This window comes from Nicotiana tabacum, chromosome 8 (genome assembly GCF_000715075.1).
Source record: "Nicotiana tabacum cultivar K326 chromosome 8, ASM71507v2, whole genome shotgun sequence".
Lineage (NCBI taxonomy): Eukaryota > Viridiplantae > Streptophyta > Magnoliopsida > Solanales > Solanaceae > Nicotiana > Nicotiana tabacum.
The window spans coordinates 28,142,953-28,215,041 of NC_134087.1; the positions used below are offsets into that span (position 1 = coordinate 28,142,953).

At 39.0% G+C, this 72,089-nt stretch overlaps 1 protein-coding gene across 1 annotated transcript; it reads left to right on the forward strand.

The window, feature by feature from the left end:
• Window positions 1-25,260: 25,260 nt before the first annotated feature.
• LOC142163012 (uncharacterized) lies at window positions 25,261-58,734 on the forward strand. Its single transcript, XM_075220259.1, has 8 exons — window positions 25,261-25,908; window positions 27,049-27,274; window positions 27,353-27,406; window positions 27,629-27,738; window positions 56,303-56,797; window positions 56,843-56,924; window positions 58,079-58,315; window positions 58,394-58,734. Exons 1-8 carry the CDS (start codon window positions 25,261-25,263, stop codon window positions 58,732-58,734), a joined length of 2,193 nt encoding a protein of 730 aa, XP_075076360.1.
• Window positions 58,735-72,089: the final 13,355 nt, after the last annotated feature.

Here is a 72,089-nt window from a genome sequence, read left to right on the forward strand (position 1 = left end):
CCCAGTAGGTAAACAAACTGTGGGATCTAAATGGATATATAGAATTAAGTACAAAGCCAATGGAAAAATAGACAAACACAAGGCCAGACTAGTGGTGTGATGTCCCGAAAGGTCATCTCTTATTTTAGAAGTCAAAACTATATTTCGAGGTCTTAAAACCTCTTTTTGCCTCACCTCGATTTCGGTGCGCAGTTCGGACGCATTTCCGGAAAACTTTCATGTGAAATTTAAGAAAAATAATGAATTTAACCTTTAAAAATTGATTAAAGTTGACTTTGGTCAACATTCTTAGTAAACAGACACAGACCCATAATTTGACGGTCCCGTAGGGTCCGTAGTAAAATATGAGACTTAGGCGTATGCTCGGAATTGAATTTTGAGGTCCCTAGCCCGAGAAAAGTATTTTTAAAGATAATTATTTGCTGGAAAATGTAAAGTCTTTTAGAAGTGAAATGATGCGTGTTATTGATGGTATCAGGCCCGTATCTTGGTTCCGAAGCTCGATACATGTTTAAAATAATAATTAAATCGAATCAGTGAAATTTGGTAAGAATCGGAGTTGATTTGGTATAAATCGGACCTTTAGTTGAGAAAATGGAAATTTCAATGTTCTTAAAGAATTTCATAAATTTGAGGTTAAATTCGTAGTTGTTGATGTTATTTTGATGATTTGATCGCACGAGCAAGTTCGTATGATGTTTTCAGACTTGCGTGCATGTTTGGTTTGGAGCCCCGAGGGATCGGGTGAGTTTTAGATAAAACACGGGGTGATTTGGACTTAGGAAAATTGCAGTTGTGCATCTAGTATTTTTACCTATGCCTCGATCAGGCTTCGCAATTGCGAGATGGTCAGGCTTAGCAAATGCGACCAAAGTGTCGCAATTGCGAACCAAGCCTGGGCAGGCCCTCATCGCAAATGCGACCTTTGGGTTGGGAATTGCGAAGCCCCTTCATCGCAAATGCGATATCCCCTTCGCAAATGCGAAGTCAGCATGTTATTAAAGGGTTCGCAATTGCGACATCTGCCACCTGTTAAGAGGGATTTTAACAGGATTCTTCTTCATTTTATAACTCTTTCAAACCCTAAACTCTCATAGGCAATTTTCTTGAAGAGAGTTCTTCTCCAAATCATAGGTAAACGATTTCTAACTTATTTTCTTCAATCTATAACATCTTTTTACATGATTTCACTTCAAAATCTAGGGTTTTCATGGGAAAATTGGATGTTTGGGGTAGAAATTAGGATTTTCAAAATTTGGGGATTTGGACCTAGATTTGAGGTCCGATTTCAAAACTAATTGCATATTTGAGTTCATGAGTGAATGGGTGATCGGGTTTTGACCAAGCAGGTCCGGGTTGACTTTTTGGAGAAAACAATGAGAAATATATTTTCATGCATTAGAATTGGTTTATTTAGCATTTTTTAATGTTATTAAATAAATTATGACTAGATACAAGCGCATTGGAAGTGGAATCGAGAGGTAAAGCGGTAGTCGAGGCTTAATCTTGTATGTGGATTTAAGGTAAGTGTTTGGCCAAACCTTAGCTTGAGGGAATAGGCGTTGTGGTCTTATTTGCTATGTGTTAGTATGAGTACGACGTATAGGTGTGGTGACGAGTATCTATACGTTGGTGTCAAGCATGCCCGTGGGTCTTATACCATGATTGTTATGACTCTATTATGCACTATCCATGCTTAAATTGATAATTATCGATGTTGAACAAAGCTTATGAAGGTTTCTTGGTAATTGACTATTGTTGAGTATTGACTCAAGTTGAATTTCATTTTGTGAAGTAATTATTGAAAATGAGATTGGTTATAGCTGAATCCCTTGCCGGGATATTATTGTTGATATTATTGATTCCCTTGCCGGGACATATTGTTTCTATCGTTTGGGTGAGGAAAAGTGTAAAACACGAAGGATGATGTCGTGCATGATATTGTGAGTGAGTGTAATGCACGAAGGGTGATGTCGTGTCGATATTATGAGTGTTAATGCACGAAGGGTGATGTTGCGTCATAATTTGAGAGTTAATGCACGAAGGGTGATGTCGTACCGATATTGTGAGGAATAATTCACGAAGGGTTATCCCTTGCCATGATTATGAGAGGTAATGCATGAAGGGTGATTCCATGCCATTTCTGTTGTTTCATATGGTGAGGATGAGAGTAAAAGCACGTAGGGTGATGTTGTGCACGTGTTACTGTTTCATTGTTCGTGTTGATATAAATATGATGTTCATCATGCTTCTTTATTGATGCATCCTTATTGGTTAATTGTTAGAATCTGATATTCCCCGCAGCATGTCCCTTTCCTACCTTATTCTATTGATTCCTATTACTATGTTTCTGTTTGTACATGATTTAGTTGCACATGTATATGTAATTGTTGCGTCCTAGCCTCGTCACTACTTCGCCAAGGTTAGGCTCGACACTTACTCAATACATGGGGTCGATTGTACTGATACTACACTCTGCACTCTTTTGTGCAGATTTTGGTACCAGACCCGATGAGTAGCTGAGGTAACTACCTTCAGTCTAGGGAGACCAAGGTAGATCTGCTAGCGTTCGTAGAGCCTAAAGTCCCCCTTCCATGTTTTAGCTTTCTGATGTTTCTTTCATTTTGAAAACAGTTGTACTTTTTTTTTCAGACTTGTGTTTGTAGTAAAAATCTTAGTCGTTCATGAAATTATGACACCAGATTCATGGGTAGACATGTATTGGATTATTTGGATTTGTTATAACTCTTCCGTGCCTTTCATTTGTTTAGCTATAGTTGTTGTTTATATCTGTTTGGGTTGATTGCTAATGGGTTAAAACCTTAATAGTTGGCTTGCCTAGCTTTCGCGAGTAGGCGACATTATGACTCCCGAGGGTGGGAAAACTGGGTCATGACAAGTTGGTATCAGAGCCCTAGGTTGCTTTGGTCTCACAATTCACGAACAAGCTAGGTAGAGTCTAAGGGATCGGCACAGAGACGTCTGTGCTTATCCCCCAGAGGCTACAGAGCTTAGGAATAACTTCACATCTATTCTTCTTTGTCGTGCAATTTGACTTCTCAATACTAATTGAACTTCTACGCTGTCCTTTCGCAGATGGCGAGAACACGTGTTTCTTCATCCGCTGATCAGCAACCCGAGCCCCCAGTAGCAGCTCCTACGAGGCACAAAGGACGAGGCCGAGGAAGGGGCAGGGCTCAGCCTAGAGCAGCAGCACCAACGACGGAGCCTCAAGTAGAGTTTGAGGAGGAGGCTCCAGCCCAAACCGTTCCAGCAGGGCCAGCTCAGGTCCCAGAGGGGTTCATCGCTACCCTGGTACTCCAGGATGCTCTGGTCCGTCTAGTGGGCCTTATGGAGAGTATCGCCCAAGAAGGCTTACTTCCTGTTGCACCAGCCATCTCTCAAGCTGGGGGAGGAGCACAGACTCCTGCTAGTCGCACTCCGGAGTAGATGGCTCCCCCGTTTCAGACTCCAGCAGCTCAGGCAGTTGGGGTAGTTCAGCTGGGTGTTGTGGCTTAGACCGAGGATAGAGCAGCTATGTCAGCTGATGCTTTGTGGAGGTTGGACAGGTTAACCAAGCTCTTCACTACTATTTATGGCGGTACATCTTCAGAGGATCCCAGGACTATTGGACAACTATCATGAGGTTCTGCGGAACATGGGGATAGTGGAGGATTGGGGTAAACTTTGTTGCTTTTCATCTATCAGGTTCTGCCAAGACTTGGTGGAGGGATTATTATTTGGCTAGACCAGCTGGGTTACCAGCTTTGACTTGGGTTCAGTTCTCTCAGCTATTTCTGGAGAAGTTTCTACCTATCGCTCAGAGGGAGGACTATTGGAGGCAGTTTGAGCATCTTTAGTAGGGTTCTATGACCTTCACTCAGTACGAGACCAGATCCATTGCCTTGGCTAGTCATGCTCTTATCATACTTCCCACCGAGAAAGAGAAGGTGAGGAGGTTCATTGAAGTACTCGCTCAACTGATTCGATTGCGGATCGCTAAGGAGACAGGGAGCGAGATTTCTTTTAAGGATGCGACCAATGTAGCTAGGAGAGTTGAGATGGTTCTATTATAGAGGAGTGGTCAGGGGTCTGAAAAGAGACCCCGCCATTCTGGCAGGTTCAGTGGTGCCTCATTTGGAGGAAGGGATCCTTTTGGTAGAGGCCATTCTTCCAGGCCGTTTCATTTAGCACTTCAGGCTTCTCATGGTGCTCCAGGTGGCCATGTTCTCATATGCAGTATTCTGATCAGTTTCCCTACAGTACACTACCAGCTCCTTTCAGTGCACCGCCACTCCAGAGTTTTCAGGGTGGTTACTCAGGTTGTCAGGGTCAGTAGTCCCAGCAGCCGAGGACAGGTTACACTTGTGGCAATACGAGACATATTGCTAGATTTTGCCCTCGAGCACCGAGTAGCTCTCAGCATCAGGGTTCCCGTGCCGTGGTTCAGGCACTAAGTGTTCCACTGCCCGCAGAGTCAGCTAGATGTAGGGGTCGAGATGTTAGAGGTGGAGGTCAGGCCGTTAGAGGTGGAGGTCAGGCAGCTAGAGGTAGAGGCCAGCTAAGAGGAGACCATCCTTGGGATGTAGTTCAGAGTGGTGGGGCCTAGCCCTAATGTTATGCTATTCCGGCCAGACCTGAGGCTGAGGCATCCGATGTAGTTATCACAGGTACAGTTTTAGTTTGCAATAGAGATTCTTCAGTTCTATTTGATCTGGGGTATACATATTCCTATGTGTCATCTTATTTTGCCCCTTATCTGGTTATGTCTCATGATTATTTGAGTGCACCTATATATGTGTCTACACCGGTGGGTGATTCCATTATTGTATATCGAGTCTATCGCTCGTGTGTGGCTATTATTGGGGGTCTTGAGACCCGCATAGATCTCTTACTTCTAGATATGGTTGATTTTGATATCATATTGGGGATGGATTGGTTATCCCCTTATCATGCTATACTGGACTGTCATGCCAAGACTGTGACCTTAGCCTTGCCGGGTTTGCCTCAATTGGAGTGGAGAGGGACTCCCAGTCATTTTGTCAATAGGGTTGTTTCTTATATAAAGGCTCTACGTATGGTTGAAAAGGGTGTTTGGCTTATTTGGCGTATGTTCATGATTCTAGTGCTGAGGTTTCTTCTATGGATTCTGTGCCCATTATTCGTGAATTTCTAGAAGTATTTCCTTCAGACCCGCAGGAATGCCACCAAACAGGGATATTGAATTTTATATTGATTTGTCTCAGGGCACTCAACCCATTTCTATCCCGCCATATCGTATGGCCCCGCCAGAATTAAAAGAATTGAAAGAACAGTTGCAAGACTTGCTCGATAAAAGGCTTTATTAGGTCTAGTGTCTCACATTGGGGTGCGTCTGTGTTGTTTGTTAAGAAGAAGGATTGATCAATTGTTGCGCCCACTTTTTCCTCACAGAATCCGGGTTTCGACATTCCTTTGGGACAACTCATTTCCTTTTGGGAATTGGGTATGGAATTTGAAGAGTCGCCACCTAATGGATTTAAGGTGCGTTAGGGCACCTAAAGCAAATAACTCATAAACCAGATGTGTTACCAGAGATTGGGTAAGGGCTCAAAATAACCGTGAGGGGAAGGTGTCAGGCGCCCCTCGAGGTCCACAACGGTGGGTCCTGGCCAAACTCGTATTAGGGGAATTAGTTTTATAAGCAAACAAAGCAATTTAGACAAATAGATATTATGTTTAAAACAATGAGTAAAGGGGTCCTAGGTTTTTTAGCCTATAGGATCACTTCTGTGCAATATTTAGTAATCGACCACAAGTTGGGGTGATACACATAGCACTAGCACACATGTCATCATATCTTTTACTATCCAATTACCCTCTCCTTAGTGGTTATATAAGCGATTCTAACTAAACGTACCTTATGCGTGCATTACCTGTCCCTTACTTATAGTCCTCGAGGTGTTTAGGACTTCTAGTTAAGGTGAATCTAGACCCTCCTATAGTGTTTAAATGGAAAAAATCTAAGCGACAAGCAAAACAAATAGGACTGTCAGATAAATGAACAATTAAAGGCTCACATTTTACCTCCACAAATAAGCAGGCAATTGCGCGTCTCAAACAACAGTATTTCAGACACTTTTGAAGTCTTATAGTAGGATATCTAGGTGAGCACAAATCAGAACATATGCAGTGTTTTATTAAAGCGAGGCAGAAGATACTTAATTAGTTGCCTACTGATTTAAGGACTAGCTGAATCTGGGAAATTCACGAACAGTTAAACAAAACATAGTTTTATAATTTCAAGACTTTAATCGCCCTACAGGCTTGCCTAGGCGTGGATCAAAGATGTCTTATGAACATGATATCTAATCGTTAATCAGAACCGCAATAGACCAGTAAACGTTTTAAGCAGGCAGTTTGGTTCATTAAGTGCTATAGGCATGCTGTCTAGGTGCTGAAAATAATCACAAATGTTACAAAACTAATTTTACATATATAAGCCTGATATCTAGGTGCTAGGATTGCTTTTATACTTATTTCCTATAGGCATAATTGCTACTAAGGAAACTGATTTTTATACGATTTGATTGTAGGCGTGATATCAAGGTGAGTGCAATAAAAGGTCCTAGAACATGGTTTCTAATGCACGTAGGAGAATGTATGAACATGATTGTTAAGGCTGAATTAACAACAGCATAGAGAGAGGATTTCTAGCATGGATATGAATACGCATAAATAGAAAGTTAGAGCAAATACATGATGAACCTATAGGCATATTTTCTAATGCAAGTAGATAATCATAACAGTCCTAAGAGCATGATTTCTACCCGATTTCCCCACAAGACATATATAAAAGTCCCTCCCATTTTACTAATATCCCTAATATCAATTTTACAAGAATTATTATTACAGACCCAAAATGAATGAATGAATTACAGAAATGAAACTACTAAACTATAGGGAGCCTGAATAGGCCTAGACAGTAAACCTGAAAAGCCAGACCTTCATCCAAGTATGAACATGCCAATATTCTCATAGTGCACCCAATGGTATCCTGGTGTGTCAAAGTTCCCAAGGGCCTCAGGGACCCCGAGAAATGCTCACACCAGAAAACGTTTTAAAGAAACCACTTATGAGCAAGTTTTGGAGAGCCAGCCCCAGTGTGTCAAAGTTCAGAGGAGTCTCATGGACTCCTAGGCAATGCTCACACTGGAGGGGCATGATCCTAGGTGTTCTAAGAGTAGGAGTTGAAAACATGAGATAGTTTTGGATTTTCAGGAGGAAGGAGCAAACAAAGTCATTCAACACTTAGAAAATTCCAGCAATCCAACAGTTAGGGATGGGCATCGGTCGGTCTGGGTCGGTTATGAATATTATCGGTTTTGCCTATCGATTATCAATTTATAAATATCATAACCCGATAACCAAACCGATAAGATATTGGTTATCGGTTATCGATTAATCGGTTATCGATCATTATCGATTCGGCTATCGGTTTACCCGATAAGATAAAACAACTAAAACAGTTTCACAATGTATAAAACTGTTTCGCAATGTATAAAACAGTTTCGGTATAAAATTGTTTTGCTAAAATAGTTTTATAAGATTTACAATGTATACAATAGTTTCGGTAAAATCAGTGTTAAGATCTTCTTTGTTCAAACGACTAGTAATAACTCTTTGTACATTGATATCTACTTTTTTACTCTATTACAAAATTATGTATATAAATTAAAAAGTTTATTAGTTATGAAATACAAATTTTATAACAACTGACACAAGATAACTTTGTAACAACTCAACAATTAAAGCACAAGACAAATCTCACTTCAACTTTCAAACAAAGTAAGTAAAATCCAGAGCCAGAATGCTTTCAAACAAACTAAGAAAAAGATGAAGACGAAGCAACTAAAAACTTACATGAAGAATGAAGATGAAGCTGAACAATGCGGCTGAGAAATACGACTGAAGAGTGAAGTGAAGATGCGACTGAAGAATCTGATGGATCTGAGAAATGAAGTGAAGATGCGACTAAAGAGTGAAAGAAAGAAGATGAGAAATGCGACAGACATCGGCCTGAGTCTTGACGAGTTGACTAGTAAGAGCGTGAGGCAGAGAAACTGAGAAAGATAGGGAAATCAAATAGTGAACTATGAATTTTGAAACCCTAGTATGTATATAATTAAGGGTAAACTAGTAAATTAGTTAATCCTTATTGGGTTATCAGTAAACATGCTTATTAGGAACAATAAACATAAAGTACATGGATCTAATGAAATAAAAGTAGACATGTTGCTAACAAGAAATACATAGTTTAATTGAATAACAGTAAACATGTTGATAACAGGAAACACATAGTTTAATTGAATAGCAGTAAACATGTTGATTAGGGAAATATCACTTAAATTAGGGAGAATCTCATACAAAATCAGTCAACATGCGGGATTGAAGTTAAATAAGGTAAGCAATAAGTCTAAAGACCATAGATTAGACTAATTAATCTAAATAAGGCAAATAGTGCCAATTAAAAGTCATAAATGAGAAACATAGGTAAACTTACGGGGAAGTACTAATTTTAACAGGAAAAATATAATTTTAACCCTAAGTAAAATCGGTCAATCTATTTTGATTGATAGAGATAAACAATAACGGGGAAAAAATTGAAGTGAATAGTGAGACAATTGAACAAACAAAGGACTAGAACATAGGCATGAAAGAGTCAGTAGAACTAGTAAAGATAATCAGATTCAAACACTTAGAAACTTTAGAAAAGTTTTGCAAAAACAAGAAGAAATGAAACCTTAGTTTTAGAGAACATTAGGATCGATTAACAATAGGGGAAAATAGAAAATCTTTAAGAAACAATGCTGTAGGAATTCGAAATCTTTTCCGATTCAAAGAGATTTGAACAACAAATAACAGGGAAGCAAAACCCTAATATAGAGGGATACTGAAATTGATTAACAACAAAGAGAACAAGATTTTTTTCAAAAGAAGACCACTGGATAAACTAAAAATCACTCCAGATCTACAAAGATCTGAAAAGATCCATGTTGAAAAGATGAGGGTTTTGAGAAAAGGGACAGGGTAAAGAAAAAATCTAACCACAACCACAGAACCAATGATACTCACAAATGTTTGATGAACACAAGGCGGTGTTCATAAAGAAACCAAAAACCTGGGTCGACTCTAAGTCGAACCTCTTCAAAGTTCCTTCAGAAAACAATGAGAATCGAGCAACCAGCAGAAGTAATAGGTTAGAAAGGGTAGCAAAACACCAAAACTCCATATCTAGCCGGGGATCGGAGGGTTTGGGAGATTTAAGGGGTGAAGACGCTAGTGTTAGGGATGGTTTCAGAGAGAACGGAGAAGAAGTGGGATTCAAGGGCGGCGTGTTATACCAAATGATTAGGGTTAATGGGTTGTTTGGGTTAAAAAGGGAAAGGGGAATTGTGGACCGTTGATCTCAAAGATCAACGGCCATGACTAGGGGAAATTTGGGTCAGGTAGGGGCTATTTTAAGTTGGGCTGGGGCGTATTGGGTTTAATTGGGCTAAGGGATCTGAATTCAAACTTAATAAAATGGCTATTTGTTAAATACCCAATTAATTAATAAAATAATTTATAAAAATATCTAATTAAATGATAAAAATATTTTTTATGCATGAAGGTCATTTAAAATAATTACTTAACATTATAAAAATATAAAAAATCATTTTTGTGTAGATAAAGTAGTTATATGTATGTGTCATTATTGCAAAATATGCACTTATAGTCTTAAAAAATACAAATGTAATTTTAAAAATGCAATTAAAATATTTGAACTCATATGAGTATAAATGATGAATTTAGATGAGAAAATCATTGTAAAGTAATATGAGAGATAATTATTGAATATTTATATAATTAAAAATACAGAAACAAATTGATTTAGCGCCTTTAAAATTATAGAAAAATTGTAAAAACATTTGGGCATGTTTGTAAAGGCATGTACAATATTTTAAAAGTATGCATGCATATTTTAAAATATATGAGGGAATAATTAGGTATCAACAGCTGCCCATCTTTACCCAGGAAGGATGAATGAGTTTTCGGGTAAAGAAATGATGACCGATTTTGACCGAATGGGTGTTTTGAAAAAATAAAGGCCGAAACCTGGTCTCTAAGTTCCCTACATATCCCTAATTTTACATGAATCAGACCACATGTAGTTTTGGACCCAACGGTGAATGAAGCCGATGGAAAAGGTTCTTTTTTGAAGGGTAATGTCGGATAGAGTTATGATTGTGAGTCTGGGGTGTAACCGATGTATTATAGGGCAGATACCTGAATGGTCACAGAGTAAGGTGGGTAATTGATGAGAATCGGTTATAATGGCAAAGTGAAAATGGTATGAGCAGAACCCGGAGCGGAGGTTGCTCCTGTTTGAAGAACGGTTACCTCCTAGATTACCTGCAAAACTCAAAATACGATGAATGCAAGTATATAGGTTACTGTGAGAATTTAAACGTGATGTAAATTCCCTTTGGACCATGAAAGATTGTCTTTGGACAATGCAGATGACGTCCTCAGACTATGATGTCCTGGGCTATGAATTATGAGATAGGAGATTCCCAGGCCATGAAATGATGTTCTTGGGCTATGAGAATGGTGCCTCTGAACCATGACGCCTTTGAATAATGATGTGCAAGTATTGAGAGATCCTCAGGCCATGACATGATGTCTTCAGGCTATGAGGATGATGCCTTTGGACTATGACGCCTTTGGATAGGTTGGCTATATGTCAGCCCATGAAGTGTAGAGATATGATACCGAAAGTGATAGCAGGACAAATGTTAGTCTTGTGCGGATTTGGCGGCAGAGCTTAGACTGAGGGAAGAAGATAGTGCCATGTTTAGAATAGAGCAACATTTTTGCAGGGGGGACAATGCTTAGTCCCGTGAGAAGGAAGTGCTTAGCCTTATGCAAAAGGCGACAGGGCTTAGCCTCATGCAAGATTTGAGACAGGGCTTAGTCTCATACAAGGAGAAGGCAATGCTTAGCCTTATGTAAAAGGAGGTGGGGCTTAGCCTCATGCAAGATTTGAGATAGGGTTTGGTCTCATACAAGGAGAAGGCAATGCTTAACCTTATGCAAATGTGGAGGCAGGGCTTAGCCTCATGCAAGATTTGAGATAGGGCTTGGTCTCATGAGAGGAGAAGGCAATTCTTAGCCTTATGTAAATGTGGAGGCAGGCTTAGCCTCATGAAAGATTTGAGACAGGGCTTAATCTCATGCAAGGAGAAGGCAATGCTTATCCTTATGCAAATGTGGAGGCAAGGCTTAGCCTCATGCAAGATTTAAGACAGGGCTTGGTCTCATGCAAGGAGAAGGCAATGCTTAGCTTTATGCAAGTGCGAAGGTAGGGTTTAGCCTCATGCAATATTTGAGACAGGGCTTAGTCTCATGCGAAGAGAAGGCAATGTTTAGCCTTATATAAATGTGGAGGCAAGTCTTAGCCTCATGCAAGATTTGAGACAGGTCTTGGTTTCATGCGAAGAGAAGACAATGCTTAGCCTTATGCAAATGTGGAGGTAGGGCTTAGCCTCATGCAATATTTGAGACAGGGCTTGGTATCATGCAAGGAGAAGGCAATTCTTAGCCTTATGCAAATATAGAGGCAGGGCTTAGCCTCATGCAAGATTTGAGACAGGGCTTAGTCTCATGCGAAGAGAAGGCAATGCTTAGCCTTATGAAAATATAGAGGCAGGGCTTAGCCTCATGCAAGATTTGAGACAAGGATTGGTCTTATGCAAGGTGAAGGAAATGTTTAGCCTTATGCAGTGAACAAGTAGAAAATAGGAGTAGAATGTGTCTTAGTTGGAGATATATTTGTGTCCGGTGGCCCGATTGATAGTGATTTTGCTGCGTGTATATTTGCGAATGCTCCTCTTATGTACAATGTGCCTGCACCCAAAGGAAATTCATAAGTTTTGTAAAGGGAGGTTGGTTCGTGCCTTTGTCTGCTAGCTGTGCTTTGCTCCGTTCTGGAGGCCCTGTTTGAGTTGCCCTGGGTAACACCTGGCTGTCACGGAAATAGAGTTTTCAAAAATATGCACTTATTGATGAAAATAGAGTTATTTTAGAAAACATACTAAAATATCAAGTAATTTTAGACGAACTAACGATTGTAACATATTTCAGAAACATTGTAGCTTTCTTGTATTAGAATTTTGAGGGTCCTCCTCAAAATTCTGTCCCAGTTTGGTAAATGATCCTTCAACCGTTTTGCGTGCGATGAAACTTGCTGAACCTCCTCCAGAATTTTGAGAATCCTGCTCAAAAATTCTGCTCCAGTTTCTTAACTAATTTTTGATTGTTTGGCATATGATGGCGTTGGCTGGACTTGCTCCATAATTTTGAGGGTCCTCCTCAAAATTCTGCCTCAGTTTTTGGTGCTGGGGGACATGAAGATTTTATTAATTTATGACCGAACCCACAGGGCTGCCTATGTATCCCCTCTTAAACGAGAATCAGGTCAAGCGTAGTTCAGTTATATCATATGAAGGAATGTAAACAATCTAAATATAGTATCTCTTGACTGCATCTGAATTGATTGGTTTTGGCCAAACTTCTCCGTCCATTTCTGCAAGTATGAGTGCTCCTCCTGTTAGCACTCGGTGAACCATGTAAGGACCTTTCCAGTTGGGAGAGAATTTTCCTTTGGCTTCATTTTGATGTGGGAAGATCTTCTTCAGCACCAGCTGCCCCGGTGCAAATTGTCTTGGTCTAACCCTTTTATTGAAAGCTCTGGACAATTCTATTCTAATAAAACTAATTGTGACATATTGCATTCATTCTTTTTCCGTCTTTGAGGGCTAGTTGATCATAGCGGCTCCTTATCCATTCTGCATCACTGAGTTCGGCTTCTTGTATGATCCTCAAAGAAAGAATTTCTACCTCAGCTGGAATGATAACTTCGGTACCATAAACCAATAAATAGGGAGTTGCCCCAGTTGATGTGCAGACCGTAGTGCGGTACCCCAATAGGGCAAAGGGTAACTTCTCGTGCCATTGTTTGTGATTTTCTACCATCTTCCTTAGTATCTTCTTGATATTTTTGTTGGCAGCTTCCACGGCTCTATTCATTTGAGGCTTGTATGATGTAGAGTTTTTGTGCTTGATTTTGAAGGTTTCACACATGGCTTTCATCAGGTCACTATTGATATTGGTGGTATTATCAGTGATAATGGACTCGGGAACTCCGAATCGGCAAATAATACGATCCTTGACAAAATCTGCGATGACTTTCTTGGTTACAGCTTTGTAGGATGCAGCCTCTACCCATTTTGTGAAGTAGTCAATGTCCACTAAAATGAACCTATGCTCGTTTGAAGCAGTGGGCTCGATTGGACCGATGGCATCCATTACCCAAGCAGCAAAAGGCCAAGGTTCACTTGTTGCATTGAGCTCGCTTGGTAGTACCTTTATCACGTTTGCATGTACCTGGCAATGGTGGCATTTCTGTATGTACCGGATGCAATCCGTTTCCATGGTCATCCAAAAATATCCAACACTGAGTATCTTCTTGGCTAGAACAAAACCATTTATATGTGGTCCACAAGTTCCGGTATGTATCTCCTCGAGCAATCTGGAAGCTTCCTTTGCGTCAACACACCTTAACAGCCCCAGATCAAGAGTTCTTCTATACAGGGTCCGTCCGCTTTGGAAGAAGTGATTGGATAGCCTCCACAGAGTGTATTTCTAAATATAGTTTGCCTACTCTGGATATTCTCCTCTCGCCAAATATTCTTTGATGTCGTGGAACCAAGGTTTTCCATCTGTTTCTTCTTCAACATGAGCACAGTAAGTCGACTGGTTATGGATTTTCACCGTGATGGGATCGATGAAACTCTTGTCTGGATATTTTATCATTGATTATAAGGTGTCCAGTGCGTCTGCGAACTTATATTGAATTCTGGGCACATGTTTGAATTCTATCTTTGTGAATCTCTTCATCAACTCCTGCACATGATACATGTATGGCAGTATCTTGGTGTTCTTCGTAGCTGATTCTCCTTGAACCTGGTGTACCAGAAGATCGGAGTCACCAATTACCAGCAGCTCTTACATATTCATATCAATGGCCAGATTGAGCCCCATGATACAAGCTTCTTATTCAGTCCCCCGATTGGTGAAGAAGAAATTGTTCAGCTTTTCCTACAAGCCCAGGGATCGGCCTACTTTAGTCACTTGATTCCAGCTTCTGATAAGCCTTTCAATGATGTGGTAAAAATGGGGGAGATGGTAGAAGGGGGAATTAAGTCAGGCAGAATCATGAGTTATTCTGCATTGAAAGATACTACAGAAGACGTTCAGAACATCTCAGTAAGTTTCAGGGGAAGAAAGAGAAACAGAAAAGATGTTGCTGAGCCCTGCCAACGACAAAATCCAGTGGGCGTTCCTGCTCAACGGTTTCAGCCTCAATATCGACCCCATGGATATCTCTGTGCTCCAGATAATCCTCCCCAATGCTACTTCTCTCCACAAAATCCCCAAAGTCATACCCCACTTTCCCAATGCTCTACCCAAAATTCATCGCCATATGCTCCACACCCACAAGACCCGCAATAGCCTGCACTGCCTCCACAAATGTCTTACCCGCCCTCTCAAGCATATCAACCACCTACTCGCAAAAGGTTCCAACTGAGGCTAGAGTACAAAATGAAAAGGCAAGAGCAAAAAGAAAAGACTTTCACTCCCATTGGAGAATCATATGCTAGTTTATTCCAAAGGTTGAGGCAATTGGACATGTTGAAGCCGATTCAGATAAAAATGACGAACCCTCTTCCAAAGAATTTTGATTATTCTCAAGGGTGCGCATATTGCTCTAATGCCCCAGGTCACAGCATAAAAAAGTGTTGGTATCTGAAAAGAGCAGTTCAGAAGCTTATTGATGCAGGTGACATTATCGTGCAAAATCCAGATGCAATAAACACTAGCCAAAGTCCATCGCATGTTCATAATGAGACACATATGGAGGGTATGATTTGTGTTGAAAAGGAATATGAGAACTCTTCTGAGATCCTCGGAGGGACACTTGCCGCAAAGCTTTCAGTGCTATCACTCTCGATTCCGTAAATTGATTTTAAGAACGAGCCGGCAAAAGGGACCCAAAAGCAATTTGCTAAGGTCAATGTGATGGAGACTTGTGAAGGTCCTAGTACTGTTGATGCGGAACTCAGTGGCTAAGATGATGAGCTTGGTGATTGGAAAGATGCTCTTTTCTTGGCTAGCCAGGGAAAAGTCTTGGTGGTTTATTTTGTTGTCATTTCTATTGTCAGGTTTATTTCAGGGTTGTAATCCGAATATTGTCTTGTGGCTCAAATCTTCTATCCTTTTATTTTTCCTAGTTCGTTTAGTTGTAGTAACTCGTTTAGTGTTATCTAGGATTGTTCCACAGTTGTAACCCCAGTTTATTTTGCTTGTTTTGTTGTTCAAACCCTTTTTACCGTCTGTCTAATGCAATTTCCTATTTTCTGTTATTTCTAGTCAGTTTTTGTTTAGTTCCCTTTTCATTTTATAGTTTTTTTTTCATGCTGGCTCTAGTGACATGACATGCACGCGTAATTCTCAGCTTGATCTTAAAAGTTAGTTTAGTCATGAAGCAATGAAACAATTTTGAAGATGATAGGGACATTTGAGAGAAATAAGTAAAGGCATTTTGAGATCATTTAAAGCCCGAATTGTGTGAAACTGGGGCGGATGGTTTGGGAAGTTAAGAGGACCACAAGAATTTGTTACAATAAAGGGCGTCCTAGACAATTTGAAGCAAGCAACTTTGAGTTCAAGTGCATCTCAAGTTACAACATAAGGCCAAGGTAGTTTGCTCCAAATTGACGGAGCACATCCATTTTGAAGAAGAAATCACCCAAGAGGAGTTCTGTACTTGAAAAGGCACTAAGAAAAAAAAGTGGAAGGCATATTAGTGATATCAATGCCGAAGCTGCAAAAGAAATGTTGTACTTGACATTTTAAGGGATTGGGAGGCCCTCTTTCAGCTACCCAAACACTTTATACCATTCAGTACCCCTTTTGAGCCTATGCTAATATTCTTGATCTCCCCTCTTTTGGAATCAAGTTTAGTAAAAAAATAAAGAAAAAAAAATGTCCCCATAGGTTTGTTTTAGAAAGTTCATCCCAAAAGAAATTTCAAAGAAAAAGAAAAAGAAAAATATAGCAACAAAAAGAAAGCATCCTTGTGAACTACGTTCGACCTGATTCTAGTCACCATAAGATATGTAGGCAGCCTTATGGTTTGGTCGCACCAAATAAAATATTTCATAATCCCACGAAGTTGAGAGTGGGGCAGTCTTTCTTAGAAATTCCATCTCAAAAAAAAGGGAGAGAGAAGAGAGAATCAAATTCTCTTGTTTTACAAATTGGGAAAAAATTTAAAATAGATTCCAAAAGTTGTAAATAAATTAACCTTATTATCTTAGTTATTTTGAGCCTTTATGATATCCTTTCTTTCTAACCCTGTCCAAAAGCCACATTACAGTCCAAAAAAGACCTCTCAAATAATCTTTGAGAATGTTGAGTTAGCCCTGCCAATAGCATATGATATTTTTACCATGGTTAATGCCTTGTCATCAGCAGAATTAGAGGAAATATGATAAAGAACAAAATGAGAGAGTCTTATCGGTGAAAACCTTCACCGGCGCCATAAGGCGACGGGGAGTTGAGAGAAAGAAAAATGAGAGAGGGTTGATGGTGAAAAACCTCCGGGCACTACAAGTCGAATAAGGAACATGAATCAGATAGGATAATTGTAGCATTGAAGCCCAGTTTCACGACTCAGAGGTACAACAAGAGTTGAACATTAGACTTGCTTGACAAATTAGGCCACTTAATCCAAAGGTGCATGTCATGGTCGTTAGAGTTGGTATCCACATCTGATAAGTTTCTAATTGGTGATTTTCTTGTTAGATGTCATCTCTTTATGTTATCCCCTTAACTCTGTTATTCTTCTTTGTTTAAGTCCTCTTGAGTCTGTTTTGTCAGAACAAGTAAGAAATGACTTCAAAATCTACTACCATCTATCCAATTGCACAAAGCGGAGTTTGGCTAGTACATCAAAGTGGTATAAGTCAAGAAAGAGCAGTGTGCGTACGGAGTTGGTGATGTTTGGCGTGCTTTGGGATTCATGTAAAATACAAAGGTTCGATATATGTCAATTCATGAGCATAATGCAACAGATAGAGGGTATGGGTTTGAACGGATCAGAGGTATTTTCTGTGATAAGGGTAACATAGAAAGTGGTTAGTCAATAAACAAGCAGGGTCCTTCAATTTGAAATCAAAGTTATCATGGCAAGTGAAGGAGCAGTCGCCCTCAAAGTCAAGGCCACAAACCAACAACCATGTTTAAACTCACAAGTTTTCTTTGTTTGAAACAGGTACGAAAACTATGTCCAAATCAAAGCTTGGAAGCTTGAATTTTTAAAGTGTCGCGCCCAAATTTTGTCAGCACAAAGGCTGCTTGAGAAGGTTTTCACTTGCTAGGCATTCCCCTGGTTGAGAAGGTTTTCACCTCCTACATATTCCCCTAGTTGAGATGACCATTACCTCATAGGCATTTTCCCTAGTTGAGAAGAACCGTACCTCCTAGGCATTCTCCCTAGTCAGAAGAGTTTTTAGCTTTCCTTAAGTTCAGAGGTCCCGCCTGGAAAATAGGGTCAATTTTAGTTCTCTTAAATTGCTAATCTTTAGTTTTCCTTAAGTTCAGGGGTCCCGCTTGGAGAATAGGGTCAATTTTCGTTTTTCTTAAGTTGTTAATCTTTAGCTTTCCTTAAGTTCAGGGGCCCCGCCTGGAGAATCGGGTCGTTTTTAATTTTCTTAAGTTGTTAATCTTTAGTTTTCCTTTAGTTCAGGGATCCCGCCGGGAGAATATGATCGTTTTTAATTTTCTTAAGTTATTACTCTTTAGTTTTCCTTTAGTTCAAGGGTCCCGCCTAGAGAATAGGGTTAGTTTTAGTTTTCTTAAGTTGTTAATCTTTAGCTTTCCTTAAGTTCAGGAGCCCCGCCTGGAGAATAGGGTCATTATTAATTTTCTTAAGTGGTCAGTCTTTAGTTTTCCTTGAGTTCAATGGTCTCGCTTGGAGAATATGGTTAGTTGTTAGTTTCCTTAATGTTTCAATATTTAGTTTCTCTTAAAGTTCACGGATCCCACCTGGAGAATAGGGTATGTTGTTAGTTTTCTTAAGTTTTCAATCTCTAATTTCTCTTAAAGTTCAAGGGTCCCACCTGGAGAATAGGGTCAATTGTTAGTTTCCTGAAGTTTTCAATCTCTAGTTTTCTTGAGTTCAGGGTCCTGCCTGAAGAATAAGGGCAATTTTTAGTTTAGTTAAGCTTAGCTTATAGTTTTTCTTAAGCTCGACCTCACAGGAGACGCACATCCTAGTCGAGTTTTTAGTTTTACCCTCATCATTGCATCCTTCATCAATGGCATAGGTGATTTACAGTTTCGCTAACAACTCACAAATATTCCTAGTGCAAACTGGGGCAGAAAATTTTGTTTGTTTTGTTCTTTTTGATTGTAGATACCCACCTGGAGAACAAGGGGCAACATTTCAGAAACGGGTTTTAGGTCCAACTCAAAGAAGCACCAGGAACCCGCCTGAAGAACGGGGGGTCAACTTTCAATTTCGTTTGAGATCAAGCAGGAGGATCCCATCTGGAGAACGAGGGTGAATGTTTCAGAGATTGGTTTCAAGTGCAAGTTAGAGAGGCATCAGGAGCCCGCCTGAAGAATATGTTCAACTTTCAGTTTTCAAGTTCAAATCAAAATCAAGCAGGAGGATCCCGCCTGAAGAACATGGTCGACTTTCAGTTTACAAGTTCAAGTCAGGGAGGCATCAGGAGCCCGCCTGAAGAACATGTTGAGTGTTCAATTCAAATTAGAGAAGCATCAGGAGAATCACGACTGAAGAACAGGGTCAACTTTCAGTTTACAATTTCAAGTTAGAGAGGCATTAGGAGCCCACCTCGATGGCACCGGAACCTCGACGGCACCTCAATCGGCTCTCCACCTCGGTATACTCCATCACTCTTCCTAATTCTGAACTACAAGTGGCCTCATTCCTTTATAGCCAAGGATATGTAGGCAGATCAGATACCAGGGCTCGGTTACATTCTCTTTTCTTTTAGTTTTTAGTCTCTCTAAATAAGGGTCGGGTCAAAAAACCTGTCTCGTCATTCTTTTTCTGAAAATACTTCGTCTTTCCAGTCAAAGAGTGGCAGCAGTAGACATGTAATTTTTGACCCTCCCCAAGATTTTACATATTTTAGTATTTAAATATTTAGTTTTGACTCTTTTACTTCATTTGTCACAAAAATAAAAATTACAAAAAGTATTTTTTTTATTTAGGTAATTGATATTTTATCTTGTTACTTTCAGTTTATTTACCTTTCATAAAATTTAAAAATACAAAAATAGTTTTATTTGTTATCTCAATGTGTAATTTTTAGTATTTTTGCATTATAATTATTTACTTAACTAGCATAAATTAATTTTAAGATGGACATGGTCTTGATTTTAAAGTCAAAAGAAGGTCCAAGAGAGGGCCATTCTTAGACAAAAGTTGGCCCAAAAATTTGGCCAAGCCCAATTTCTTTCTTCTCCAACCCATAAGGCCATATCTCCCAACCTAAAGACCCCTTCATCTCCACACTTAACAGGAAAAAATACTTGGAATCGCTACCCAAAAAAAGGATCAGCCGTGGAACACACACACGAACCTCCCCCCCCCCCCCATCTTCTTCTCTAATGCCATCAGCTGCAAAAACCAAGAGAAGACCCAATCTCCATAGTTGCTGCTCCTTGACCTCAACCAGACCACCAGACCACCAGACCACCTCCCTCTCTCTCTCTCAACACCCATCGCAACTGCCTCTCCCTCACCACTCAAAACCACCGCACACACACGACATCGCCATCTCTTCCCTAGCGACCGAATCCCCATCTTCCTTTCTCACACCAACCAGCGATCAACAACAAGCAGCCGCAGCTGCTTACCCGTACCTCGTCTCATCATCTCCAGCCACACCAGTCGTCGCCCACCAGCCTTCAACTCCCCACCTTTAACCACAATGCTCACACACAAATGAAGGGAGGGGTTTTGGACAGAAAATTGGGGATTCTATATAAGAAGATTAAAAAAAAGTCAGTTTTTACTTCAAAATCAGAAATACACACAAAAATGTTAGTTTCTTCCATTTAATTTATGTTTTCAAAAATAGTTGAAGTAGCGTGATTAAGCCGATGTTTGTAGCTGATTCGAGTTTTTGCCAGTTGTCCGAGGACTGTTCACGGTCTTAATCGCGGTTCGATTATTGCTATCCTGTTCTTGTTCTATTGCACGTTCAAATTTCGACGCCGGTTCTATTTGTTTTCCATGAGGTTTAGAGCCCGTTTGGATTGGCTCAAAAAAGTAGCTTTTCAGCAGAAATAGCTTGTAATCCAAAGCAGTAAGTTGAGATTTCCCAGCTTATTACTTTTGGCTAGTTTTAAGCATTTTTGAACTTAGTTTAAGCATTTTTTGATTTTGCCAAATGCTAAAAAAGGCTAAAAAAGGCTTAAAGGCTGATTTGACTAGCTTAAAAGTCAATCCAAACACCCTCTTAATATATTTGGTTAATTTTTTGAAGTGATTTTTGGCCATTTCAAAAGGTCCACTCTGACCTCTTTATTATTTCCTCTGCGGTGACATTTTGAACATGTTAGCGTGATATTTTCTTGCTGTGATTTGACTGAAATTAATTGTTCATCATAGTTCTGTTGGTTTAAATTATCTTGTGTTGCCTTCTCGGTGAAGCCGTAGACCATGGCTTATATGCTAAAAGGAATGAAGGGGATATTAGTTTGTTAAATAGCATAGGGTACTGCCAATTGTTTTGAATTAAACATTTGAGAGGATAAAGTTAGAAGTAGCAAACTTGTGCTTTCACACTCCTGGTGTAATCTGAATAATCACACAGTCCCAAGGTTCGAAATCAGACCTGAATGCCTAACTTAATTGCTCCAACCTATTCATTATTCTTGGGGATTGAACAATTAAGGGATTGTGTTGTTTGGTTCATTGAACATTATTGGGATGTGATAATATTTGAGATGATTTATATTTGAACTACTTGGATTGAATCTGAAATGGACTTATCAAATTGTAAGAATTTGGCGTTCTTTGGAGTCCATTTGAATTCCTTGGCTGGAAAAGGTGTGGGTTTGTTGTCATTGATTTGTTTGCGGGAACTATTCTGCTTCCAACATTTTCTAGACTTGGTTGGACGATAATCACATCGTAGATTGTTTTAAGTGCGATTAAATAAATCATCGTGGCCATGGGTACGATTTCCATTGCATGGTCGCGATATATAAATCTCATTCGTGTGTGCATTTCATGTGACCCTACCATAATTTTGAATAATATTAATAAAATAAACATGTTGTAGATCGCTTGCATTTCATGTGACGTGGTTTGCAATGTGCACCAAAATAACAAGTGTACGACAATCGTGATTTGTTCTATAAAGATTAAAAGCGGTTAGAAAGTTAAAAACACACACTAGGCTTGAAATATGTTGTTAATCAGATAATTAGGCCAATTAATAATAGTTGAGTGACCGTGCTAAAACCACGGAACCCGAAAATGCCTCACACCCGAAAAACAACTTCATACTCAGTAAATACAAGAACTTAAAACCGTAAAAGGCCAACTTTTCACAAATAAGTTTGAGCATGTACTCGTCACCTTGCTTACATGGACTACAATTGGCATAGAACACTCAAATCCTAAGGGATAGTTCTCCCATACAAGGTTAGGCAAGATACTTACTTCAAGAAGACAGACCGTTACTCTAAAATGAAGTTCTCGGGTGACATGACCTCCGGACGACTCAAATCTAGCCAAAATAACTTCAAAGCATAAATAATACTCATATGAAACTATTCTGCATCATAAAGCCTCAATCTTTATCAAAATCTAAAAATCGACCAAAAAGTCGACCTCATGGCCCGCTCCTCGGAACCCGACAAATTTCACAAAACCCGAACACACATTCTAATATGAACTCAACCATACTAAAATTATCAAATTCTGATACCAATTCGCCCCTCAAATCATGATTTTTCATTTTGAAAGTTTTCTTCAAAAATTTCCATTTTCCTCAACTTAAAATACAAATTAAATAATAAAAATAAAGATAATCATGAAATGTAATAAATTCTAGGCGAAGAACGCTTACTCAATCGATTTGCTTGAAAAACATACAAAGAAGTTCCCAAAACCGAAGTCTAAAACTAAAGATATGGAGAAAATGGCAAAACCCTCGAATATAAACTCTATGCCCAGGACTTCCGCATCTGCGGACAAATAAGCGCATTTGTGCAACCGCATTTGCGGGTAGATGTTCACATCTACGAACTTAACTTACCAGGACCAGGTCCACAGTTGCGGACAACATAGCTGCACCAGTGGTTCCGCAGAAAAAATGACAGGAGCGTAAAAGCGGGCTCCTTCACAGATGCGGATCCCTCAACCACAGAAGCGGCCTTCGCACCTGCATGCCAGCATACGCAAAAGCGAGCTAGCTCCCAGGCCTAAACAATCGTAGGAATGACCAGGCTCACGCAAAAGCGGAGCCGCACCTGCGCTCCAAAGTGTTGTAGGTGCGAAAACGCCTGAACCAGACTTATGCAAGACTATGAAAAACATCTGAAACTCGTCTGAAACACGCTCGGGGGCCTTGGGACCCCCTCCTAGTATACCAACAAGTTTCATACCCTGATACGGACTCGTTCGAGGTCTCAAATCACATAAAATAATGTCAAAAGTACTAATCGCACCATGAATTGAACTTATCAACTTTCAAATCTTCCAACTTCTAAAACTCATGTCGAAACCTATCAAATCAACCCGGAACGACGCCAAATTTTGCAGACAAGCCCCAAATGACATAACGGAGCTGTTCCAACTCTCGAAATCGCATTTTGACCCCGATATCATAAAATTCAACTATTGGTCAAACTTCTCCATCTTCCCAACTTCAACTTTTCCAACTTTCGCCGAAATGCTTCAAATTATCCTACGGACCTCCAAATTCAAATCCGGATGCACGCCTAAGTCCAAAATCACCATATGAAGCTGTTGAAATCATCCAAAACCTATTCCGGGGCCGTTTACACAAATCACTTCCGGTCAATTCTTATCGCTTAAGCTTCCAAAACTGAAATCTTTCCTTCCAATTTGAATCTGAATCATCCGATAACTGAATTCGACCATTCACACAAGTCAATACACATAATACGAAGCTGATCAAGACCTTATACCGTTGAACGAAACTTAAATTCTCAAAACGACCGGCCGAGTCGTCACAACTTTCCATTTATATTCAATAACATTTTTATTAAGCAGAATTATTCATAAATTTTTGCATAACTTAATGCGTATACATGCATTACTAACTTCAATAACATTTTTATAAGCGGGAATATTCATAAATTTTGGCAAAACTTAATGAGTATATTATTTAATATCATTAATCAAAATTTGCATTAAATAAATTTGGTGACTATTTCTTTTCTTACGCGCTCAATTAAATACTATATTATTTTATACAGAAACTAATATGGATATTATATTGTATGAATTGTTCATGCGATTATTATTAATAACGAATTCTTTTGATTCATAAATAGTTTAGTGTATGATTTAGTAACTTCAATAATATTTTAAGCAAAAATTATTCATGAATTTTGGCATAATAAGAATATCATTTAATGAAGCAAAAAAGCTTTGTGGCGACCTATTTAGTCTCCACCAAAAGTATCCAAGTGGTGTTAAAATCTATTTGCAGCATATTTAGTCGCCAAAGAAGCTTAATAAAGAACAAACAAGCTTTTGTGGAGATCCATTTAGTCGCCAGCAAAGGTTCCCGTAATACATGCCACTAATTCAAGTGGCGTCCCTCCATTAAATGTATTGTGGCGCACTTGATACTTTTCTGGGAAGTACAATCTCCACAAAAGCTAATAATGAAACAAATAAGTTTTGTGGCGACCTTTTGAATCGTCACCGAAAGTTTCCGTAGTACATGTCGCCAAGTCAAGTGGCACCGCTCCGCATTTGTTACATAAAGCTAATAGTGAGACAAATAAGCTTTTGTGGCAACCTACAAAAAATTTCCGTATTACATGTCACCAATTCAAGTGGCGTTCCTCCATTAAATTTATTTGGGGCGCATTTGTTGCTTTTTTGTGGCGAGTATAGTCGCATCTCTCACAAGACTTAGGAATGAAATTCTTCAAACTAACTGGTAAGCAAATGTAATTTTAAGTCCTATGATCCTCTTAATTATTGTGATGGGCATCACATGGGCGGATGTAGAGTATAAGCTATAGGTTTAGTCTAATGCAGTAGTTTTGGATGAGACAATATATGTATTAAGAGTTTATTAAATATGTATAAATATTAAATTTCGAACTTAGTAACTCAATGAACTCATAAAGTTCAAATTGTGAATTCTCTATATATGTGTGTGTACAGTGCTCATGCATTGAAGAAAAGATACAGAATCAAATTTTCATTCTCTCATCCTCATTTCCTTTGTTCTTCACCTTAGCTTCTAGATTCTTTTATCATGGTATCAGAGCAGCGATTAGGGCTCTGAATTTGCTTCTTCTTCACCTAGCTGGTTTGCAATTGTCAAATCTAGAGCTGTCCACCATGGGAGACACCCCAACACATCAAATTGACCATCGTCATCTACTCTATCTTCAACCATATGATACTCTTGGAGCGATTCTGATAGATATCAAGCTAACATGCCTATAAAATTATGGATTGTCGAGTAAATCGATGCGTTTGACTCTATTGGGGAAGAACAAGCTAGGTTTCATAGAAGGAACATGTGTGAAGAGTTTATACAAAAGAGAATTAGCCGATCTGTGGAAAAAATATAATGATATAGCTCTCTCATGGATTAGGAGATGTGTGTCGCAGGAACAGTTTCCAAGCATCGTCTATGTGTCAAATGCAGCAAAGGTCTGGTGTGAGTTCAAGGAGAGGTTTGGAAAATCTAATTTGGCTAGATTCTATCATCTTTGGACTCAAATTGGAACCCTAACTCAAGGTACTAATTTTGTTACCACGTACTTTACTAAAATAAAAGTCTTATGGGATGAACAAGACACCTTAATACCAGGTAAAGAATGTAATTATAAGGAATTAGAACCATTTTTGAAATGGTCTATCAGCAACGTCTAGTGCAATTTCTAGTAGGATTAAATGATACATATGCTCACGTTCGCAGCCAAATTTTGTTGAAAGTACTAGTGTTATCAGTAAATCAAGCATATACCTTAGTGATACCAGAAGAAAGCCAAAGGGCACTTGGTGTAATGGACATGAATAAAGAGTCATTGACCATGTTAGCTAGCAAGGGACAAATGATGAAAGGCAAAATTTTAGGTGTAATCTGTAAACATTGTGGGTATAGGAGGCATCAAAAGGAGAATGGCTACAAAATTATGGGATATCCACCTGATTTCAAGAGCAAAAGAAAGCCAATGCAGGGTGCTGGTGGCTTCAAGACTTATGGTAATAATGCAACAGTTGAAGGAAATAATGCTGCCGAAGGGAACAGTTCTACTAGGAGCCAGTCTCAAGGCCACTACTTCACAAAGGAGGAGTATAAGCAGCATGTGGACTTGCTGAACAAATATTCAGCTGGTGATTACAAAGTCAACATGGCAGGTATTGTTTCCATGTTGTCGAATGATTGTCTCTTTGAATGGATCATTGACTTAGGGGCCTCTCATTATATCACTTCCTGCAAGGAGAAACTAGCCGACATCAACAAACTAGGAAGTTCGGAAAGTAAAAAAGTGCAGGTACCAACTGGAAACAGGTCATAAATAACAGATATAGGAAGTGCAATAATCCTAGAGGTACAGAGGATAAGATATGTTCTACATGTGCCAGACTTCAAGTTCAACCTACTTTCAGTTTCAAAACTGATCAAGGATCTTGTTTGCACTATTAAATTTTTTCCTGACTTGTGTCTTTTATGAGGTCTTTACAGTGGCAAGGTTATGGGGATTGGTAGAAAAATAGATGGTCTTTACATCCTTATAGGAGTAATAAAACCAGTAGCAACAGCAACAATGATAAAAGGAAACTATAACACAAAATTATAGTTTTGTGTTATAACACAAAATTCAAGATTAGGACATCTCTCCATGAAAGCAATGCAGCACATTCCTATCATAAAAGGTTTAGAAGATGGGCATAATCAACAGGGGTATCAAATATGCCCAATGGCAAAGCAACACATGTCAACAGTCCCAGATAGCACAAGTAAAATAGACTGTAGTTTCCAGCTGATACACCTAGATGTTTGGGGTCCTTATAAGCAGTCTACATATGATAAAAAATTATTACTTTGTCACAATTGTTGATGACTATAGTAGATATACTTGATTATGTTTGATACAGTCCAAATGTCAAGTGATAATTGTATTGACAAATTTCTTTTCAATGATAAAAATCAGTTTGGCATGAATATTAAAGTACTGAGATATGACAGTGGTATAGAATTCTTCAATTCTAAATGTAGTGCTTTATTTTCTGCTCTTGGAATAGTTCATCAAAGTAGTTGCCTATACACTCCACAACAAAATGGTACTGTGAAAAGGAAACATAGACATATTTTGGAGGTTGCAAGAGATTTAAAAATTTAGAGTTCAGTCCCAATTAGATTTTGAGGAGAGTGCATTAGGACTGTAGTTTACCTAATTAATAATCTTCCAACTGCAATCCTCAAAGGCAAGTCACCTTATGAAATACTTCATAGCAAAGCACCAAAACTAAAATATTTGAGGGTGTTTGGATGTTTGTGTTATGCCAGTATCTTACCAAGAGAGGATAAATTTGCTATAAGAGCAAAAAGAACGGTATTTATGGGCTATTCAAAAACACAAAGGGGTATAGGTTGTATGACTTGGAGTCTAAGTCTTTTTTGGTAAGCAAAGATGTTTCCTTCACGGAAAGGAACTGTGGAGACAATGGAGATGTTGTCGTGTACCTGTTGGATCCATTTCCAACTGAGAGCATGGATCCTAGCAGGATCTCAAATTAACAACTCAGCTGATGAACATGACATAATGTCTGACACCTTTTCAGAAGGAACACATTTGGAAAACACAACAGATCTAGAGGAAAACCTTGACAATTCAGAGACAAATTTCAATCCCAATTGTAAGGATAGTATCTCAAATTCCAGTATACCAGCTGAGATGAACCAATAACAGGCTGTCACAAATGAACAAAATGCAGGTGAACAGTTTGTTGAACAAACTGTAGGTGAACAGTTTGTTGAACAAACTGCAGGTGAGCAACTTGAATAGTTAGCTGTAGGGGATCAATCTGATAACCAAGAATCAAACAGAACTAGACCTAATAGAGTCTCTAAGCCTCCTATATGGATGAAAGACTATGTTACTGGGAAGAAGACTTCAGCCTTATGTCAGTATCATATTACTGCTCATATATCTTACAATTATCTACCGGAATCCTATCTATCCTATGTTGGTCTTGTCTCAACTGTTGCAGAACCAAGAAGTGTTAAGGAAGCAGCTCAAGATAAGAAGTGGATAAAAGCCATGAGGCAGGAAATAACTGCCTTGGAGGACAACCACACTTGGAAAATTATTGATCTCCTAGTAGGTAAACAAACTGTGGGATCTAAATGGATATATAGAATTAAGTACAAAGCCAATGAAAAAATAGACAAACACAAGGCCAGACTAGTGGTGTGATGGCCCGAAAGGTAATCTCTTATTTTAGAAGTCAAAATTATATTTCGAGGTCTTAAAACCTCTTTTTGCCTTACCTCGATTTCGGTGCGCAGTCCGGACGCATTTCCGGAAAACTTTTATGTGAAATTTAAGGAAAATAATGAATTTAGCCTTTAAAAATTAATTAAAGTTGACTTTGGTCAACATTCTTAGTAAACGGATACAGACCCATAATTTGACGGTCTCGTAAGGTCCGTAGTAAAATATGGGACTTGGGCGTATGCTCAGAATTGAATTTTGAGATCCCTAGCCCGAGAAAAGTATTTTTAAAGAAAATTATTAACTGGAAAATGTAAAGTCTTTTAGAAGTGAAATGATGCGTGTTATTGATGGTATCAGGCCCGTATATTGGTTCCGAAGCTCGGTATATGTTTAAAATAATAATTAAATCGAATCAGTAAAATTTGGTAAGAATCGGAGATGATTTGGTATAAATCGGACCTTTAGTTGAGAAAATGAAAATTTCAATGTTCTTAAAGAATTTCATAAATTTGAGGTTAAATTCATAGTTGTTGATGTTATTTTGATGATTTGATCGCACGAGCAAGTTCGTATGATGTTTTCAGACTTGTGTGCATGTTTGGTTTGGAGCCCCGAGGGATCGGGTGAGTTTTAGATAAAACACGGGGTGATTTGGACTTAGGAAAATTGCAGTTGTGCATCTGGTATTTTTACCTAGGCCTCGATCAGGCTTCGCAATTGCGAGATCAGGCTTTGCAATTGCGAGATGGTCAGGCTTAGCAAATGCAACCAAAGTGTCGCAATTGCGAACCAAGCCTGGGCAGGCCCTCATCGCAAATGCGACCTTTGGGCTGGGAATTGCGAAGCCCCTTCATCGCAAATGCGACATCCCCTTCGCAAATGTGAAGTCAGCATGTTTTTAAAGGGTTCGCAATTGCGACATCTGCGACCTGTTAAGAGAGATTTTAACAGGATTCTTCTTCATTTTATAACTTTTTCAAACCCTAAACTCCCATAGGCAATTTTCTTAAAGAGAGTTCTTCTCCAAATCATAGGTAAACGATTTCTAACTTATTTTCTTAAATCTATAACATCTTTTTACATGATTTCACTTCAAAATCTAGGGTTTTCATGGGAAAATTGGGTGTTTGGGGTAGAAATTAGGATTTTCAAAATTTGGGGATTTGGACCTAGATTTGAAGTCCGGTTTCAAAACTAATTGCATATTTGAGTTCATGAGTGAATGGGTGATCGGGTTTTGACCAAGCGGGTCCGGATTGACTTTTTTGAGAAAACAATGAAAAATATATTTTCATGCATTAGAATTGGTTTATTTAGCATTTTTTAATATTATTAAATAAATTATGACTAGATACAAGCGAATTGGAAGTGGAACCGAGAGGTAAAGCGGTAGTCGAGGCTTAATCTTGTCTGTGGATTTGAGGTAAGTGTTTGGCCAAACCTTAGCTTGAGGGAATAGGCATTGTGGTCTTATTTGCTATGTGTTAGTATGAGTACGACGTATAGGTGTGGTGACGAGTATCTATACGTTGGTATCAAGCATGCCCGTGGGTCTTATACCATGATTGTTATGACTCTATTATGCACTATCCATGCTTAAATTGATAATTATCGATGTTGAACAAAGCTTATGAAGGTTTCTTGGTAATTGACTATTGTTGAGTATTGACTCAAGTTGAATTTCATTTTGTGAAGTAATTATTGAAAACGAGATTGGTTATAGCTGAATCCCTTGCTGGGATATTATTGTTGATATTGTTGATTCCCTTGCCGGGACATATTGTTTCTATCGTTTGGGTGAGGAAGAGTGTAAAGCACGAAGGATGATGTCGTGCATGATATTGTGAGTGAGTGTAATGCACGAAGGGTGATGTCATGTCGATATTATGAGTGTTAATGCACAAAGGGTGATGTTGCATCATAATTTGAGAGTTAATGCACGAAGGGTGATGTCGTACCGATATTGTGAGAAATAATTCACGAAGGGTTATCCCTTGCCATGATTATGAGAGGTAATGCACGAAGGGTGATGCCATGTCGTTTCTGTTATTTCATATGGTGAGGATGAGAGTAAAAGCACGTAGGGTGATGTCGTGCACGTGTTACTGTTTCATTGTTCGTGTTGATATAAATATGTTCATTATGCTTCTTTATTGATGCATCTTTATTGGTTAATTGTTAGAATCTGATATTCCCCACAGCATGTCCCTTTCCTACCTTATTCTATTGATTCCTATTACTATGTTTCTGTTTGTACATGATTTAGTTGCACATGTATATGTAATTGTTGCGTCCTAGCCTCGTCACTACTTCGCCAAGGTTAGGCTCGACACTTACTCAATACATGGGGTCGATTGTACTAATACTACACTCTGCACTCTTTTGTGCAGATTTTGGTACCAGACCCGGTGAGTAGCTGAGGTAACTACCTTCAGTCTAGGGAGACCAAGGTAGATCTGCTGGCGTTCGTAGAGCCTAAAGTCCCCCTTCCATGTTTTAGCTTTCTGATGTCTCTTTCATTTTGAGAACAGTTGTACTTTTTTTTTCAGACTTGTGTTTGTAGTAAAAATCTTAGTCGTTCATGAAATTATGACACCAGATTCATGGTAGACATGTATTGGATTATTCGGATTTGTTATAACTCTTCTGTGCCTTTCATTTGTTTAGCTATAGTTGTTGTTTATATCTGTTTGGGTTGATTGCTAATGGGTTAAAACCTTAATAGTTGGCTTGCCTAGGTTTCACGAGTAGGCGACATTACGACTCCCGAGGGTGGGAAATCTGGGTCATGACAAGTTGGTATCAGAGCTCTAGGTTGCTTTGGTCTCACAATTCACGAACAAGCTAGGTAGAGTCTAAGGGATCGGCACAGAGACGTCTGTGCTTATCCCCCAGAGGCTACAGAGCTTAGGAATAACTTCACATCTATTCTTCTTTGTCGTGCGATTTGACTTCTCAATACTAATTGAACTTCTACGCTGTCCTTTCGCAGATGGCGAGAACACGTGTTTCTTCATCCGCTGATCAGCAACCCGAGCCCCCAGTAGCAGCTCCTACGAGGCACAGAGGACGGGGCCGAGGCCGTGCTAGAGGCCGAGGAAGGGGCAGGGCTCAGCCTAGAGCAGCATTAAAATATTTGAACACTCATATGAGTATAAATGATGAATTTAGATGAATAAATCATTGTAAAGTAATATGAGGGGTTCATCGCTACCCTGGTACTCTAGGATGCTCTGGTCCGTCTAGTGGGACTTATGGAGAGTATCGCCCAGGAAGGCTTACTTCCTGTTGCACCAGCCATCTCTCAAGCTGGGGGAGGAGCACAGACTCCTACTAGTCGCACTCCGGAGCAGATGGCTCCCCCGTTTCAGATTCCAGCAGCTCAGGCAATTGGGGTAGTTCAGCTGGGTGTTGTGGCTCAGACCGAGGATAGAGCAGCTATGTTTGCTGATGCTTTGTGGAGGTTGGACAGGTTCACCAAGCTCTTCACTACTATTTATAGCGGTACATCTTCAGAGGATCCCAGGACTATTGGACAGCTATCATGAGGTTCTGCGGAACATGGGGATAGTGGAGGATTGGGGTCGACTTTGTTGCTTTTCGTCTATCAGGTTCTGCCAAGACTTGGTGGAGGGATTATTATTTGGCTAGACCAGCTGGGTTACCAGCTTTGACTTGGGTTCAGTTCCCTCAGCTATTTCTGGAGAAGTTTCTACCTATCGCTCAGAGGGAGGACTATTGTAGGCAGTTTGAGCGTCTTTAGTAGGGTTCTATGACCGTCACTAAGTACGAGACCAGATCCATTTCCTTAGCTAGTCATGCTCTTATCATACTTCCCACCGAGAAAGAGAAGGTGAGGAGGTTCACTGAGGGACTCACTCAGCTGATTCGATTGCGGATCGCTAAGGAGACAGGGAACGAGATTTCTTTTAAGGATGCGACCAATGTGGCTAGGAGAGTTGAGATGGTTCTATTATAGAGGAGTGGTCAGGGGTCTGAAAAGAGGCCCCGCCATTCTGGCAGGTTCAGTGGTGCCTCATTTGGAGGAAGGGATCCTTTTGGTAGAGGCCATTCTTCCAGGCCGTTTCATTTAGCACTTCAGGCTTCTCATGGTGCTCCAGGTGGCCATGGTTCTCATATGCAATATTCTGATCAGTTTCCCTACAGTACACTACCAGCTCCTTTCAGTGCACCGCCACTCCAGAGTTTTCAGGGTGGTTACTCAGGTTGTTAGGGTCATTAGTCCCAGCAGCCGAGGGCAGGTTACACTTGTGGCAATACGAGGCATATTGCTAGATTTTGCCCTCGAGCACCGAGCAGCTCTCAACATCAGGGTTCCCATGCCGTGGTTCAGGCACTAAGTGTTCCACTGCCCGCACATAATTTCCTAAATAAGCAGGCAATTGCATGTCTCAAACAACAGTATTTCAGACACTTTTGAAGTCTTATAGTAGGATATCTAGGTGAGCACAAAGCAGAACATATGCAGTGTTTTATTAAAGCGAGGAAGAAGATACTTAATTAGTTGCTTACTGATTTAAGGACTAGCTTAATCTGGGCAATTCACGAACAGTTAAACAAAGCATAGTTTTATAATTTCAAGACTTTAATCGCCCTACAGGCTTGCCTAGGCGTGGATCAAAGATGTCCTATGAACATGATATCTAATCGTTAATCAGAACCGTAATAGACCAGTAAACGTTTTAAGCAGGCGGTTTGGTTCATTAAGTGCTATAGGCATGCTGTCTAGGTGCTGAAAATAATCACAAATGTTACAAAACTAATTTTACATATATAAGCCTGATATCTAGGTGCTAGGATTGCTTTTATACTTATTTCCTATAGGAATGATTGCTACTAAGGAAACTGATTTTTATACGATTTGATTGTAGGCGTGATATCAAGGTGAGTGCAATAAAAAGTCCTAGAATATGGTTTCTAATGCACGTAGGAGAATGTATGAACATGATTGTTAAGGCTGAATTAACAACAGCCTAGAGATAGGATTTCTAGCACGGATATGAATACGCATAAATAGAAAGTTAGAGCAAATACATGATGAACCTATAGGCATATTTTCTAATGCAAGTAGATAATCATAACAGTCCTAAGAGCATGATTTCTACCCGATTTCCCCACAAGACATATATAAAAGTCCCTCCCATTTTACTAATATCCCTAATATTTATTTTATAAGAATTATTATTACAGACCCAAAATGAATGAATGAATTACAGAAATGAAACTACTAAACTATAGGGAGCCTGAATAGGCCTAGATAGTAAACCTGAAAAGCCAAGCCTTCATCCAAGTATGAACATGCCAATATTCTCATAGTGCACCCAATGGTATCCTGGTGTGTCAAAGTTCCCAAGGTTCCTCAGGGACCCCGAGAAATGCTCACACCAGAAAACTTTTTAAAGATACCTCTTATGAGCAAGTTTTGGAGAGCCAGCCCCAGTGTGTCAAAGTTCAGAGGAGTCTCATGGACTCCTAGGCAATGCTCACACTGGAGGGGCAGGACCCTAGATGTTCTAAGAGTAGGAGTTGAAAACATGAGATAGTTTTGAGAAAATAGTTTTGGATTTTCAGGAGGAAGGAGCAAACAGAGTCATTCAACACTTAGAAAATTCCAGCAATCCAACAATTAGGGATGGGCATCGGTCGGTTCGGTTATGAATATTATCGGTTTTGCCTATCGATTATCAGTTTACAAATATCATAACCCGATAACCAAACCGATAAGATATTGGTTATCGGTTATCGATTAATCGGTTATCTATCATTATCGATTCGGCTATCGGTTTACCTGATAAGATAAAACAACTAAAACAGTTTCACAATGTATAAAACTGTTTCGCAATGTATAAAATAGTTTCGATATAAAATTGTTTTGCTAAAATAATTTTATAAGATTTGCAATGTATACAACAGTTTCGGTAAAATCAGTGTTCTTAAGATCTTCTTTGTTGAAACGACTAGCAATAACTCTTTGTGCATTGATATCTACTTTTTTACTCTAGTACAAAATTATGTATATAGATTAAAAATTTTATTAGTTATGAAATACAAATTTTATAACAAGTGACACAAGATAACTTTATAATAGCTCAACAATTAAAGCACAAGACAAATCTCACTTCAACTTTCAAACAAAGTAAGTGAAATCCAGAGCCAGAATGCTTTCAAACAAACTAAGAAAAAGATGAAGACGAAGCAACTAAAAACTTACACGAAGAATGAAGATGAAGATGAACAATGCAACTGAGAAATACGACTGAAGAGTGAAGTGAAGATACGACTGAAGAATATGATGGATCTGAGAAATGAAGTGAAGATGCGACTAAAGAGTGAAAGAAAGAAGCTGAGAAATGCGACAGACATCGGCCTGAGTCTTGACGAGTTGACTAGTGAGGGCGTGAGGCGGAGAAACTGAGAAAGGTAGGGAAATCAAAGAGTGAACTATGAATTATGAAACCCTAGTATGTATATAATTAAGGGTAAACTAGTAAATTAGTTAATCCTTATTGGGTTATCGGTAAACATGCTTATTAGGAACAATAAACATAAAGTACATGGATCTAATGAAATAAAAGTAGACATGTTGCTAACAAGAGACACATAGTTTAATTGAATAACAGTAAACATGTGGATAATAGGAAACACATAGTTTAATTGAATAGCAGTAAACATGCTGATTAGGGAAATATCACTTAAATTAGGGAGAATCTCATACAAAATCAGTCAACATGCGGGATTGAAGTTAAATAAGGTAAGCAATAAGTCTAAAGACCATAGATTAGACAAATTAATCTAAATAAGGCAAGTAGTGCCAATTAAAAGTCATAAATGAGAAAAATAGGTAAACTTACGGGGAAGTTCTAATTTTAACAGGAAAAATATAATTTTAACCCCAAGTAAAATCGGTCAATCTATTTTGATTGACAGAGATAAACAATAACGGGAAAAAAATTGAAGCGAATAGTGAGACAATTGAACAAACAAAGGACTAGAACATAGGCATGAAAGAGTCAGTAGAACTAGTAAAGATAATCAGATTCAAACACTTAGAAACTTTAGAAAAGTTTTGCAAAAACAAGAAGAAATGAAACCTTAGTTTTAGAGAACATTAGGATCGATTAACAATAGGGGAAAATAGAAAATCTTTAAGAAAAAATGTTGTAGGAATTCGAAATCTTTTCTGATTCAAAAGATTTGAACAGCAAATAACAGGGAAGCAAAACCCTAATATAGAGGGATACTGAAATTGATTAACAACAAAGAGAACAAGACTTTTTTTAAAAGAAGAACACTGGATAAACTAAAAATCACTCCAGATCTACAAAGATCTGAAAATATCCATGTGGAAAAGATGAGGGTTTTGAGAAAAGGGGCGGGGTAAAGAAAAAATCTTACCACAACCACAGAACCAACGATACTCACAAATGTTTGATGAACACAAGGCGGTGTTCATAAAGAAACAAAAAACCTGGGTCGACTCTAAGTCGAACCTCTTCGAAGTTCCTTCAGAAAATAATGAGAATCCAGCAACCAGCAGAAGTAATAGGTTAGAAAGGGTAGCAAAACACCAAAACTTCATATCTAGTCGGGGATCGAAGGGGTTTGGGAGATTTAAGGGGTGAAGACACTAGTGTTAGGGATGGTTTCAGAGAGAAAGGAGAAGAAGCGAGATTCAAGGGCGGTGTGTTATAACAAATGATTAGGGTTAGGGGGTTGTTTGGGTTAAAAAGGGAAAGGGGAATTGTGGACCGTTGATCTCAAAGATCAACGGCCATGACTAGGGGAAATTTGGGTCAGGTAGGGGCTATTTTAAGTTGGGCTGGGGCGTATTGGGTTTAATTGGGCTAAGGGGTCTGAATTCAAACTTAATAAAATGGCTATTTGTTAAATACCCAATTAATTAATAAAATAATTTATAAAAATATCTAATTAAATGATAAAAATATTTTTTATGCATGAAGGTCATTTACAATAATTACTTAACATTATAAAAATATAAAAAATCATTTTTTGTGTAGATAAAGTAGTTATATGTATGTGCCATTATTGCAAAATATGCACTTATAGTCTTAAAAAATACAAATGTAATTTTAAAAATGCAATTAAAATATTTGAACACTCATATGAGTATAAATGATGAATTTAGATGAATAAATCATTGTAAAGTAATATGAGGGGTTCATCGCTACCCTGGTACTCTAGGATGCTCTGGTCCGTCTAGTGGGACTTATGGAGAGTATCGCCCAGGAAGGCTTACTTCCTGTTGCACCAGCCATCTCTCAAGCTGGGGGAGGAGCACAGACTCCTACTAGTCGCACTCCGGAGCAGATGGCTCCCCCGTTTCAGATTCCAGCAGCTCAGGCAATTGGGGTAGTTCAGCTGGGTGTTGTGGCTCAGACCGAGGATAGAGCAGCTATGTTTGCTTATGCTTTGTGGAGGTTGGACAGGTTCACCAAGCTCTTCACTACTATTTATAGCGGTACATCTTCAGAGGATCCCAGGACTATTGGACAGCTATCATGAGGTTCTGCGGAACATGGGGATAGTGGAGGATTGGGGTCGACTTTGTTGCTTTTCGTCTATCAGGTTCTGCCAAGACTTGGTGGAGGGATTATTATTTGGCTAGACCAGCTGGGTTACCAGCTTTGACTTGGGTTCAGTTCCCTCAGCTATTTCTGGAGAAGTTTCTACCTATCGCTCAGAGGGAGGACTATTGGAGGCAGTTTGAGCGTCTTTAGTAGGGTTCTATGACCGTCACTAAGTACGAGACCAGATCCATTTCCTTAGCTAGTCATGCTCTTATCATACTTCCCACCGAGAAAGAGAAGGTGAGGAGGTTCACTGAGGGACTCACTCAGCTGATTCGATTGCGGATCGCTAAGGAGACAGGGAACGAGATTTCTTTTAAGGATGCGACCAATGTGGCTAGGAGAGTTGAGATGGTTCTATTATAGAGGAGTGGTCAGGGGTCTGAAAAGAGGCCCCGCCATTCTGGCAGGTTCAGTGGTGCCTCATTTGGAGGAAGGGATCCTTTTGGTAGAGGCCATTCTTCCAGGCCGTTTCATTTAGCACTTCAGGCTTCTCATGGTGCTCCAGGTGGCCATGGTTCTCATATGCAATATTCTGATCAGTTTCCCTACAGTACACTACCAGCTCCTTTCAGTGCACCGCCACTCCAGAGTTTTCAGGGTGGTTACTCAGGTTGTTAGGGTCATTAGTCCCAGCAGCCGAGGGCAGGTTACACTTGTGGCAATACGAGGCATATTGCTAGATTTTGCCCTCGAGCACCGAGCAGCTCTCAACATCAGGGTTCCCATGCCGTGGTTCAGGCACTAAGTGTTCCACTGCCCGCACATAATTTCCTAAATAAGCAGGCAATTGCATGTCTCAAACAACAGTATTTCAGACACTTTTGAAGTCTTATAGTAGGATATCTAGGTGAGCACAAAGCAGAACATATGCAGTGTTTTATTAAAGCGAGGAAGAAGATACTTAATTAGTTGCTTACTGATTTAAGGACTAGCTTAATCTGGGCAATTCACGAACAGTTAAACAAAGCATAGTTTTATAATTTCAAGACTTTAATCGCCCTACAGGCTTGCCTAGGCGTGGATCAAAGATGTCCTATGAACATGATATCTAATCGTTAATCAGAACCGTAATAGACCAGTAAACGTTTTAAGCAGGCGGTTTGGTTCATTAAGTGCTATAGGCATGCTGTCTAGGTGCTGAAAATAATCACAAATGTTACAAAACTAATTTTACATATATAAGCCTGATATCTAGGTGCTAGGATTGCTTTTATACTTATTTCCTATAGGAATGATTGCTACTAAGGAAACTGATTTTTATACGATTTGATTGTAGGCGTGATATCAAGGTGAGTGCAATAAAAAGTCCTAGAATATGGTTTCTAATGCACGTAGGAGAATGTATGAACATGATTGTTAAGGCTGAATTAACAACAGCCTAGAGATAGGATTTCTAGCACGGATATGAATACGCATAAATAGAAAGTTAGAGCAAATACATGATGAACCTATAGGCATATTTTCTAATGCAAGTAGATAATCATAACAGTCCTAAGAGCATGATTTCTACCCGATTTCCCCACAAGACATATATAAAAGTCCCTCCCATTTTACTAATATCCCTAATATTTATTTTATAAGAATTATTATTACAGACCCAAAATGAATGAATGAATTACAGAAATGAAACTACTAAACTATAGGGAGCCTGAATAGGCCTAGATAGTAAACCTGAAAAGCCAAGCCTTCATCCAAGTATGAACATGCCAATATTCTCATAGTGCACCCAATGGTATCCTGGTGTGTCAAAGTTCCCAAGGTTCCTCAGGGACCCCGAGAAATGCTCACACCAGAAAACTTTTTAAAGATACCTCTTATGAGCAAGTTTTGGAGAGCCAGCCCCAGTGTGTCAAAGTTCAGAGGAGTCTCATGGACTCCTAGGCAATGCTCACACTGGAGGGGCAGGACCCTAGATGTTCTAAGAGTAGGAGTTGAAAACATGAGATAGTTTTGAGAAAATAGTTTTGGATTTTCAGGAGGAAGGAGCAAACAGAGTCATTCAACACTTAGAAAATTCCAGCAATCCAACAATTAGGGATGGGCATCGGTCGGTTCGGTTATGAATATTATCGGTTTTGCCTATCGATTATCAGTTTACAAATATCATAACCCGATAACCAAACCGATAAGATATTGGTTATCGGTTATCGATTAATCGGTTATCTATCATTATCGATTCGGCTATCGGTTTACCTGATAAGATAAAACAACTAAAACAGTTTCACAATGTATAAAACTGTTTCGCAATGTATAAAATAGTTTCGGTATAAAATTGTTTTGCTAAAATAATTTTATAAGATTTGCAATGTATACAACAGTTTCGGTAAAATCAGTGTTCTTAAGATCTTCTTTGTTGAAACGACTAGCAATAACTCTTTGTACATTGATATCTACTTTTTTACTCTAGTACAAAATTATGTATATAGATTAAAATTTTTATTAGTTATGAAATACAAATTTTATAACAAGTGACACAAGATAACTTTATAACAGCTCAACAATTAAAGCACAAGACAAATCTCACTTCAACTTTCAAACAAAGTAAGTAAAATCCAGAGCCAGAATGCTTTCAAACAAACTAAGAAAAAGATGAAGACGAAGCAACTAAAAACTTACACGAAGAATGAAGATGAAGATGAACAATGCAACTGAGAAATACGACTGAAGAGTGAAGTGAAGATACGACTGAAGAATATGATGGATCTGAGAAATGAAGTGAAGATGCGACTAAAGAGTGAAAGAAAGAAGCTAAGAAATGCGACAGACATCGGCCTGAGTCTTGACGAGTTGACTAGTGAGGGCGTGAGGCGGAGAAACTGAGAAAGGTAGGGAAATCAAAGAGTGAACTATGAATTATGAAACCCTAGTATGTATATAATTAAGGGTAAACTAGTAAATTAGTTAATCCTTATTGGGTTATCGGTAAACATGCTTATTAGGAACAATAAACATAAAGTACATGGATCTAATGAAATAAAAGTAGACATGTTGCTAACAAGAGACACATAGTTTAATTGAATAACAGTAAACATGTGGATAATAGGAAACACATAGTTTAATTGAATAGCAGTAAACATGCTGATTAGGGAAATATCACTTAAATTAGGGAGAATCTCATACAAAATCAGTCAACATGCGGGATTGAAGTTAAATAAGGTAAGCAATAAGTCTAAAGACCATAGATTAGACAAATTAATCTAAATAAGGCAAGTAGTGCCAATTAAAAGTCATAAATGAGAAAAATAGGTAAACTTACGGGGAAGTTCTAATTTTAACAGGAAAAATATAATTTTAACCCCAAGTAAAATCGGTCAATCTATTTTGATTGACAGAGATAAACAATAACGGGAAAAAAATTGAAGCGAATAGTGAGACAATTGAACAAACAAAGGACTAGAACATAGGCATGAAAGAGTCAGTAGAACTAGTAAAGATAATCAGATTCAAACACTTAGAAACTTTAGAAAAGTTTTGCAAAAACAAGAAGAAATGAAACCTTAGTTTTAGAGAACATTAGGATCGATTAACAATAGGGGAAAATAGAAAATCTTTAAGAAAAAATGTTGTAGGAATTCGAAATCTTTTCTGATTCAAAAGATTTGAACAGCAAATAACAGGGAAGCAAAACCCTAATATAGAGGGATACTGAAATTGATTAACAACAAAGAGAACAAGACTTTTTTTAAAAGAAGAACACTGGATAAACTAAAAATCACTCCAGATCTACAAAGATCTGAAAAGATCCATGTGGAAAAGATGAGGGTTTTGAGAAAAGGGGCGGGGTAAAGAAAAAATCTTACCACAACCACAGAACCAACGATACTCACAAATGTTTGATGAACACAAGGTGGTGTTCATAAAGAAACAAAAAACCTGGGTCGACTCTAAGTCGAACCTCTTCGAAGTTCCTTCAGAAAATAATGAGAATCCAGCAACCAGCAGAAGTAATAGGTTAGAAAGGGTAGCAAAACACCAAAACTTCATATCTAGTCGGGGATCGAAGGGGTTTGGGAGATTTAAGGGGTGAAGACACTAGTGTTAGGGATGGTTTCAGAGAGAAAGGAGAAGAAGCGAGATTCAAGGGCGGTGTGTTATAACAAATGATTAGGGTTAGGGGGTTGTTTGGGTTAAAAAGGGAAAGGGGAATTGTGGACCATTGATCTCAAAGATCAACGGCCATGACTAGGGGAAATTTGGGTCAGGTAGGGGCTATTTTAAGTTGGGCTGGGGCGTATTGGGTTTAATTGGGCTAAGGGGTCTGAATTCAAACTTAATAAAATGGCTATTTGTTAAATACCCAATTAATTAATAAAATAATTTATAAAAATATCTAATTAAATGATAAAAATATTTTTTATGCATGAAGGTCATTTACAATAATTACTTAACATTATAAAAATATAAAAAATCATTTTTTGTGTAGATAAAGTAGTTATATGTATGTGCCATTATTGCAAAATATGCACTTATAGTCTTAAAAAATACAAATGTAATTTTAAAAATGCAATTAAAATATTTGAACACTCATATGAGTATAAATGATGAATTTAGATGAATAAATCATTGTAAAGTAATATGAGAGATAATTATTGAATATTTATATAATTAAAAATACAGAAACAAATTGATTTAGGGCCTTTAAAAATTATAGAAAAATTGTAAAAATATTTGTGCATGTTTGTAAATGCATGTAAAATATTTTAAAAGTATGCATGCATATTTTAAAATATATGAGGGAATAATTGGGTATCAACAGCTGCCCATCTTTACCCAGGAAGGATGAATGAGTTTCCAGGTAAAGAAATGATGACCGATTTTGACTGAATGGGTGTTTTGAAAAAATAAAGGCCGAAACCTGGTCTCTAAGTTGCCTACATATCCCTAATTTTACATGAATCAGGTCACATGTAGTTTTGGACCCAACGGTGAATGAAACCGATGGAAAAGGTTCTTTTGTGAAGGGTAATGTCGGATAAAGTTATGATTGTGAGTCTGGGGTGTAACCGATGTATTATAGGGCAGATACCTGAATGGTCACAGAGTAAGGTGGGTAATTGATGGGAATCGGTTATAATGGCAAAGTGAAAATGGTATGAGAAGAAGCCGGAGCGGAGGTTGCTCCTGTTTGAAGAATGGTTACCTCCTGGATTACCTGCAAAACTCAAAATATGATGAATGCAAGTATATAAGTTACTGTGAGAATTTAAACGTGATATAAATTCCCTTTGGACCATGAAAGATTGTCTTTGGACAATGCAGATGACGTCCTCAGACTATGATGTCCTGGGCTATGAATTATGAGATAGGAGATTCCCAGACCATGACAAGATGTTCTCGGGCTATGAGAATGGTGCCTCTGAACCATGACGCCTTTGAATAATGATGTGCAAGTATTGAGAGATCCTCAGGCCATGACATGATGTCTTCAGGCTATGAGGATGATGCCTTTGGACTATGACGCCTTTGGATAGGTTGGCTATATGTCAGCCCATGAAGTGTAGAGATATGATACCGAAAGTGATAGCAGGACAAAGGTTAGTCTTGTGTGGATTTGGCGGCAGAGCTTAGACCGAGGGAAGAAGATAGTGCCAAGTTTAGAATAGAGCAACATTTTTGGAGGGGGGACAATGCTTATTCCCGTGAGAAGGCAGTGCTTAGCCTTATGCAAAAGGCGACAGGGCTTAGCCTCATGCAAGATTTGAGACAGGGCTTAGTCTCATACAAGGAGAAGGCAATGCTTAGCCTTATGAAAAAGGAGGCGAGGCTTAGCCTCATGCAAGATTTGAGATAGGGCTTGGTCTCATGCAAGGAGAAGGCAATGCTTAACCTTATGCAAATGTGGAGGCAGGGCTTAGCCTCATGCATGATTTGAGATAGGGCTTGGTCTCATGAGAGGAGAAGGCAATTCTTAGCCTTATGTAAATGTGGAGGTAGGCTTAGCCTCATGAAAGATTTGAGACAGGGCTTAATCTCATGCAAGGAGAAGGCAATGCTTAGCCTTATGCAAATGTGGAGGCAGGGCTTAGCCTCATGCAAGATATAAGACAGGCTTGGTCTCATGCAAGGAGAAGGTAATGCTTAGCTTTATGCAAATGCGAAGGTAGGGTTTAGCCTCATGCAATATTTGAGACAGAGCTTAGTCTCATGCGAAGAGAAGGCAATGTTTAGCCTTATATACATGTGGAGGCAAGTCTTAGCCTCATGCAAGATTTGAGACAGGGCTTGGTTTCATGCGAAGAGAAGACAATGCTTAGCCTTATGCAAATGTGGAGGTAGGGCTTAGCCTCATGCAAGATTTGAGACAGGGCTTGGTATCATGCAAGGAGAAGGCAATGCTTAGCCTTATGCAAATATAGAGGCAGGGCTTAGCCTCATGCAAGATTTGAGACAGGGCTTAGTCTCATGCGAAGAGAAGGCAATGCTTAGCCTTATGAAAATATAGAGGCAGGGCTTAGCCTCATGCAAGATTTGAGACAAGGATTGGTCTTATGCAAGGTGAAGGAAATGTTTAGCCTTATGCAGTGAACAAGTAGCAAATAGGAGTAGAATGTGTCTTAGTTGGAGATATATTTGTGTCTGGTGGCCCGATTGATAGTGATTTTGCTGCGTGTATATTTGCGAATACTCCTGTTATGTCCAATGTGCTTGCACCTAAAGGAAAGTCATAAGTTTTGTAAAGGGATGTTGGTTCGTGCCTTTGTCTGCTAGCTGTACTTTGCTCCGTTCTGGAGGCCCGGTTTGAGTTGCCCTGGGTAACACCTGGCTGTCACGGAAATAGAGTTTTCGAAAATATGCACTTATTAATGAAAATAGAGTTATTTTAGAAAACATACTAAAATATCAAGTAATTTTAGATGAACTAATGACTGTAACATATTTCAGAAACATTGTAGCTTTCTTGTATTTGAATTTTGAGGGTCCTCCTCAAAATTCTGCCCCAGTTTGGTAAATGATCCTTCAACCGTTTTGCGTGCGATGAAACTTGCTGAACCTCCTCCAGAATTTTGAGAATCCTGCTCAAAAATTCTGCTCCAGTTTCTTAACTAATTTTTGATTGTTTGGCATATGATGGCATTGGCTGGACTTACTCCATAATTTTGAGGGTCCTCCTCAAAATTCTGCCTCAGTTTCTGGTGCTAGGGGACATGAAGATTTTATTAATTTATGACCGAACCCACAGGGCTGCCTATGTATCCCCTCTTAAACGGGAATCAGGTCAAGCGTAGTTCAGTTATATCATATGAAGGAATGTAAACAATCTAAATATAGTATCTCTTGACTGCATCTGAATTGTTTGGTTTTGGCCAAACTTCTCCGTCCATTTCTGCAAGTATGAGTGATCCTCCTGTTAGCACTCGGTGAACCATGTAAGGACCTTTCCAGTTGGGAGAGAATTTTCCTTTGGCTTCATTTTGATGTGGGAAGATCTTCTTCAGCACCAGCTGCCCCGGTGCAAATTGTCTTGGTCTAACCCTTTTATTGAAAGCTCTGGACATTCTATTCTAATAAAACTAATTGTGACATATTGCATTCATTCTTTTTCCGTCTTTGAGGGCTAGTTGATCATAGCGGCTCCTTATCCATTCTGCATCACTGAGTTCGGCTTCTTGTATGATCCTCAAAGAAAGAATTTCTACCTCAGCTGGAATGATAACTTTCGGTACCATAAACCAATAAATAGGGAGTTGCCCCAGTTGATGTGCAGACCGTAGTGCGGTACCCCAATAGGGCAAAGGGTAACTTCTCGTGCCATTGTTTGTGATTTTCTACCATCTTCCTTAGTATCTTCTTGATATTCTTGTTGGCAGCTTCCACGGCTCCATTCATTTGAGGCGTGTGTGATGTAGAGTTTTTGTGCTTGATTTTGAAGGTTTCACACATGGCTTTCATCAGGTCACTATTTAGATTGGTGGTATTATCAGTGATAATGGACTCGGGAACTCTGAATCGGAAAATAATACGATCCTTGACAAAATCTGCGATGACTTTCTTGGTTACAGCTTTGTAGGATGCAGCCTCTACCCATTTTGTGAAGTAGTCAATGTCCACTAAAATGAACCTATGCTCGTTTGAAGCAGTGAGCTCGATTGGACCGATGGCATCCATTACCCAAGCAGCAAAAGGCCAAGGTTCACTTGTTGCATTGAGCTCGCTTGGTAGTACCTTTATCATGTTTGCATGTACCTGGCAATGGTGGCATTTCTGTATGTACTGGATGCAATCCGTTTCCATGGTCATCCAAAAATATCCAACACTGAGTATCTTCTTGGCTAGAACAAAACCATTCATATGGGGTCCACAAGTTCCGGCATGTATCTCCTCGAGCAATCTGGAAGCTTCCTTTGCGTCAACACACCTTAACAGCCCCAGATCAAGAGTTCTTCTATACAGGGTCAGTCCGCTTTGGAAGAAGTGATTGGATAGCCTCCGCAGAGTGCATTTCTAAATATGGTTTGCCTACTCTGGATATTCTCTCCTCGCCAAATATTCTTTGATGTTGTGGAACCAAGGTTTTCCATCTGTTTCTTCTTCAACATGAGCACAGTAAGTCGACTGGTTATGGATTTTCACCGTGATGGGATCGATGAAACTCTTGTCTAGATATTGTATCATTGATTATAAGGTGTCCAGTGCGTCTACGAACTTATATTGAATTCTGGGCACATGTTTGAATTCTATCTTTGTGAATCTCTTCATCAACTCCTGCACATGATACATGTATGGCAGTATCTTGGTGTTCTTCGTAGCCGATTCTCCTTGAACCTGGTGTACCAGAAGATCGGAGTCACCAATTACCAGCAGCTCTTACATATTCATATCAATGGCCAGATTGAGCCCCATGATACAAGCTTCTTATTCAGTCCCCCGATTGGTGAAGAAGAAATTGTTCAGCTTTTCCTACAAGCCCAGGGATCGGCCTACTTTAGTCACTTGATTCCAGCTTCTGATAAGCCTTTCAATGATGTGGTAAAAATGGGGAAGATGGTAGAAGGGGGAATCAAGTCAGGCAGAATCATGAGTTATTCTGCATTGAAAGATACTACCGAAGATGTTCAGAACATCTCAGTAAGTTTCAGGGGAAGAAAGAGAAACAGAAAAGATGTTGTTGAGCCCCGCCAACGACAAAATCCAGTGGGCGTTCCTGCTCAACGGTTTCAGCCTCAATATCGACCCCATGGATATCTCTGTGCTCTAGATAATCCTCTCCAATGCTACTTCTCTCCACAAAATCCCCAAAGTCATACCCCACTTTCCCAATGCTCTACCCAAAATTCATCGCCATATGCTCTACACCCACAAGACCCGCAATGGCCTGCACTGCCTCCACAAATGTCTTACCCGCCCTCTCAAGCATATCAACCACCTACCCGCAAAAGGTTCCAACTGAGGCTAGAGTACAAAATGAAAAGGCAAGAGCAAAAATAAAAGACTTTCACTCCCATTGGAGAATCATATGCTAGTTTGTTCCAAAGGTTGAGGCAATTGGACATGTTGAAGCCGATTCAGATAAAAATGACGAACCCTCTTCCAAAGAATTTTGATTATTCTCAAGGGTGCGCATATTGCTATAATGCCCCAGGTCACAGCATAAAAAAGTGTTGGCATCTGAAAAGAGCAGTTCAGAAGCTTATTGATGCAGGTGACATTGTCGTGCAAAATCCAGATGCAATAGACACTAGCCAAAGTCCATCGCATGTTCATAATGAGACACATATGGAGGGTATGATTTGTGTTGAAAAGGAATATGAGAACTCTTCAGAGATCCTCGGAGGGACACTTGCCGCAAAGCTTTCAGTGCTATCACTCTCGATTCCGTAAATTGATCTTAAGAACGAGCCGGCAAAAGGGACCCAAAAGCAATTTGCTAAGGTCAATGTGATGGAGACTTGTGAAGGTCCTAGTACTGTTGATGCGGAACTCAGTGGCTAAGATGATGAGCTTGGTGATTGGAAAGATGCTCTTTTCTTGGCTAGCCAGGGAAAAGTCTTGGTGGTTTATTTTGTTGTCATTTCTATTGTCAGGTTTATTTCAGGGTTGTAATCCGAATATTGTCTTGTGACTTAAATTCTTCTATCCTTTTATTTTGCCTAGTTCGTTTAGTTGTAGTAACTCGTTTAGTGTTATCTAGGATTGTTCCACAGTTGTAACCCCAGTTTATTTTGCTTGTTTTGTTGTTCAAACCCTTTTTACTGTCTGTCTAATGCAATTTCCTATTTTCTGTTATTTCTAGTCAATTTTTGTTTAGTTCCCTTTTCCTTTTATAGTTTTTTTCATGCTGGCTCTAGTGACATGACATGCACGCGTAATTCTCAGCCTGATCTTAAAAGTTAGTTTAGTCATGAAGCAATGAAACAATTTTGAAGATTTAGGGACATTTGAGGGAAATAAGTAAAGGCATTTTGAGATCATTTAAAGCCCGAATTGTGTGAAACTGGGGCAGATGGTTTGGGAAGTTAAGAGGACCACAAGAATTTGTTACAATAAAGGGCGTCCTAGACAATTTGAAGCAAGCAACTTTGAGTTCAAGTGCATCTCAAGTTACAACATAAGGCCAAGGTAGTTTGCTCCAAACTGACGGAGCACATCCATTTTGAAGAAGAAATCACCCAAGAGGAGTTCTGTACTTGAAAAGGCACTAAGAAAAAAAGTGAAAGGCATATTAGTGATATCAATGCTGAAGCTGCAAAAGAAATGTTGTACTTGACATTTTCAGGGATTGGGAGGCCCTCTTTCAGCTACCCAAACACTTTATACCATTCAGTACCCCTTTTGAGCCTATGCTAATATTCTTGACCTCCCCTCTTTTGGAATCAAGTTTAGTAAAAAAAAAATGTCCCCATAGGTTTGTTTTACAAAGTTCATCCCAAAAGAAATTTCAAAGAAAAAGAAAAAGAAAAATATAGCAACAAAAAGAAAGCATCTTTGTGAACTACGTTCGACCTGATTCTTGACACCATAAGATACGTAGGCAGCCTTATGGTTTGGTCGCACCAAATAAAATATTTCATAATCCCACGAAGTTGAGAGTGGGGCAGTCTTTCTTAGAAATTCCATCTCAAAAAAAAGGGAGAGAGAAGAGAGAATCAAATTCTCTTGTTTTACAAATTGGGAAAAAATTTAAAATGGATTCCAAAAGTTGTAAATAAATTAACCATATTATCTTAGTTATTTTGAGCCTTTATGATATCCTTTCTTTCTAACCCTGTCCAAAAGCCACATTACAGTCCAAAAACGACCTCCCAAATAATCTTTGAGAATGTTGAGTTAGCCCTGCCAATAGCATATGATATTTTTACCATGGTTAATGCCTTGTCATCAGCAGAATCAGAGGAAATAAGATAAAGAACAAAATGAGAGAGTCTTATCGGTGAAAACCTTCACCGACACCATAAGGCGACGGGGAGTTGAGAGAAAGAAAAATGAGAGAGGGTTGATGGTGAAAAACCTCTGGGCACTACAAGTTGAATAAGGAACATGAATCAGATAGGATAATTGGAGCATTGAAGCCCAGTTTCACGACTCAGAGGTACAACAAGAGTTGAACATTACACTTGCTTGACAGATTAGGCCACTTAATTCAAAGGTGCATGTCATGGTCGTTAGAGTTGGTATCCACATCTGATAAGTTTCTAGTTGGTGATTTTCTTGTTAGATGTCATCTCTTTATGTTATCCCCTTAACTCTGTTATTCTTCTTTGTTTAAGTCCTCTTGAGTCTGTTTTGTTAGAACAAGTAAGAAATGACTTCAAAATCTACTACCAGTTATCCAATTGCACAAAGCGGAGTTTGGCTAGTACATCAAAGTGGTATAAGTCAACAAAGAGCAGTGTGCGTACGGAGTTGGTGATGTTTGGCGTGCTTTGGGATTCATGTAAAATACAAAGGTTCGATATATGTCAATTCATGAGCATAATGCAACAGATAGAGGGTATGGGTTTGAACGGATCAGAGGTATTTTCTGTGATAAGGGTAACATAGAAAGTGGTTAGTCAATAAACAAGCAGGGTCCTTCAATTTGAAATCAAAGTTATCATGGCAAGTGAAGGAGCAGTCGCCCTCAAAGTCAAGGCCACAAACCAACCACCATGTTTAAACTCACAAGTTTTCTTTGTTTGAAACAGGTACAAAAACTATGTCCACATCAAAGCTTGGAAGCTTGAATTTTTAAAGTGCCGCGCCCAAATTTTGTCAGCACAAAGGCTGCTTGAGAAGGTTTTCACTTGCTAGGCATTCCCCTGGTTGAGAAGATTTTCACCTCCTACATATTCCCCTAGTTGAGATGACCATTACCTCATAGGCATTTTCCCTAGTTGAGAAGAACCGTACCTCCTAGGCATTCTCCCTAGTCAGAAGAGTTTTTAGCTTTCCTTAAGTTCAGAGGTCCCACCTGGAAAATAGGGTCAATTTTAGTTTTCTTAAATTGCTAATCTTTAGTTTTCCTTAAATTCAGGGGTCCCGCCTGGAGAATAGGGTCAATTTTCGTTTTTCTTAAGTTGTTAATCTTTAGCTTTCCTTAAGTTCAGGGGCCCCGCCTAGAGAATCGGGTCGTTTTTAATTTTCTTAAGTTGTTAATCTTTAGTTTTCCTTTAGTTCAGGGATCCCACCGGGAGAATATGATCGTTTTTAATTTTCTTAAGTTATTACTCTTTAGTTTTCCTTTAGTTCAAGGGTCTCGCCTGGAGAATAGGGTTAGTTTTAGTTTTCTTAAGTTGTTAATCTTTAGCTTTCCTTAAGTTCAGGAGCCCCGCTTGGAGAATAGGGTCATTTTTAATTTTCTGAAGTGGTCAGTCTTTAGTTTTCCTTGAGTTCAAGGGTCTCGCTTGGAGAATATGGTTAGTTGTTAGTTTCCTTAATGTTTCAATATTTAGTTTCTCTTAAAGTTCACGGGTCCCACCTGGAGAATAGGGTCTGTTGTTAGTTTTCTTAAGTTTTCAATCTCTTGTTTCTCTTAAAGTTCAGGGGTCCCACCTGGAGAATAGGGTCAATTGTTAGTTTCCTGAAGTTTTCAATCTCTAGTTTTCTTGAGTTCAGGGTCCTGCCTGAAGAATAAGGGCAATTTTTAGTTTAGTTAAGCTTAGCTTATAGTTTTTCTTAAGCTCGACCTCACAGGAGACACACATCCTAGTCGAGTTTTTAGTTTTACCCTCATCATTGCATCCTTCATCAATAGCATAGGTGATTTACAGTTTCGCTAACAACTCACAAATATTCCTAGCGCAAACTGGGGCAGAAAATTTTGTTTGTTTTGTTCTTTTTGATTGTAGACACCCACCTGGAGAACAAGGGGCAACATTTCAGAAACCGGTTTTCGGTCCAACTCAAAGAAGCACTAGGAACCCGCCTGAAGAACGAGGGGTCAACTTTCAATTTCGTTTGAGATCAAGCAGGAGGATCCCATCTGGAGAACGAGGGTGAATGTTTCAGAGATTGGTTTCAAGTGCAAGTTAGAGAGGCATCAGGAGCCTGCCTGAAGAATATGTTCAACTTTCAGTTTTCAAGTTCAAATCAAAATCAAGCAGGAGGATCCCGCCTGAAGAACATGGTCGACTTTCAGTTTACAAGTTCAAGTCAGGGAGGCATCAGGAGCCCGCCTGAAGAACATGTTGAGTGTTCAGTTCAAGTTAGAGAATCATCAGGAGAATCCTGCCTGAAGAACAGGGTCAACTTTCAGTTTACAATTTCAAGTTAGAGAGGCATTAGGAGCCCACCTCGATGGCACCGGAACCTCGACGGCACCTCAATCGGCTCTCCACCTTGGTATACTCCATCACTCTTCCTAATTCTGAACTACATGTGGCCTCATTCCTTTATAGCCAAGGATATGTAGGCAGATCAGATACCAAGGCTCAGTCACATTCTCTTTTCTTTTAGTTTTGGTATCTCTAAATAAGGGTCGGGTCAAAAAACTTGTCTCGTCATTCTTTTTCTGAAAATACTTCGTCTTTCCAGTCAAAGAGTGGCAGCTGTAGACATGTAATTTTTGACCCTCCCCAAGATTTTACATATTTTAGTATTTAAATATTTAGTTTTGGCCTAATATCGCTATTTCAATTAGTTTTGACTCTTTTACTTCATTTGTCACAAAAATAAAAATTACAAAAAGTATTTTTTTTATTTAGGTAATTGATATTTTATCTTGTTACTTTCAGTTTATTTACCTTTCATAAAATTTAAAAATACAAAAATAGTTTTATTTGTTATCTCAATGTGTAATTTTTAGTATTTTTGCATTATAATTATTTACTTAACTAGCATAAATTAATTTTAAGATGGACATGGTCTTGATTTTAAAGTCAAAAGAAGGTCCAAGAGAGGGCCATTCTTAGACAAAAGTTGGCCCAAAAATTTGGCCAAGCCCAATTTCTTTCTTCTCCAACCCATAAGGCCATATCCCCCAACCTAAAGACCCCTTCATCTCCACACTTAACAGGAAAAAATACTTGGAATCGCTACCCAAAAAAAGGATCAGCCGTGGAATACACACACGAACCTCCCCCCCATCTTCTTCTCTAATGCCATCAGCTGCAAAAACCAAGAGAAGACCCAATCTCCATAGTTGCTGCTCCTTGACCTCAACCAGACCACCGGACCACCTCCCTCTCTCTCTCTCAACACCCATCGCAACTGCCTCTCCCTCACCACTCAAAACCACCGCACACACACGACATCGCCATCTCTTCCCTAGCGACCGAATCCCCATCTTCCTTTCTCACACCAACCAGCGATCAACAACAAGCAGCCGCAACTGCTTACCCGGACCTCGTCTCATCATCTCCAGCCACACCAGTCATCGCCCACCAGCCTTCAACTCCCCACCTTTAACCACAATGCTCACACACAAATGAAGGGAGGGGCTTTGGACAGAAAATTGGGGATTCTATATAAAAAGATTAAAAAAAAAGTCAGTTCTTACTTCAAAATCAGAAATACACACAAAAATGTTAGTTTCTTCCATTTAATTTATGTTTCCAAAAATAGTTGAAGTAGAGTGATTAAGCCGATGTTTGTAGCTGATTCGAGTTTTTGCCAGTTGTCCGAGGACTGTTCACGGTCTTAATCGCGGTTCGATTATTGCTATCTTGTTCTTGTTCTATTGCACGTTCAAATTCCGACGCCGGTTCTATTTGTTTTCCATGAGGTTTAGAGCCCGTTTGGATTGGCTCAAAAAAGTAGCTTTTCAGCAGAAATAGCTTGTAAGCCAAAGCAGTAAGTTGAGATTTCCCTGCTTATTACTTTTGGCTAGTTTTAAGCATTTTTTAACTTAGTTTAAGCATTTTTTGATTTTGCCAAATGCTAAAAAAGGCTAAAAAAAGCTTTAAGGCTGATTTGACTAGCTTAAAAGTCAATCCAAACACCCTCTTAATATATTTGGTTAATTTTTTGAAGTGATTTTTGGCCATTTCAAAAGGTCCACTCTGACCTCTTTATTATTTCCTCTGCGGTGACATTTTGAACATGTTAGCGTGATATTTTCTTGCTGTGATTTGACTGAAATTAATTGTTCATCATAGTTCTGTTGGTTTAAATTATCTTGTGTTGCCTTCTCGGTGAAGCCGTAGACCATGGCTTATATGCTAAAAGGAATGAAGGGGATATTAGTTTGTTAAACAGCATAGGGTACTGCCAATTATTTTGAATTAAACATTTGAGAGGATAAAGTTAGAAGTAGCAAACTTGTGCTTTCACACTCCTGGTATGATCTGAATAATCACACAGTCCCAAGGTTCGAAATCAGACCTGAATGCCTAACTTAATTGCTGCAACCTATTCATTATTCTTGGGGATTGAACAATTAAGGGATTGTGTTGTTTGGTTCATTGAACATTATTGGGATGTGATAATATTTGAGATGATTTATATTTGAACTACTTGGATTGAATCTGAAATGGACTTATCAAATTGTAAGAATTTGACATTCTTTGGAGTCCATTTGAATTCCTTGGCTGGAAAAGGTGTGGGTTTGTTGTCATTGATTTGTTTGCTTGAACTATTCTGCTTCCAACATTTTCTAGACTTGGTTGGACGATAATCACATCGTAGATTGTTTTAAGCGCGATTAAATAAATCATCGTGACCATAGGTACGATTTCCATTGCATGGTCGTGATATATAAATCTCATTCGTGTGTGCATTTCATGTGACCCTACCATAATTTTGAATAATATTAATAAAATAAACATGTTGTAGATCGCTTGCATTTCATGTGACGTGGTTTGCAATGTGCACCAAAATAACAAGTGTACGACAATCGTGATTTGTTCTATAAAGATTAAAAGCGGTTAGAAAGTTAAAAACACACACTAGGCTTGAAATATGTTGTTAATCAGATAATTAGGCCAATTAATAATAGTTGAGTGACCGTGCTAAAATTACGGAACCCGAAAATGCCTCATACCTTTTTTAGGGTTAACAGAATTCCTTACCCGGATTTCTGTATTTCGCGGACTATAAAACAGAGTCAATCTTCCTCGATTCGAGATTTGGTGACTTGGGACACCATGAATTATCCCAAGTGGCGACTCTGAAATTGAATATAATAATCTCGTTTCAGTTATTGTCACTTTAATTGGAAAAAACTCCCTTATATCCCTTTGCGTGTAGAAAAAGGAGGCGTGACAAGGTTGGGCAATTACGATGAAGATACGACAAATTCAATTAAGCATAAACAGCGAAAAGATAATCATAATCTCAATTAATACTAAACAATTACATGAGATATTATAATAATTTCAAATAAGAACAAGCAGTTATGAAAAGATAGTATGACAATAGAAGAGGTAAAAATCTTCAGTTAAATCAAATAAGAGACAAATGAGCAACAAGAATGAATCATAAGGCAATTAATCACAATTAAAGCAGGTAGAGTGAAACTAGCAATTAAGAAAACTTAATCATAACAAAACAACTTCATACTCTGTGAATACAAGAACCTAAGACCGTAAAAGGCCAACTTTCCACAAATAAGTCTGAGCACGTACTCGTCACCTTGCTTACATGGACTACAATTAGCATAGAACACTCAAATCCTAAGGGATAATTCTCTCATACAAGGTTAGGCAAGATACTTACTTCAAGGAAGACAGACTGTTACTCTAAAATGAAGTTCTCGGGTGACATGACCTCCGAACGACTCAAATCTAGCCAAAATAACTTCAAAGCATAAATAATACTCATAAGAAACTATTCTGGATCATAAAGCCTCAATCTTTATCAAAATCTAAAAATCGACCAAAAAGTCGACCTCATGGCCCGCTCCTCGGAACCCGACAAATTTCACAAAACCCGAACACACATTCTAATATGAATTCAACCATACTAAAATTATCAAATTCTGATATCAATTCGCCCCTCAAATCATGATTTTTCATTTTGAAAGTTTTCTTCAAAAATTTCCATTTTCCTCAACTTAAAATACAAATTAAATAATAAAAATAAAGATAAATCATGAAATATAATAAATTCTAGGCGAAGAACACTTACTCAATCGATTTGCTTGAAAAACCAACAAAGAAGTTCCCAAAACTGAAGTCTAAAACTAAAGATACGGAGAAAATGGCAAAACCCTCGAATATAAACTCTATGCCCAGGACTTCCGCATCTGCGGACAAATAAGCGCATTTGTGCAACCGCATTTGCGGGTAGATGTTCACATCTGCGAACTTAACTTACCAGGCCCAGGTCCACAGCTGCGGACAACATAGCTGCACCAGTGGTTCCGCAGAAAAAATGACAGGAGCGTAAAAGCGGGCTCCTTCACAGATGCGGATCCCTCAACCACAGAAGCAGCCTTCGCACCTGCGCTCCAAAGTGTCGCAGGTGCGAAAACGCCTGAACCAGACTTATGCAAGACTATGAAAAAATCTGAAACTCGTCTGAAACACGCTCGGGGGCCCTGGGACCCCCTCCTAGTATACCAACAAGTTTCATACCCTAAGCAGAACGACCGGTCGGGTCGTCACAACTTTTCATTTATATTCAATAACATTTTTATTAAGCAGAATTATTCATAAATTTTCGCATAACTTAATGCGTATACATGCATTACTAACTTCAATAACATTTTTATAAGCGGGAATATTCATAAATTTTGGCAAAACTTAATGAGTATATTATTTAATATCATTAATCAAAATTTGCATTAAATAAATTTGGTGACTATTTCTTTTCTTATGCGCTCAATTAAATACTATATTATTTTATACAGAAACTAATATGGGTATTATATTGTATGAATTGTTCATGCGATTATTATTAATAACGAATTCTTTTGATTCATAAATAGTTTAGTGTATGAATTAGTAACTTCAATAATATTTTAAGCAAAAATTATTCATGAATTTTGGCATAATAAGTATATCATTTAATGAAGCAAAAAAGCTTTGTGGCGACCTATTTAGTCTCCACCAAAAGTATCCAAGTGGCGTTAAAATCTATTTGCAGCATATTTAGTCGCCAAAGAAGCTTAATAAAGAACAAACAAGCTTTTGTGGAGATCCATTTAGTCGCCAGCAAAGGTTCCCGTAATACATGCCACTAATTCAAGTGGCGTCCCTCCATTAAATGTATTGTGGCGCACTTGATACTTTTCTGGGAAGTATAATCTCCACAAAAGCTAATAATGAAACAAATAAGCTTTGTGGCGACCTTTTGAATCGTCACCGAAATTTTCCGTAATACATGTCGCCAAGTCAAGTGGCACCGCTCCGCATTTGTTACTTAAAGCTAATAGTGAGACAAATAAGCTTTTGTGGCAACCTACAAAAAATTTCTGTATTACATGTCACCAATTCAAGTGGCGTTCCTCCATTAAATTTATTTGGGGCGCATTTGTTGCTTTTTTGTGGCGAGTATAGTCGCATCTCTCACAAGACTTAGGAATGAAATTCTTCAAACTAACTGGTAAGCAAATGTAATTTTAAGTCCTATGATCCTCTTAATTATTGTGATGGGCATCACATGGGCGGATGTAGAGTATAAGCTATAGGTTTAGTCTAATGCAGTAGTTTTGGATGAGACAATATATGTATTAAGAGTTTATTAAATATGTATAAATTAAATTTCGAACTTAGTAACTCAATGAACTCATAAAGTTCAAATTGTGAATTCTCTATATATGTGTGTGTACAGTGCTCATGCATTGAAGAAGAGATACAGAATCAAATTTTCATTCTCTCATCCTCATTTCCTTTGTTCTTCACCTTAGCTTCTAGATTCTTTTATCATGGTATCAGAGTAGCGATTAGGGCTCTGAATTTGCTTCTTCTTCACCTAGCTGGTTCGCAATTGTCAAATCTAGAGCTGTCCACCATGGGAGACACCCCAACACATCAAATTGACCATCGCCATCTACTCTATCTTCAACCATATGATACTCTTGGAGCGATTCTTATAGATATCAAGCTAACATGCCTATAAAATTATGGATTGTCGAGTAAATTGATGCGTTTGACTCTATTGGTGAAGAACAAGCTAGGTTTCATAGGAACATGTGTGAAGAGTTTATACAAAAGAGAATTAGCCGATCTGTGGAAAAAATATAATGATATAGCTCTCTCATGGATTAGGAGATGTGTGTCGCAGGAACAGTTTCCAAGCATCGTCTATGTGCCAAATGCAGCAAAGGTCTGGTGTGAGTTCAAGGAGAGGTTTGGAAAATCTAATTTGACTAGATTCTATCATCTTTGAACTCAAATTGGAACCCTAACTCAAGGTACTAATTTTGCTACCACGTACTTTACTAAAATAAAAGTCTTATGGGATGAACAAGACATCTTAATACCAGGTAAAGGATGTAATTATAAGGAATCAGAACCATTTTTGAAATGTTCTATCAGCAACGTCTAGTGCAATTTCTAGTAGGATTAAATGATACATATGATCACGTTCGCAGCCAAATTTTGTTGAAAGTACTTGTGTTATCAGTAAATCAAGCATATACCTTAGTGATACCAGAAGAAAGCCAAAGGGCACTTGGTGTAATGGACATGAATAAAGAGTCATTGACCATGTTAGCTAGCAAGGGACAAATGATGAAAGGCAAAATTTTAGGTGTAATCTGTAAACATTGTGGGTATAAGAGGCATCAAAAGGAGAATGGCTACAAAATTATGGGATATCCACCTGATTTCAAGAGCAAAAGAAAGCCAATGCAGGGTGCTGGTGGCTTCAAGACTTATGGTAATAATGCAACAGTTGAAGGAAATAATGTTGCCGAAGGGAACAGTTCTACTGGGAGCCAGTCTCAAGGCCACTACTTCACAAAGGAGGAGTATAAGCAGTATGTGGACTTGTTGAACAAATATTCAGCTGGTGATTACAAAGTCAACATGGTAGGTATTGTTTCCATGTTGTCAAATGATTGTCTCTTTGAATAGATCATTGACTTAGGGGCCTCTCATTATATCACTTCCTGCAAGGAGAAACTAGCCGACATCAACAAACTAGGAAGTTCGGAAAGTAAAAAAGTGCAGGTACCAACTGGAAACGGATCATAAATAACAGATGTAGGAAGTGCAATAATCCTAGAGGTACAGAGGATAAAAAATGTTCTACATGTGCCAGACTTCAAGTTCAACCTACTTTCAGTATCAAAACTGATCAAGGATCTTGTTTGCACTATTAAATTTTTTCCTGACTTGTGTCTTTTATGAGGTCTTTACAGTGGCAAGGAGATGGGGATCGGTAGAAAAATAGATGGTCTTTAAATCCTTATAGGAGTAATAAAACCAGTAGCAGCAGCAACAATGATAAAAGGAAACTATAACACAAAATTATAGTTTTGTGTTATAACACAAAATTCAAGATTAGGACATCTCTCCATGAAAGCAATGCAGCACATTCCTATCTTAAAAGGTTTAGCATATGGGCATAATCAACAGGGGTGTCAAATATGCCCAATGGCAAAGCAACACATGTCAACAGTCCTAGATAGCACAAGTAAAATAGACTGTAGTTTCCAGCTTATACACCTAGATGTTTGGGGTCTTTATAAGCAGTCTACATATGATAAAAAATTATTACTTTGTCACAATTGTTGACGACTATAGTAGATATACTTGATTATGTTTGATACAGTCCAAATGTCAAGTGATAATTGTATTGACAAATTTCTTTTCAATGATAAAAATCAGTTTGGCATGAATATTAAAGTACTGAGATATGACAGTGGTACAGAATTCTTCAATTCTAAATGTAGTGCTTTATTTTCTGCTTTTGGAATAGTTCATCAAAGTAGTTGCCTATACACTCCACAACAAAATGGTACTGTGAAAAGGAAACATAGACATATTTTGGAGGTTGCAAGAGATTTAAAAATTTAGAGTTTAGTCCCAATTAGATTTTGAGGAGAGTGCATTAGGACTACAGTTTACCTAATTAATAATCTCCCAACTGCAATCCTCAAAGGCAAGTCACCTTATGAAATACTTCATAGCAAAACACCAAAATTAAAACATTTGAGGGTGTTTGGATGTTTGTGTTATGCCAGTATCTTACCAAGAGAAGATAAATTTGCTATAAGAGCAAAAAGAACGGTATTTATGGGCTATTCAAAAACACAAAGGGGTATAGGTTGTATGACTTGGAGTCTAAGTCTTTTTTGGTAAGCAAAGATGTTTCCTTCACGGAAAGGAACTGTGGAGACAATGGAGATGTTGTCGTGTACCTGTTGGATCCATTTCCAACTGAGAGCATGGATCTTATGACACCAGAAGCAGGATCTCAAATTAACAACTCAGCTGATGAACATGACATAATGTCTGACACTTTTTCAGAAGGAACACATTTGGAAAACACAACAGATCTAGAGGAAAACCTTGACAATTCAGAGACAAATATCAATCACAATTGTAAGGATAGCATCTCAAATTCCAGTATACCAGCTGAGATGAACCAATAACAGGCTGTGACAAATGAACAAAATGCAGGTGAACAGTTTGTTGAACAAACTGCAGGTGAGCAACTTGAAGTGTTAGCTGTAGGGGATCAATTTGATAACCAAGAATCAAACAGAACTAGACTTAATAGAGTCTCTAAGCCTCCTATATGGATGAAAGACTATGTTACTGGGAAGAAGACTTCAGCCTTATGTCAGTATCCTATTACTGCTCATATATCTTACAATTATCTACCTGAATCCTATCTATCCTATGTTGGTCTTGTCTCAACTGTTGCAGAACCAAGAAGTTTTAAGGAAGCAGCTCAAGATAAGAAGTGGATAAAAGCCATGAGGCAGGAAATAACTGCCTTGGAGGACAACCACACTTGAAAAATTGTTGATCTCCCAGTAGGTAAACAAACTGTGGGATCTAAATGGATATATAGAATTAAGTACAAAGCCAATGGAAAAATAGACAAACACAAGGCCAGACTAGTGGTGTGATGGCCCGAAAGGTCATCTCTTATTTTAGAAGTCAAAACTATATTTCTAGGTCTTAAAACCTCTTTTTGCCTTACCTCGATTTCGGTGCGCAGTCCGGACGCATTTCCGGAAAAATTTTATGTGAAATTTAAGAAAAATAATGAATTTAGCCTTTAAAAATTGATTAAAGTTGACTTTGGTCAACATTCTTAGTAAACGGACACAGACCCATAATTAGACAGTCCCATAGGGTCCGTAGTAAAATATAGGACTTGGGCGTATGCTCGGAATTGAATTTTGAGGTCCCTAGCCCGAGAAAAGTATTTTTAAAGAAAATTATTTGCTGAAAAATGTTAAGTCTTTTAGAAGTGAAATGATGCGTGTTATTGATGGTATCAGGCCCGTATCTTGGTTCCGAAACTCGGTACATGTTTAAAATAATAATTAAATCGAATCAGTAAAATTTGGTAAGAATCGGAGTTCATTTAGTATAAATCGGACCTTTAGTTGAGAAAATGGAAATTTTAATGTTCTTAAAGAATTTCATAAATTTGAGGTTAAATTCGTAGTTGTTGATGTTATTTTGATGATTTGATCGCACGAGCAAGTTCGTATGATATTTTCAGACTTGCGTGCATGTTTGGTTTGGATCCCCGAGGGATCGGATCAGTTTTGGATAAAACACGGGGTGATTTGGACTTAGGAAAATTGCAGTTGTGCATCTGGTATTTTTACCTAGGCCTCGATCAGGCTTCGCAATTGCGAGATCAGGTTTTGCAATTGCGAGATGGTCAGGCTTAGCAAATGCGACCAAAGTGTCGCAATTGCGAACCAAGCCTGGGCAGGCCCTCATCGGAAATGCGACCTTTGGGCTGGGAATTGCGAAGCCCCTTCATCGCAAATGCGACATCCCCTTCGCAAATGCGAAGTCAGCATGTTTTTAAAGGGTTCGCAATTGCGACATCTGCGACCTGTTAAGAGGGATTTTAACAGGATTCTTCTTCATTTTATAACTTTTTCAAACCCTAAACTCCCATAGGCAATTTTCTTGAAGAGAGTTTTTCTCCAAATCATAGGTAAACGATTTCTAACTTATTTTCTTCAATCTATAACATCTTTTTACATGATTTCACTTCAAAATCTAGGGTTTTCATGGGAAAATTGGGTGTTTGGGGTAGAAATTAGGATTTTCAAAATTTGGGGATTTGGACCTAGATTTGAGGTCTGATTTCAAAACTAATTGCATATTTGAGTTCATGAGTGAATGGGTGATCGGGTTTTGACCAAGCGGGTCCGGATTAACTTTTTGGAGAAAACAATGAGAAATATATTTCCATGCATTAGAATTGGTTTATTTAGTATTTTTTATTGTTATTAAATAAATTATGACTAGATACAAGCGAATTGGAAGTGGAACCGAGAGGTAAAACGGTAGTCGAGGCTTAATCTTGTATGTGGATTTGAGGTAAGTGTTTGGTCAAACCTTAGCTTGAGGGAATAGGCGTTGTGGTCTTATTTGCTATGTGTTAGTATGAGTACGACGTATAGGTGTGGTGACGAGTATCTATACGTTGGTGTCAAGCATGCCCGTGGGTCTTATACCATGATTGTTATGACTCTATTATGCACTATCCATGCTTAAATTGATAATTATCGATAGTGAACAAAGCTTATGAAGCTTTCTTGGTAATTGACTATTGTTGAGTATTGACTCAAGTTGAATTTCATTTTGTGAAGTAATTATTGAAAACGAGATTGGTTATAGCTAAATCCCTTGCTGGGATATTATTGTTGATATTGTTGATTCCCTTGCCAGGACATATTGTTTCTATCGTTTGGGTTAGGAAGAGTGTAAAGCACGAAGGATAATGTCGTGCATGATATTGTGAGTGAGTGTAATGCACGAAGGGTGATGTCATGTCGATATTATGAGTGTTAATGCACAAAGGGTGATGTTGCATCATAATTTGAGAGTTAATGCACGAAGGGTGATGTCATGCCGATATTGTGAGGAATAATTCACGAAGGGTTATCCCTTGCCATGATTATGAGAGGTAATGCACGAAGGGTGATGCCATGTCGTTTCTGTTGTTTCATATGGTGAGGATGAGAGTAAAAGCACGTAGGGTGATGTCGTGCACGTGTTACTGTTTCATTGTTCGTGTTGATATAAATATGTTCATTATGCTTCTTTATTGATGCATCTTTATTGGTTAATTGTTAGAATCTGATATTCCCCACAGCATGTCCCTTTCCTACCTTATTCTATTGATTCCTATTACTATGTTTCTGTTTGTACATGATTTAGTTGCACATGTATATGTAATTGTTGCGTCCTAGCCTCGTCACTACTTCGCCAAGGTTAGGCTCGACACTTACTCAATACATGGGGTCGATTGTACTAATACTACACTCTGCACTCTTTTGTGCAGATTTTGGTACCAGACCCGGTGAGTAGCTGAGGTAACTACCTTCAGTCTAGGGAGACCAAGGTAGATCTGCTGGCGTTCCTAGAGCCTAAAGTCCCCCTTCCATGTTTTAGCTTTCTGATGTCTCTTTCATTCTGAGAACAGTTGTACTTTTTTTTTCAGACTTGTGTTTGTAGTAAAAATCTTAGTCGTTCATGAAATTATGACACCAGATTCATGGGTAGACATGTATTGGATTATTTGGATTTGTTATAACTCTTTCGTGCCTTTCATTTGTTTAGCTATAGTTGTTGTTTATATCTGTTTGGGTTGATTGCTAATGGGTTAAAACCTTAATAGTTGGCTTGCCTAGCTTTCACGAGTAGGCGACATTACGACTCCCGAGGGTGGGAAATCTGGGTCATGACAAGTTGGTATCAGAGATCTAGGTTGCTTTGGTCTCACAATTCACGAACAAGCTAGGTAGAGTCTAAGGGATCGGCACAGAGACGTCTGTGCTTATCCCCCAGAAGCTACAGAGCTTAGGAATAACTTCACATCTATTCTTCTTTGTCGTGCGATTTGACTTCTCAATACTAATTGAACTTCTACGATGTCCTTTCGCAGATGGCGAGAACACGTGTTTCTTCATCCGCTTATCAGCAACCCGAGCCCCCAGTAGCAGCTCCTACGAGGCACAGAGGACGAGGCCGAGGCCGTGCTAGAGGCCGAGGAAGGGGCAGGGCTCAGCCTAGAGCAGCAGCACCAACGACGGAGCCTCAAGTAGAGTTTGAGGAGGAGGCTCCAGCCCAAACCGTTCCAGCAGGGCCAGCTCAGGTCCCAGAGGGGTTCATCGCTACCCTGGTACTCCAGGATGCTCTGGTCCGTCTAGTGGGCCTTATGGAGAGTATCGCCCAGGAAGGCTTACTTCTTGTTGCACCAGCCATCTCTAAAGCTGTGGGAGGAGCACAGACTCCTGCTAGTCGCACTCCGGAGCAGATGGCTCCCCCGTTTCAGACTCCAGCAGCTTAGGCAGTTGGGGTAGTTCAGCTGGGTGTTGTGGCTCAGACCGAGGATAGAGCAGCTATGTCTGCTGATGCTTTGTGGAGGTTGGACAGGTTCACCAAGCTCTTCACTATTATTTATGGCGGTACATCTTCAGAGGATCCCAGGACTATTGGACAGCTATCATGAGGTTCTGCGGAACATGGGGATAGTGGAGGATTAGGGTCAACTTTGTTGCTTTTCGTCTATCAGGTTCTGCCAAGACTTGGTGGAGGGATTATTATTTGGCTAGACCAGCTGGGTTACCAGCTTTGACTTGGGTTCAGTTCTCTCAGCTATTTCTGGAGAAGTTTCTACCTATCGCTCAGAGGGAGGACAATTGGAGGCAGTTTGAGCATCTTTAGTAGGGTTCTATGACCTTCACTCAGTACGAGACCAGATCCATTGCCTTGGCTAGTCATGCTCTTATCATACTTCCCACCGAGAAAGAGAAGGTGAGGAGGTTCATTGAGGGACTCACTCAGCTGATTCGATTGCGGATCGCTAAGGAGATAGGGAGCGAGATTTATTTTAAGGATGCGACCAATGTGGCTAGGAGAGTTGAGATGGTTCTATTATAGAGGAGTGGTCAGGGGTCTGAAAAGAGGCCCCGCCATTCTGGCAGGTTCAGTGGTGCCTCATTTGGAGGAAGGGATCCTTTTGGTAGAGGCCATTCTTCCAGGCCGTTTCATTTAGCACTTCAGGCTTCTCATGGTGCTCCAGGTGGCTATGGTTCTCATATGCAGTATTCTGATCAGTTTCCCTACAGTACACTACCAGCTCCTTTCAGTGCACCGCCACTCCAGAGTTTTCAGGGTGGTTACTCAAGTTGTCAGGGTCAGTAGTCCCAGCAGCCGAGGGCAGGTTACATTTGTGGCAATACGAGGCATATTGCTAGATTTTGCCCTCGAGCACTGAGCAGCTCAGAATCAAGGTTCCCATACCGTGGTTCAGGCACTAAGTGTTCCACTGTCCGCACAGATAGCTAGATGTTGGGGTCGAGGTGTTAGAGGTGGAGGTCAGGCCGTTAGAGGTGGAGGTCAGGCAGCTAGAGGTGGAGGCCAGCTAAGAGGAGGCCATCCTTGGGATGTAGTTCAGAGTGGTGGGGCCTAGCCCTGATGTTATGCTATTCCAGCCAGACCTGAGGCTGAGGCATCCGATGCAGTTATCACAGGTACGGTTTTAGTTTGCAATAGAGATTCTTCAGTTCTGTTTGATCCGGGGTCTACATATTCCTATGTGTCATCTTATTTTGCCCCTTATCTGGTTATGCCTCATGATTCTTTGAGTGCACCTATATATGTGTCTACACCGGTAGGTGATTCTATTATTGTATATCGAGTCTATCGCTCGTGTGTGGCTATTATTGGGGGTCTTGAGACCCGCATAGATCTCTTACTTCTAGATATGGTTGATTTTGATATCATATTGGGGATGGATTGGTTATCCCCTTATCATGCTATACTAGACTGTCATGCCAAGATTGTGACCTTAGCCTTGCCGGGTTTGCCTCAATTGGAGTGGAGAGGGACTCCCAGTCATTTTGTCAGTAGGGTTGTTTCTTATATAAAGGCTCGACGTATGGTTGAAAAGGGTGTTTGGCTTATTTGGCGTATGTTCATGATTCTAGTGCTGAGGTTCCTTCTATGGATTCTGTGCCCGTTGTTCGTGAGTTTCCAGAAGTATTTCCTTCAGACCCGCGGGGATGCCACCAGATAGGGATATTGAATTTTGCATTGATTTGTCTCAGGGCACTCAGCCCATTTCTATCCCACCATATCGTATGGCCCCGCCAGAATTGAAAGAACAGTTGCAAGACTTGCTCGATAAAAGGCTTTATTAGGCCTAGCGTCTCGCATTGGGGTGCGTCTGTGTTGTTTGTTAAAAGAAGGATGGATCAATTGTCGCGCCCACTTTTTCCTCGCAGAATCCGGGTTTCGACATTCCTTTGGGACAACTCATTTCCTTTTGGGAATTGGGTTTGGAATTTGAAGAGTCGCCACCTAATGGATTTAAGGTGCGTTAGGACACCTAAAGCAAATAACTCATAAACCAGATGTGTTAAGGGGTCCTAGGTTTTTTAGCCTATACGATCACTTCTGTGCAATATTTAGTAATCGACCACAAGTTGGGGTGATACACATAGCACTAGCACACATGTCATCATATCTTTTACTATCCAATTACCCTCTCCTTAGTGGTTATATAAGCGATTCTAACTAAACGTACCTTATGTGTGCATTACCCGTCCCTTACTTATGGTCCTCGAGGTGTTTAGGACTTCTAGTTAAGGTGAATCTAGACCCTCCTATAGTGTTTAAATGCAAAAAATCTAAGCGACAAGCAAAACGAATAGGACTGTTAGATAAATGAACAATTAAAGGCTCACATTTTACCTCCACAAATAAGCAGGCAATTGCACGTCTCAAACAACAGTATTTCAGACACTTTTGAAGTCTTATAGTAGGATATCTAGGTGAGCACAAAGCAGAACATATGCAGTGTTTTATTAAAGCGAGGAAGAAGATACTTAATTAGTTGCCTACTGATTTAAGGACTAGCTGAATCTGGGCAATTCACGAACAGTTAAACAAAGCATAGTTTTATAATTTCAAGACTTTAATCGCCCTACAGGCTTGCCTAGGCATGGATCAAAGATGTCCTATGAACATGATATCTAATCGTTAATCAGAACTGTAATAGACCAGTAAACGTTTTAAGCAGGCGGTTTGGTTCATTAAGTGCTATAGGCATGTTGTCTAGGTGCTGAAAATAATCACAAATGTTACAAAACTAATTTTACATATATAAGCCTGATATCTAGGTGCTAGGATTGCTTTTATACTTATTTCCTATAGGCATAATTGCTACTAAGGAAACTGATTTTTATACGATTTGATTGTAGGCGTGATATCAAGGTGAGTGCAATAAAAAGTCCTAGAACATGGTTTCTAATGCACGTAGGAGAATGTATGAACATGATTGTTAAGGCTGAATTAACAACAACCTAGAGATAGGATTTCTAGCACGGATATGAATACGCATAAATAGAAAGTTAGAGCAAATACATGATGAACCTATAGGCATATTTTCTAATGCAAGTAGATAATCATAACAGTCCTAAGAGCATGATTTCTACCCGATTTCCCCACAAGACATATATAAAAGTCCCTCCCATTTTACTAATATCCCTAATATTTATTTTATAAGAATTATTATTACAGACCCAAAATGAATGAATGAATTACAGAAATGAAACTACTAAACTATAGGGAGCCTGAATAGGCCTAGATAGTAAACCTGAAAAGCCAGGCCTTCATCCAAGTATGAACATGCCAATATTCTCATAGTGCACCCAATGGTATCCTGGTGTGTCAAAGTTCCCAAGGGCCTCAGGGACCCCGAGAAATGCTCACACCAGAAAAACCTTTTAAAGAAACCTCTTATGAGCAAGTTTTGGAGAGCCAGCCCCAGTGTGTCAAAGTTTAGAGGAGTCTCATGGACTCCTAGGCAATGCTCACACTGGAGGGGCAGGACCCTAGATGTTCTAAGAGTAGGAGTTGAAAACATGAGATAGTTTTGAGAAAATAGTTTTGGATTTTCAGGAGGAAGGAGCAAACAGAGTCATTCAACACTTAGAAAATTCTAGCAATCCAACAATTAGGGATGGGCATTGGTCGGTTCGGTTCGGTTATGAATATTATCGGTTTTGCCTATCGTTTATTAGTTTACAAATATCATAACCCGATAACCAAACCGATAAGATATTGGTTATCGGTTATCGATTAATCGGTTATCGATCATTATTGATTCGGCTATCGGTTTACCCGATAAGATAAAACAACTAAAACAGTTTCACAATGTATAAAACTGTTTCGCAATGTATAAAACAGTTTCGGTATAAAATTGTTTTGCTAAAATAGTTTTATAAGATTTACAATGTATAGAACAGTTTCGGTAAAATCAGTGTTCTTAAGATATTCTTTGTTCAAACGACTAGCAATAACTCTTTGTACATTGATATCTACTTTTTTACTCTAGTACAAAATTATGTATATAGATTAAAAAATTTATTAGTTATGAAATACAAATTTTATAACAACTGACACAAGATAACTTTGTAACAGCTCAACAATTAAAGCACAAAACAAATCTCACTTCAACTTTCAAACAAAGTAAGTAAAATCCAGAGCCAGAATGCTTTCAAACAAACTAAGAAAAAGATGAAGACGAAGCAACTAAAAACTTACAAGAAGAATGAAGATAAAGCTGAACGATGCAACTGAGAAATACGATTGAAGAGTGAAGTGAAGATGTGACTGAAGAATCTGATGGATCTGAGCAATGAAGTGAAGATGCGACTAAAGAGTGAAAGAAAGAAGCTGAGAAATGCGACAGACATCGGCCTGAGTCTTGACGAGTTGACTAGTGAGGGCGTGAGGCGGAGAAACTGAGAAAGGTAGGGAAATCAAAGAGTGAACTATGAATTATGAAACCCTAGTATGTATATAATTAAGGGTAGACTATTAAATTAGTTAATCCTTATTGGGTTATCGGTAAATATGCTTATTAGGAACAATAAACATAAAGTACATGGATCTAATGAAATAAAAGTAGACATGTTGCTAACAAGAAACACATAGTTTAATTGAATAACAGTAAACATGTTGATAATAGGGAACACATAGTTTAATTGAATAGCAGTAAACATGCTGATTAGGGAAATATCACTTAAATTAGGGAGAATCTCATACAAAATCAGTCAACATGCGGGATTGAAGTTAAATAAGGTAAGCAATAAGTCTAAAGACCATAGATTAGACTAATTAATCTAAATAAGGCAAGTAGTGCCAATTAAAAGTCATAAATGAGAAAAATAGGTAAACTTACGGGGAAGTACTAATTTTAACAGGAAAAATATAATTTTAACCCCAAGTAAAATCGGTCAATCTATTTTGATTGACAGAGATAAACAATAACGGGAAAAAAATTGAAGCGAATAGTGAGACAATTGAACAAACAAAGGACTAGAACATAGGCATGAAAAAGTCAGTAGAACTAGTAAAGATAATCAGATTCAAACACTTAGAAACTTTAGAAAAGTTTTGCAAAAACAAGAAGAAATGAAACCTTAGTTTTAGAGAACATTAGGATCGATTAACAATAGGGGAAAATAGAAAATCTTTAAAAAAAATGTTGTAGGAATTCGAAATCTTTTCTGATTCAAAGAGATTTGAACAACAAATAACAAGGAAGCAAAACCCTAATATAGAGGGATACTGAAATTGATTAACAACAAAGAGAACAAGACTTTTTTTAAAAGAAGAACACTGGATAAACTAAAAATCACTCCAGATCTACAAAGATCTGAAAAGATCCATGTTGAAAAGATGAGGGTTTTGAGAAAAGGGGCGGGGTAAAGAAAAAATCTAACCACAACCACAGAACCAACGATACTCACAAATGTTTGATGAACACAAGGCGGTGTTCATAAAGAAACAAAAAACCTGGGTCGACTCTAAGTCGAACCTCTTCGAAGTTCCTTCAGAAAACAATGAGAATCCAGCAACCAGCAGAAGTAATAGGTTAGAAAGGGTAGCAAAACACCAAAACTTCATATCTAGTCGGGGATCGAAGGGGTTTGGGAGATTTAAGGGGTGAAGACGCTAGTGTTAGGAATGGTTTCAGAGAGAACGGAGAAGAAGCGGGATTCAAGGGCGGCGTGTTATAACAAATGATTAGGGTTAGGGGGTTGTTTGGGTTAAAAAGGGAAAGGGGAATTGTGGACCGTTGATCTCAAAGATCAACGGCCATGACTAGGGGAAATTTGGGTTAGGTAGGGGCTATTTTAAGTTGGGCTGGGGCGTATTGGGTTTAATTGGGCTAAGGGGTCTGAATTCAAACTTAATAAAATGGCTATTTGTTAAATACCCAATTAATTAATAAAATAATTTATAAAAATATCTAATTAAATGATAAAAATATTTTTTATGCATGAAGGTCATTTAAAATAATTACTTAACATTATAAAAATATAAAAAATCATTTTTTGTGTAGATAAAGTAGTTATATGTATGTGCCATTATTGCAAAATATGCACTTATAGTCTTAAAAAATACAAATGTAATTTTAAAAATGCAATTAAAATATTTGAACACTCATATGAGTATAAATGATGAATTTAGATGAATAAATCATTGTAAAGTAATATGAGAGATAATTATTGAATATTTATATAATTAAAAATACATAAACAAATTGATTTAGGGCCTTTAAAAATTATAGAAAAATTGTAAAAACATTTGTGCATGTTTGTAAATGCATGTACAATATTTTAAAAGTATGCATGCATATTTTAAAATATATGAGGGAACAATTGGGTATCAACAGCTGTCCATCTTTACCCAGGAAGGATGAATGAGTTTCCGAGTAAAGAAATGATGACCGATTTTGACCGAATGGGTGTTTTGAAAAAATAAAGGCCGAAACCTGGTCTCTAAGTTGCCTACATATCCCTATTTTTACATGAATCAGACCACATGTAGTTTTGGACCCAACGCTGAATGAAACCGATGGAAAAGGTTCTTTTGTGAAGAGTAATGTCGGATAGAGTTATGATTGTGAGTCTGGGGTGTAACCGATGTATTATAGGGCAGATACCTGAATGGTCACAGAGTAAGGTGGGTAATTGATGGGAATCGGTTATAATGGCAAAGTGAAAATGGTATGAGCAGAAGCCGGAGCGGAGGTTGCTCCTGTTTGAAGAATGGTTACCTCCTGGATTACCTGCAAAACTCAAAATATGATGAATGCAAGTATATAAGTTACTGTGAGAATTTAAACGTGATGTAAATTCCCTTTGGACCATGAAAGATTGTCTTTGGACAATGCAGATGATGTCCTCAGACTATGATGTCCTGGGCTATGAATTATGAGATAGGAGATTCCCAGGCCATGAAATGATGTTCTCGGGCTATGAGAATGGTGCCTCTGAACCATGAGGCCTTTGAATAATGATGTGCAAGTATTGAGAGATCCTCAGGCCATGACATGATGTCTTCAGGCTATGAGGATGATGCCTTTGGACTATGACGCCTTTGGATAGGTTGGCTATATGTCAGCCCATGAAGTGTAGAGATATGATACCGAAAGTGATAGCAGGACAAAGGTTAGTCTTGTGCGGATTTGGCGGCAGAGCTTAGACCGAGGGAAGAAGATAGTGCCAAGTTTAGAATAGAGCAACATTATTGGAGGGGGGACAATGCTTAGTCCCGTGAGAAGATAGTGCTTAGCCTTATGCAAAAGGCGACAGGGCGTAGCCTCATGCAAGATTTGAGACAGGGCTTAGTCTCATACAAGGAGAAGGCAATACTTAGCCTTATGCAAAAGGAGGCGGGGCTTAGCCTCATGCAAGATTTGAGATAGGGCTTGGTCTCATGCAAGGAGAAGGTAATGCTTAACCTTATGCAAATGTGGAGGCAGGGCTTAGCCTCATGCAAGATTTGAGATAAAGCTTGGTCTCATGAGAGGAGAAGGCAATTCTTAGCCTTATGTAAATGTGGAGGTAGGCTTAGCCTCATGAAAGATTTGAGACAGGGCTTAATCTCATGCAAGGAGAAGGCAATGCTTAGCCTTATGAAAATATAGAGGCAGGGCTTAGCCTCATGCAAGATTTGAGACAAGGATTGGTCTTATGCAAGGTGAAGGAAATGTTTAGGCTTATGCAGTAAACAAGTAGCAAATAGGAGTAGAATGTGTCTTAGTTGGAGATATATTTGTGTCTGGTGGCCCGATTGATAGTGATTTTGCTGCGTGTATATTTGCGAAGGCTCCTGTTATGTCCAATGTGCCTGCACCCAAAGGAAAGTCAAAAGTTTTGTAAAGGGATGTTGGTTCGTGCCTTTGTCTGCTAGCTGTGAGTTCGGCTTCTTGTATGATCCTCAAAGAAATAATTTCTACCTCAACTGGAATGATAACTTCGATACCATAAACCAATAAATAGGGAGTTGCCCCAGTTGATGTGCAGACCGTAGTGCAGTACCCCAATAGGGCAAAGGGTAACTTCTTGTGCCATTGTTTGTGATTTTCTACCATCTTCCTTAGTATCTTTTTGATATTCTTGTTGGCAGCTTCCACGGCTCTATTCATTTGAGGCTTGTATGATGTAGAGTTTTTGTGCTTGATTTTGAAGGTTTCACACATGGCTTTCATCAGGTCACTATTGAGATTGGTGGTATTATCAGTAATAATGGACTCGGGAACTCCGAACCGGCAAATAATACGATCCTTGACAAAATCTGTGATGACTTTCTTGGTTACAGCTTTGTAGGATGCAGCCTCTACCCATTTTGTGAAGTAGTCAATGTCCACTAAAATGAACCTATGCTCGTTTGAAGTAGTGGGCTCGATTGGACCGATGGCATCCATTACCCAAGCAGCAAAAGGCCAAGGTGCACTTGTTGCATTGAGCTCGCTTGGTAGTACCTTTATCATGTTTGCATGTACCTGGAAATGGTGGCATTTCTGTATGTACCGGATGCAATCCGTTTCCATGGTCATCTAAAAATATCCAGCACAGAGTATCTTCTTGGCTAGAACAAAACCATTCATATGTGGTCTACAAGTTCCGGCATGTATCTCCTCGAGGAATCTGGAAGCTTCCTTTGCGTCAACACACCTTAACAGCCCCAGATCAAGAGTTCTTCTATACAGGGACTGTCCGCTTTGGAAGAAGTGATTGGATAGCCTCCGCAGAGTGCATTTCTGAATATGGTTTGCCTACTCTGGATATTCTCCTCTCGCCAAATATTCTTTGATGTCGTGGAACCAAGGTTTTCCATCTGTTTCTTCTTCAACATGAGCACAGTAAGTCAACTGGTTATGGATTTTCACCGTGATGGGATCGATGAAACTCTAGTATGGATATTGTATCATTGATTATAAGGTGTCCAGTGCGTCTGCGAACTTATATTGAATTCTGGGCACATGTTTGAATTCTATCTTTGTGAATCTCTTCGTCAACTCCTGCACATGATACATGTATGGCAGTATCTTGGTGTTCTTCGTAGCCGATTCTCCTTGAACCTGGTGTACCAGAAAATCGGAGTCACCAATTACCAGCAGCTCTTACATATTCATATCGATGGCTAGATTGAGCCCCATGATACAAGCTTCTTATTCTGCCATGTAGTTGGTGCATGGAAACCTAAGCTTCGCAGATATAGGGTAATGTTGACCTATTTTTTGATACCAAAGCTGCTTCGATGCCCACTCATTTAAAGTTTGCAGCTCCATCGAAGAACATTCTCCAACCGCCGTAAGCTTCAGCAATGTCCTCTCCTACGAATGATACTTCTTCATTAGGAAAATACGTTTTCATGGGTTCGTATTCTCCTCTCATGGGATTTTCAGCAAGATGGTCTGCCAATACTTGTCCTTTGACCGCCTTCTGAGTTACATAGACGATATCAAACTCAATTACCAGTATCTGCCACTTGGCTAACTTCCCGGTTGGCATGGGCTTCTGAAAGATGTAGTTCAGAGGGTCCATCCTGGATATGAGGTAGGTGGTGTAGGCACAAAAGTAACGCCTCAATTTCTGGGTTGTCCAGGTTAAAGCACAGCAAGTGCGTTCTAGCAGAGAATATCATGCTTCATAAGGTATGAACTTCTTACTCAAGTAGTATATGGCTTGCTCCTTTCTTCATGTCTCATCATGTTGTCCCAAAACACATCCGAAAGCTCCATCTAATACGGACAGATAAAGTAGCAAAGATCTCCCAGGTTCCGGCGGGACTAAGACTGGTGGAA

Excerpts from the sequence above, each read along its gene's own strand:
- LOC142163012 (XM_075220259.1), top strand. The coding sequence starts at position 25,261 with ATGGTCTATCAGCAACGTCTAGTGCAATTTCTAGTAGGATTAAATGAT. Across the intron at positions 56,798-56,842 it reads GTGATTACAAAGTCAACATG|ATCATTGACTTAGGGGCCTC; the intron begins GTAGGTATTGTT and ends CTCTTTGAATAG. Across the intron at positions 58,316-58,393 it reads GACAAATATCAATCACAATT|GTGAACAGTTTGTTGAACAA; the intron begins GTAAGGATAGCA and ends AACAAAATGCAG.